This window comes from Cibotium barometz, chromosome 61, assembly GCF_041138505.1.
Source record: "Cibotium barometz isolate CiBa-2024 chromosome 61, ASM4113850v1, whole genome shotgun sequence".
Lineage (NCBI taxonomy): Eukaryota > Viridiplantae > Streptophyta > Polypodiopsida > Cyatheales > Cibotiaceae > Cibotium > Cibotium barometz.
The window spans coordinates 17,578,447-17,650,535 of record NC_141106.1 but is presented as its reverse complement, the minus strand read 5'-3'; the positions used below and the strand labels follow the sequence as shown (position 1 = coordinate 17,650,535).

The window sequence follows — 72,089 nt, the reverse complement described above, 5'->3', positions numbered from 1 at the left end:
CCATCTTCAAGAGGAAAAGGAAGCAGCACTTCTCCTACTTCTACATCTTCAAATGATACACCAACATATCTAGACGGTAAAGAAACTCCATGCACGATATCGACATTGAAGTTCACATGTAACACAATGCCAACAGCTATTTTCATATCATTGAACGTTAGAAATACCTCTTTCGAGTTGAGAAGGAACCATATTGAGGACAAGGAGATGAGAAGAGAAAGGGGGAAAAGAAAGAGATGAGAAATAAGAGGGAGAGGAGGAAGAAGAGTAGGAGAGAGATAAAGAAAATAGAAGGGATGGAGACTAAAAGAGAAAGGAAAGAGGATAGGTAGAGAAAGTGATCAATAATGAGAAGATCAAGACAAAGGCAAGTAGTTATAAAGAGAGAAAGTGAGAGGAAGGAAAAAAACAAGCGGGAAGAAAGAAAGGGAAACTAGCAAAGAAGAAGAAACAGACAAAGTGAGATAACATAAAGAGGGGATTAAACAAGGCAAGATTTTAGGGATTAGGATAAGAGAGAGAGAAGAGTGAGGGAAGCAAAGTTTTCTTTTAGAAAAGAGAGAAAGGATAAAGAGAGAAGACAAGGAAAGATTTTAGGGTTTAGGAAAAGAGAGGGAGAAAAGTGAGGGGAGCAAAGTTTGCTTTTAGAAAAGAGAGGAAGAAGAGTGAAATAAGCAAAGTTTACTTATATAAAAAGGGGGAGGAAGAGAGAGAAAGAGAAGAGAGCGAGAGGAAGGAGGAGGTGTTCTTTGGCCACAAAGAGAGAGAGAGAGAGAGGGGGGGTGAGAGAGGCATAAGATGGGGGGAGACGAGAGGGGTACAAGAGGGGGGAAAAGAGAGGAAGGGTCACCCTTACTTAGTAAGGGTGGCCCTCGAAGGTTGCCCTTACTATAGGGCGACCCGCAAAGGTGGCGACCGGGTAGGGTCGCCCTCACTAAGGGAGACATCACTGGGTCGCCCTCATTAAGGGCACAAGAGAGGGATGAGAGAGGGAGGGTTGCCCTTACTTAGTAAGGGCAATCCACGAAGGTTGCCCTTACTATAGGGTGACCCACAAAGGTGGGCGACTGAGTAGGGTCACCCTCACTAAGGGCGACCTACTAAGGTCGCCCCCACTTACTAAGGGCATAATAGGTCACCCTTAGCAACAAGGGGCGATCTATTAAGGTCACCCTCAGTAAGAGGTGACCTAATAAGGTCGCCCTCACTTAGGGAAACTGGTTAACTCTCTCTCTCTCTCTCTCTCTCTCACTTAGGGCAACTGGTTAACTCTCTCTCTCTCTCTCTCTCTCTCTCTCTCTCTCTCTCTCTCTCTCTCTCTCTCTTCATTTCTCTCTCTTTTCTCTCTCTCTCACTAAGGGTGAAGTAATACTCTTTTGACCAGATAATCGGTTATGGATAGCTTAACCAATAGAGGATGATCAAAATGATAGCCAGAGAAGTGCAAGCAAACCCATGGTAGATGCTCAGTTGGTCGTTTCAGTCTTCTTGGCAGATGTTCTGACAAATAGACTTCCTAGGCAGATTTATGTTCCAAAAAGATTTGCTTGGGCAATCTTGGTGACTAATAACACAGTTCCTCCACACAGAGAAAAAAATATCATATACCTCATCACACAAGAAAATCTAATAGCCCCAAGAGATGTGGTTAAATGGAGGCCACATGTTTGCCCCAAGAGATGTGGTTAAATGGAGGCCACATGTTTGCCCCATGCATTGTCAGTTATTTCTGGCTCTCCTTTTCAAGCATATGCCCACACCATGAGCACTACCTGCTGTCTTGCCATGTGTCACCCAAGAAGAGATCCAATGCTAATTAAAATTGTTTAAAAGAAAGAGATTAAAAGAGGGAGAAGATTTGGGAATAATTTTTTCATTATAATTGAATAAAATAATAATATTTATAATTAAAATAATGAGTGTTAGGTATGTGTACATTTAATATCAAATATTCTCATTAAAAATAAATTTTAAATTTTATATATTGATGATATTATTTATAATGATTGAAGAATATTTTTATGAATGTCAGTAATAATATATTATTTTATATATGAAATATGTATATTTTTAAATTTTTAAATATGTTAGGATCTATTGTTTAAAACCCAAATCCATTTTTTATAGCTTATTGTACATTTGTGGTTATCTTGATTTGTGTTTTTTGAGACATAGTACTTTACAAACACAAATCTCGTTTTGGTTTGTGTTCTTGTTTATTGAGATGGAGAACATAACATTTCACATTTTTGTAGAAGGTTTAGAGTGTGATCCTATTGTTAGGACTGTGCAAGGGCATTTTTATATTTCTAAACCTGATGATTATGTTGGAATGTTATCTACTTATTCTGGGTTAAAGGTTTTTACAATCAAACTAGAAGATGATGGTGTAGATCATCGTATATCTATCTAATCAAACGAGACCCGCTAGAGAGGAACCATGTTATATCTTCGATAAAGAAATAACAATAGAATACCTTGTGGTTCAAATAATAAGGAAGTTAAGTAACACTAACAAGAACACTAAAGCAAGCAATTATTTATCTTACAATAGAAGAAAATAACAATAGAATACCTTGTGGTTCAAATAATAAGGAAGTTAAGTAACACTAACAAGAACACTAAAGCAAGCAATTATTTATCTTACAATAGAAGATTCTCCTACATACACACGCTATTAAGAGAGTGTGGTAAATACTTACTATCTGAGGAATCTCATGTAGGTGTTCTTCATAGAATGATATTAGCATGCACCCATATTGAGAAAGTGGAAGAGATTCCACAAATTTACAATGGCCATTGTTGGGTGAATCCTAAGGAGAGTCACGTAAAGTTTCCCAAAGTAATCCAAAAGATTTCTTGTGGAGGATTGTTTGAGTGCATGAATATGAATGGCACACCAAATAGAACATCATGGATTGTTAAGCTTTATACCTTATTTCAATTTCAATAAACATTGATTGATAAGAGTATTTATTGAGACTTTGTATTTTTAAAAATATTAGGAAAGCTCACACAGAAGCTTCCCTTGCTTGGCTTAACATTGGATGGATATGGTTCTCTAGCTTGTTTCTATTGTAAGACCAGACCTGTATGTAGAAGCATGTGTGAAGTTATAGTATACTATTGTATATTGCATGTGTGACGTTATAGTATACTATTGTATATTGCAAGACCTGACTTATATGTAGAAGCATGTGTGACATTATAGTATACTATTGTATGCCTGATAACCCGCATATGAGTAGATTGATGATAGGTACGGGGGAGCATTTGCATGAGCTGCAAAGTGACACATCAAGGAAAGCATTGCAAAAGATCAGAGAACTTGTGTTATGAGACTGATAGGAAACTCTATAAGGTAAGACTAGAAAAGATTATTTAAATGTAAAAGGTTTGCATATAAATAAGGTTAAGGGGATTTCAAATTGGAAATACCTAAAGCAATGCTTAATAGGAATTAAGGCTAAAATAAAAGGGATGTAGATGGTTCACAAGGGAATCCCAAAGGCCACAGAAGTAGGCGCCCCCTTCTTGGGGGAGTTAAGGAGGCATTGGAGAGTGAAAAGGTCATGCCTAGCCAATGAAAGGTCAAGGGGCTGAAGTTGGAAGGTCATGCATGACTTATGCTTATATAACCATGTGTTTAGGGTTCATTTGGAATATGGTTGGGTGGAGAATCAAATTTCTAGTCTTACAAGTCCTTAAACTTATAATACAAGGAGCACTACATTAATGTTATGAGACTAACAAGAAACACTATAAGGTAAAACTAGAAAAGATTATTTATACGTAAAAGGTTTGCATATAAATAAGATTTAGGGGATTTCAAATTGGAAATACCTAAAGCAATGTTTAATAGGCATTAAGGTTAAAGTAAAAGGGATGTATATGGTGCACAAGGGAAAAGTAAAAGGGATGTATAATAGGCATTAAGGTTAAAGTAAAAGGGATGTATATGGTGCACAAGGGAAGCCCAAAGGCCATAGAAGTAGGAACGTCCTTCTAGGGGGAGTTGAGGAGGCATTGGAGAGTGAAAAGGTCATGCCTAGCTAATGAAAGGTCAAGGGGCCGAAGTTGGAAGGTCATGCATCACTTATTGTTATGGCTCACCCTAACCCTCCTTGAAACACATCCAAAAAGAGATTACCTAGTGAACCGCAACTGTCTGAGGATCTTTCCAATGGCCGAGCTCGTAACCCTTGAGGTCTCCAAGCTCTACAACTCCTTGAGAAGCATTTCCACTGCGTCTCCATGAGCATTGTCACACCGCCCCATTGCACTACGGGTCCTCGTCCCTCCTCTCACCTCACTTCACTCACACACACTCACTAGCATGCATTAGGGAGAGAGATTAGCAAGAGCAAGACTCAATTGCACAATGGGAGAGTATGTTGTATTATGAGAGAAATTCACTTATATACATGGCCATAAGTGTTCACACTTACTTAAACCATGGCCGGCCAGGCACTTTAGGCTCATAAGAGGCCTAATGCTATTACAATGACTACTCTTATAATATATCCATGAAGGACATCACTTAGGACTTCATCCTAACTTGCTACCACACGCTCTTGAAGCGAGAATTGCCATAAATACTCCATCACACCATTACGGCCGCCCGTCCAAGCTGTAGCTTTGGACACTATTACTTTATATCTTGAATGTATGACCCTTTGGTGTATCTACCATGACTCCTTGATATAAGATAATGGTGGTAGCTCTTGTTAATCCTAGAATTGGATTAACATTCCGGCGCCAAAAATGTTATGGCTCACCCTAACCCTCCTTAAAACACATCCAAAAAGATATTACCTAGTGAACCGCAACTGTCGTGTGAGGATCTTTCCAATGGCCGAGCTCGTAACCCTTGAGGTCTCCAAGCTCTACAACTCCTTGAGAAGCAATTCCGCCGCGTCTCCCACGAGCGTTGTCACACTGCCCTGTTGCACTACAGGTCCTCGTCCCTTCTCTCACCTCACTTCACTCACACACACGCTCACTAGCATGCATTAGGGAGAGAGATTAGTAAGAGGATTAGAAAGAGCAAGACTCAATTGCACAATGGGAGAGTATGTTGTATTATGAGAGAAATTCACTTATATACATGGCCATAAGTGTTCACACTCACTTAAACTATGGTCGGCCGGGCACTTTAGGCTCATAAGAGGCCTAATGCTATTACAATGACTACTCTCATAATATATCCATGAAGTACATCACTTAGGACTTCATCCTAACTTGCTACCACATGCTCTTGAAGCAAGAATCACCATAAATACTCTGTCACACCATTATGGGCACCCGTCCAAGCTATAGCTTTGGACACTATTGCTTTATATCTTGAATGTATGACCCTTTGGTGTATCTACCATGACTCCTTGATGTAAGATAATGGCAATAGCTCTTGTTAATCCTAGAATTGGATTAACACTTATGCCTATATAACCATGTATGTAGGGCCCATTTGGAATATGGTTGGATGGAGAATGAAAGTTCTAGTCCTGTAGATTACTCCACCGGTCCTCGTCTCGCTAGGGAACTCACGGACTACCAGGACAAACACTAGGGTTAGGGAAAAGGGAGTGTGGATCCTCAGGGAAGTATATCTGCCAAGGATGAGTCAACCTCACCGGCTAGACATGCAAGACCTATGCTCTACACTGTCTACCGTGCTCTCCGACCACCACCTAGCACCTCATTATCCCTACAGACCTCTCACTCACACCACACCCACCATTGACCACTCACTCACCTCACTTACACAGAAAGATAGATAAAACACCACAAGAGCGCAACACTGTATACCAAACTTGGTGGAGTGTGGAGGACCTGGCCCCCCCCAAAGAATGGTCATTCCTATGACCTATTCTATATTCAATTAATGCTTCTCATGGAGAAATTCTCTATTCACAAATCAAACTTTAGGCTTGTGAACTAGAGGTTTAAGAAAATGGTTTTTATACTTATATGCTTGAAAAATATAGTAATATTATGGGGTAAATCCATAAATTGGATTTAATGCTAAAAGATAGTTCTACTATCATAATTATTTTACTATGTCTTATTCTTTTCATAAAAATTAAAAATTGCCAGTAATAGCAGGCAGCGGAGCTATGGCAAAATTTTTAAGAAATTGATGCATAATTCATTCTTATGCATAATGTGAAAAGAGGACTTCCTATCATATTCTAGGATTAATCATCCTAGGTTAATTGAATAATTCTCATCATAACCATGAAAAATTTTATTTTAATGTTTATGCATAAATAGTTAATGAGAAAAGAGAGAAATTTCTAGTAATTTATTTTTATGATAAAAGAGAAATTCCTATGACATTTGGAATTCAATCATTTAGATGGGAAAAGAGAAATTCCTAGCATATTGGAATTAATGGATAATTTATTTAAATTCAAAGATGAATTTTAGATAAATTTATTTTATGCATGAGAAATATTTAAATGATAAAAGAGGAATTCCTATGACGTTTGGGATTCAATCATTTAAATAGGAAAAGTGAAATTCCTAGCATATTGGAATTAATAGATATTTTATTTAAATTCAAAGATGAATTTTAGATAAATTTATTTTATCTATGAGAAATATTTAAATGATAAAAGAGGAATTCCTATGACATTTGGAATTCAATCATTTAGATGGGAAAAGAGAAATTCCTAGCATATTGGAATTATTGGATATTTTATTTAAATTCAAAGATGAATTTTAGATAAATTTATTTTATCTATGAGAAATATTTAAATGGTAAAAGAGGAATTCCTATGACATTTGGAATTCAATCATTTAGATGGGAAAAGAGAAATTCCTAGCATATTGAATTAATGGGTATTTTAATTTAGATGAATTTATTTTATGAGAAATGTTTAATGATAAAAGAGGAATTCCCATGACATTGGAATGCAAATAATTAAATGCAAAAAGAGGAATTCCCATGGTATTTGAGATCCATGAAATCAAATGGGAAGAAGAGGAATTTTTAGTATAAATTCAATTTATGATTATTCATCAAAAGTGAAAATATGGGTAGAATTGATTTTTGTAAATCCCATGAATTCTTTTATTCAAAAGAGGAATATTGAATATAATTCAATTGAAGAATTGAGAAGGAATGTGGAAATAGTCATCGAGAAAAAGAACTTTTATCTAGGCCAAGCAATTGGTAGAAATTTAGAAAAAGTCCCATTATCGGTATCAAAGTAGTAAAAACTACTATATGGGAATAGGATGTGGAACGGATGTGATAAGACGAATGTGATAAGATGTAAATGGGATGTGATAAGATGTAGTTGGGATGTGATAAGGTGTAAATGGGATGTGATAGGATGTGAATGGATGTGATAAGATGTAAATGGGATGCGATAGGATGTGATAAGATGTTAATGGATGTGATAAGATGTAAATGGGATGCGATAGGATGTGAATGGATGTGATAAGATGTAAATAGGATGCGATAGGATGTGAATGGATGCGAATGGGATGCGATAGGATGTGAATGGATGTGATAAGATGTAAATGGGATGCGATAGGATGTGAATGGATGTGATAAGATGTAAATGGGATGCGATAGGATGTGAATGGATGTGATAAGATGTAAATAGGATGTGATAAGATGTGATGTAATGAAAATGGATGTGGATGTGAATGATGAGATGAGAATAAGATGAGAGGATATGTGAAAGGGTGAGATGGGAAGTACATGGATGTGGATGTATGTGTATGTGAAAGAAGGGATGTGCATGTGTATGTGAAAGAATGGATATGTGAAAGGGTGAGATGGGAAGTACATGAAAGGGTGAGATGGGAAGTACATGGATGTGGATGTATGTGTATGTGAAAGAAGGGATGTGCATGTGTATGTGAAAGAATGGATGCGAATGGGTATGTGAAAGAATGGATATGGATGTATATGTGAAAGAAGGGATGTGCATGTGTATGTAAAAGAATGGATGTGTATGAACGAGATATGATGTGGATGTGATGTAACGTAGAAGGGATGAATGAAATATGATGTGGATAGATGTGATGTGATGTAATGTGGATAGAATGTATGTGATGGGATGGTAATGAGAATGAATGTGATGGACATGAATGAATGTGATGTGATGGATGTAAATGAATGTGATGGACGTGAATGGATGTGATGTGATGTAATGGATGTGATGTGATGTGATGTAATGGATGTGAATGGATGGATGGGATGTGATGTGAATAGATGTGATGAGATGTGATGTGAATCAGATAGATGTGAATGAATGGATGAGATGTAATGTGATGTGAATTGGGATGTGAATGAATGAGATGTGATGACATGTGAATCAAATAGATGTGAATGAATGGATGAGATGTAATGTGATGTGAAAGGGGATGTGAATGAATGAGATGTGATGTCTGTTGAAATTAGAGCAATGTGATGAGCTATGGTGGATCAAACACTAGAATCAACATCATTAACAAAGTGATTAGCAAAGAATTAAGACGTAATTAGTGAGTAATTAGCAAAGTAATTAGCAAATAGCTTAATGTAGGCATGGATAATCAAAAACCAGCAAATTCTCATTAGGGCAATGCCTCAATTTATAGAGTTTACATCCAAGCATCAAATCCCACTGATTTCTCCTTGATTCACTCCCAGAATATCTCCACCTCTTGCTTGATTCTCTCCACCTCTTCACTTTTCCCAAAATATCTCCCAGAATATCTCCACACTTCCCAAAATATCTCCACACTTCCTAAATCTTCTCATGCTACCCTTTATTCTCTCCCAGTAGATTCTTCTCACCTTTTCACAAGTTCTTTCACATTTACTCATTCTCTTTTATAGCCTCTAACCAAGGGCTTGTTCCCGCACACACCCTATTCACTTGTATTTTTAACACCTCTCCCCTCAAGTGAATACTCCTAGTACACCTAGACCCTATACCAAGTTTGCCTCCCCTTACTTGATAGTCCGCGACGAGTGCCTACACCTCCCCTCAAGTTATCTTAGCACACCTCGACCCTATATCAAGTTTCTCTCTTACTTGATAGCCTGCGACCAGTGCCTCGAGTCCCTAAACTCATAGTCCTTGACACTCTCTCTCTCTATGTGTCCAAGGCTTACTATAGTTGCCCGTGACCTTGACTAAAGTGCTCACACATACATCTATCTACCATGTGGCCTACATCATCGGTGGCTCAGAGGTGGTTTTACTTTGTTGGGGTAGGTTACATTGGGTTGTGGGGTCTCTCTCTCTCTCTCTGAGATTTTCACATGGCTCCTCACTCTTTGGAGCCTCACATCTTCTCTTGTCTTTAGTCTTCTTGTTGTGGCAGCTTCTCTCCACCCTTCCATGTCTTTCTCTTCTTTCAGTCTTCTTGTGGCAGCTTCTCTTCTCATGTCCATGTCTTCCTTTAATGCTTCCTTTAGATTTTCTTGGTGTGCATCTTCCTCTTAGAAAGAGATATTCTTCTTCTTTCATGGCTGGGGCCATGAGCTCGTCTGTCAAGTCTTCTTGCTCCATGTGAGCAACATGTTTAAACATTTTGTTGACAATTCTTTTGAGCTTTTTCTGTTTATCTTTTGTCATTATGCAATGCAAACCCAAATCTATGCGGGAGGTCTTACCTCTTGCCTTATTCTGGACAAGGGCAGTGTCTGATCCCATATTTACACTGATGTAATGTGCCCAATACATAATGCATATGGCATTCATTCTTATGCACATTCCCAAATGCAACTCTAGCTGTGAATAATCTTGAATTTGAGTGAGATTTACAGGCATTAACCAAGGGTTAATGCCTGTGAATAATCTTGAATTTGAGTGAGATTTACAGGCATTAACCAAGGGCATTAACCAAGGGTTAAATGCAAAATGATGATTATCACAAATTTATCAGCATAATTTTTCCAGAAATTACATTAAATTAAGGGTAACCAATTTGTACGGAATGGTTGGAGTATCAAACCAACTCCGAATTGCAATCTGAAGTTATAGGGATCTGTATCAGATACCTAATGGTTAATTTGAACCCTCGATTGTACCAAACTATAGTGATTAGCACTGATTAATTACTGATTAGTAAATTAATCCGCTGTTTTGTGTGCAAAAAATAGAGTATGCGGGGAGACCAGATCTAGTGCCTTAGACTTCAAATGAGCTCAAATGCTTTCAAATCCATCAATAGCAATGAGTCTAGTAGAGGATTAAGCCAAGAAACACAAGATTTGACCAAATATTGAAAGCTTAACCTCTGTTTTACCAAAGTCACCTGTAGATTTGATGAAGAGCTTGGATCTCACTGTAGACTTGATGAAATTGAATTGTGTCTTCACCAGCTTGTAGAGCATGCTTGAAAACACCTTGGGCTAAGAGGAATTAGATTGATTTGATTTGATGAAGTGAATATCTACAAATTGCTCAAAAAAAATGGTGCCTGGTAAATTCACGATTTCTGCTGCATCCACCGGCGGTTTGCTACGCTGATTTGATGAGCTTGAAGAGCAATGAGTTGGCTAAGTTGTGCTAGAAGGGCTTGGGCTAATTTGATGTGTGCAAGGAGAGGGAGCTCTTCCACTGGCTGGGGGTACAGAAGCTAGTTGAAAAAAGAGGGAAAATTATAATTTTTTACTAATCCTAATTAGCAAAATAATTAGCAAGATAATTGTAAGATTCCTCCCCAGCCTCTCAAGATGTCCAGCATCTTCCCCTATAATCAATCCCCTCTTCAGAAATATAAAAGATCTTGTCTCTGCCTATTTTGACATAGAGAGAGAAAATATTCTAGAGAGAGAATATTCAAATTTTGAATATTTTTAGATAGAAAAATTTCTCATATTATTAAAATGAATTCCCTTGAAACAAAAATTCAAAAAGAACTTTTCAATGTGCAATTGGAATTTATTGGAAATGGGTATAAAGGATCTTAGCCTAAGGGTTTAGATTTTCAGAAATTTTTGGATTATGGTCCAATTAAGGTTCCTATGGGCCAATAGCATCAATCCATGTGTAGGGAGGAGATAAATCCAATAAAAAGAAGATATCCAAAAATGAGTAAATGCTCACATAAGATAAAGAGTTGACTATGTACAAGGTTTATTAGTAAGAAACTATGAGCAATATTAAAAATATGAGATATTTTGGGTATCCAAAAATGAGTAAATGCTCACATAAGATGAAGAGTTGAAAATGTACAAGGTTTATTAGTAAAAAACTATGAGCAATATTAAAAATATGAGATATTTTGGGTATCCAAAAATGAGTAAATGCTCACATAAGATGAAGAGTTGAAAATGTACAAGGTTTATTAGTAAAAAACTATGAGCAATATTAAAAATATGAGATATTTTGGGTATAATGATTCCATTTTGACACATATGTAAGGAAGGGGAGTCCATTAAAGGAGGTGCATATTTCACATGCTTGAATGAGTTTTAAACTCATAAAAATTGAGTTATTTCATCTCTCCTCTCTCCTAATTCAAGTCTAGTTGTAAAAAGTTAGCTCAACTAACCTAAAAATGGTCAAAATTTGACCAAACTGAGTTGGAAAATTCTAGAATCAGTTTGTTTGGTTAGGAGCTCATTTTTTCCTATAAATAGAGGCCTTCCCCTTTGTTGAAACTCAACAATGTTTAATGCATTGTTACTCTACTCCACCTAAGCCAAGAACTATGAATTCATTAATAATTCACTAGTTTTTGACACTTTCCTCTTTCTTCAATCCCCATTGGTGGCTCCATCAACATACTAAACCAATTGATTGGTTGGGGGCCTCTACCGTGAACAAAGAATCAAGAAAATTGTAAGGTAAAAGGTGAATTTTGATCTTTTCTATAATTTCTCAATCTTTCTCTCTTCTCAACCCTTCTCAAGCTTGAGAAGCTTAATTGGAATGGTTTTTGAATGCTATTGAAGTTAATTGATGAATAGTAGTGAAGAGTTACATAATTTGATGAATGCTATTGAAGTTAATTGATTAATGATAGTAAAGAATTACATAAATTTCCATTTATGCTTAATTCTAATGGTTTTTATGTAATTTCTCTCTCTCACTCAAGAAATGGTCATACTCATGACCCATTCTCAATCCAAATGAAGATTTTCATAAAGCTTTTCCTTAATCCAAGATTAATCTATGCTTGAGACCAAATTAATGGTTTTTTTTTCTATGCTTTTAGTTTATGTATTTCATGATTATTTTTTATTCAATTCATTATGGGTTAATGATCCAATTAGGGATCATTCTAATCATTCCCTTAAAGATAAGCTTTATCTTTTTAAAATAATTGAGATTTATCAGTCATAGCAGCAGAGCTATGGTAAAATTTTATAAAAATTTACACATAAAATAATTTCATTCAAAGCATGAAAAGAGGACTTCCTACCATATTCTAGGAATTATCATCCTAGATTAATTAAAAGAATTTCATTGTAATCATGGAGAAATTGAATTTTTATATTATGCATAAAGGATAAATTTTTATATCAAAAGTGTTACTTTTATCATTTTTATTTTCATGCATAGAAGTATGCATAAAGAATAAATTTTTATATCAAAAGTGTTATTTTTATCATTTTTATTTTCATGCATAGAAGTATGCATAATGGATAAATTTTTATATCAAAAGTATTACTTTTATCATATTTGAAATTCATACATAAAGGTATGCATAAAAGTTTATTATTTTATTATAAAAGTGTGACTTTTATTATAATTGAATTTCATACATAAAGGTATGCATAAAAGTTGATTATTTTATTATAAAAGTGTGTCTTTTATCATAATTGAATTTCATGCATAGAGGTATGCATAAAAGTTGATTATTTTATTGTAAAAGTGTTACTTTTATCATATTGGATTTCATGCATAGAGGTATGCATAAAAGATATTCTTTTTATACTAAAAGTGTGATTTTCATCATAAATGGATTTTATGCATAACTTAGATGCATAAGAGAAATTCTTTTATTCTAAAAGTGTAATTCCTACCAAATTGAATTTATGCATAAGAAGATGCATAAAAGTTTGATTTTTAATTCAAAGTGTCATTCTCATCTAAATTGAATTTATGTATAGGAAGATGCATAAAAGAATAAAATTTCAATTCAAAAGCGTTATTCTCATCCAAATTGAATTTATACATAGGAAGATGCATAAAAGATGGATTTTTAATTCAAAAATGTCAATTCTCATCTAAATTGAATTTATGCATAGGAAGATGCATAAAAGATTGAATTTTAATTCAAAAGTATCATTTTCATTTAAAATGAAATTATGCATAGGAAGATGCATAAAAGATTGATTTTTACTTCGAAAGTATTAATCTCCTTAAATGGAATTTATGCTTAAATAAATGTGTAAAGAAATCTTATATCAAATATAAAAATTCTCTTGTATTCTATAAATAGATATGAGATGTGATAGGATGTGATAAGAGGTGTATAAGATGTGATAAGAGGTGATAAGATGCTTATGAAATAAGTTCGCAGGTGATAAGATGAATTAAGATGTGTATGAGATGAGGTAAGAAGTGTATGTGATAGGATAAGATGTATATGGGTCGTGATAGGGCAAGAATGGATGTGATGTAAAAGATTAGATGTGAAGGCATATGGGGATATATGAATGGGAATGTGGAAATGGATGTATGTATGTGGATGTGTGAATGTGGAGATGGGAGTGTGGATGTATGAATGTGAAAATGGATGTATGCATGAAGATGTATATGCGTAGATGTGAATGTGAATGTAGATGTGGATGTATGTATGTGTGTGGATGTATAGATGTGAATGGGAATGCGGATGTGGATGTATGTATGTATGTGGATGTATATGTGAATGTATAGATGTGAATGGGAATGTGGATGTGGATGTATGTATGTATGTAGATGTGGATATATGAATGATGACGTGATAATGGATGTATGCATGTAGATGTGGATATATGGATGAGAATGTGAATGTGGATGTGGATGTGGATGTATGGATGTAGATACGGATGTGGATGTATGTATGTATGTGGATGTAGATGGAGATGTATAGATGTGAATGGGAATGTGGATATGGATGTATGAATGTGAATGTGGATGTGGATGTGGATGTATGGATGTGGATATGGATATGGATGTGTATGTATAAATGTGGATATGGGATGTGGATGTATAAATGAGGATGTGAAAATGGATGTATGCATGTAGATGTGGATGTATGGATGTGAATGTGAATGTGTATGTGAATTAATGTGTCGTCGATATGAGGAAATGGATGAGAATGAGTACACATTGAATGGAATGTGGAATAAGTAATGTGGACTAAGGAGGGATAATGTGGAAAGACGAGAGTTCGATTTAGAAACTGTATTTTGTGACTGTTTGTAAATGACTATTTTATGTCAAGAATGCTGGGGAAGCATTTTGACCGTCTTGTGGATTAAGGTCATGAAAACCTAACTGTTAAAGTTGCAACTGCTGGGACCGAGAGTCAATGGAGGACGTCTCGCGTAGCAAGATCGACAGAGGTCTTGACCAGCCTCGGTTCGATTTAAATGGTGAGCTTCCGGTACAGTGGATGAGGGACCAAGGAAGCGGCCTATGAGTGAAGCGCTAGGTCACTTGCGAAGGATCCTAGAGGGTGCTGACCATATGGTGCTCAGGCTTGGGTTGCCTAGGATACCCACACGTGCGTCGAGGAAGATATTGGAACAAGGAGTAAGAGTTGTTTTCTGAAACCAGGCATGGATCTGATTGATTGACCTTGCTGGTCTTCAATGGATGAGTCCATGGCTCTTTATATGGATCTGTTGGTTGATCTTGCTGATCTTCAACGGAGAGTCCATCTTGATAAGTGATTATATTGCCAAGTATTATGGGCTAGGAACTATTGAAAAGGCCCCTGAGTGGACAGGTGGTGAGCGTTCTGGTTGCCAATGATGCCATAGATACTCTGATGAAGGAATGATGGGAAGTTAAGAATCAACCGGATGATTGGAAGATTGTGATTAGTGATACTATGGTTCATTAAAGGATTGTTTTAAAACTGGTTGAATCTGTGAAAAAGGCAATTTCATATTGGGTGTGTAAGTGGTGTGACTAGTTTTATTTTTGCATGAACATCCGGCTAGGGGGCCTGGGAATTCTTTTCCCTGGTACCCAGGACAAAAATCAAATTCTAAATTGGATCCCATCACTACAGTGGTTGGGCGGTTGGCTAATCCATGGGACTGGATGGGGTTAGGCTGGACTGATGGATCCGTAAATCGAGACTCAATTTCTGTTACTACGATAGATAAAGTAAATCCCGGATAGTAATTATTCTATGGATAGGAATCAACGACTGTGCCTCTTGATGGGGAAAAAAGCGTTGATCCCAATGATCCAAGTGCAAGTTTCTTCCTTGATCTGACCAAGTATCTTTATAGATACAGTCGGATCAGCTTGATCAGAAATGGTCTTGACTACGTTAGAGTAAAAGTTATCCTGGTGGAATCACCTGTGCTTTCCGGGTAAAGGAAGTTTTTTCGGTTTTGGTTTTGGATAAACCGACGGATTAGTCTCTTGTCCAGATATCCGTGGGCGAGGCCTCGAGTGTGGGACCCTGCCTCGCGCAAGAAGTGCTACTTCCGCTGCTAGCACCCCGAATCCGTTGCGCGGTGGGAACAGGGATCTCACAATAATGAGCTCACAAAATGATGGATTCTAGGCATGGCTCTGATACCATGTTGAAATTAGAGCAATGTGATGAGCTATGGCGGATCAAACACTAGAATTAACATCATTAATAAGGTGATTAGTAAATAATTAAGATGTAATTAGTGAGTAATTAGCAAATAGCTTAATGTAGGCATGGATAATCAAAAACCAGCAAATTCTCATTAGAGCAATGCCTCAATTTATAGAGTTTACATCCAAGCATCAAATCCCACTGATTTCTCCTTAATTCACTCCCAGAATATCTCCACCTCTTGCTCGATTCTCTCCACCTCTTCACTTTTTCCAGAATATCTCCACACTTCCTAGAATATCTCCACACTTCCTAAATCTTCTCATGCTACCCTTTATTCTCTCCCAGTAGATTCTTCTCACCTTTTCACAGGTTCTTTCACATTTACTCATTCTCTTTTACAGCCTCTAACCAAGGGCTTGTTCCCGCACACACCCTATTCACTTGTATTTTTAACAATGTCATGTGAATCGGGATGTAAATGAATGATATGGGATGTGAATGGATGATATATGATGTGAATGAATGTGATGTGATGTGAAACACGATAGATGTGAATGAATGAGATGTGATGTGAATGGATGAGGTGTGATGAGATGTGAATATGGGTAGATGCGAGTGGATGAGATGTGATGAGGATAAATAAGGAAAGATGTGATAAGATGGAAAATGATGTGATTGGATGAGAATGGGAATACATATGAATTGGATGTGGATTAAGTAATGTGAATTGATGTGGAACAATGTGGAAAGACGAGAGTTCGTTATAGAAACTGTATTTATGACCTGTTTTTTAAATGACTGTTTTATGTCAATAATGATGGGGAAGCATTTTGGCCGTCTTGTGAATGAGGTCATGGGAGACCTAACTGATAAAGTTGCAACAGCTGACGGAGAGTCAACGGAGGACGTCTTGTGTAGCAAGGTCTCGGCCGAGGTCTTAACCAGCCTCGGTTCAATTTAAATGGTGAGCTTCCGGTAGTACGGTGGATGAGGGAGGAAGCGGCCTATGAGTGAAGTGCTAGGTGACCTGCGAAGGATCCTAGAGGGTGCTGACCAAATTATTCCTTCATCGGTGTACCTATGGCATCATTCGCAACCAGAACGCTCATCACCTGTCCACTAAGGGGCATTTTCGATAGTTCCTAGCTCATAGTACCCGACAATATATTCACTTATAAAAATCTAGATGGAATCTCCGTTCAAGATCAGCAAGATCAACCAACAGATCCATATAAAAGAGCCATGGACTCATCCGTTAAGGACCAGCAACAAGGTCAATCAACCAGACCCATGCCCGAATTCAAAAAACAACTCTTACTCCTTGTTCTAATATCTTTCTCGACGTACGTGTGGGTATCTTTGGCGACCCAGAGCCCGAGCACCGTAGGAAATTAGGATTCAACCAGATATTTTGGAGGATTATGATCAGTGACACTATGGTTTCATTAAAAGATTGTTTTAAAGATAGCTGAATCTGTGAAAAAGGCAATTTTATATTGGGTGTGTAAGTGGTGTGACTTTGCATGAATATCCAGCTAGGGGGCCTGGGAACTCTTTTCCCTGGTACCCAGGACAAAACCCAACCAAATTTCTAATTGGATCCCATCACTACAGTGGTTGGGCGGTTGGCTGGGTGGTTGGCTAACCCATGGGACTAGATGGGGTTAGGCTGGACTGATAGATCCATAAAATGAGACTCAATTCTGTTATATTACGATAGATGAAGTAAATCCCAGATAGTAATTGTCTATGGAAAAGAATCAACGGCTGTGCCTCTCGATGCAGAAATAAGCGTTGGTCTCTATGGAAAAGAATCAACGGCTGTGCCTCTCGATGCGGAAATAAGCGTTGGTCTCTATGATCCAAGTGCAAGTTTCTTCCTTGATTTGACCAAGTGACTTACAGGTTCAGTCAGATCAGTTTAGTCTCAGTAATGACCTTGACTACATTAGAGTAAAAATATCGTGGAGAAATCGCCCGTGCTTTCCGGGTGGGGAAAGTTTTTTCCGGGTTCTCGGTTTTGGAAAAACCGAGGGATTAGTCTCTTGTCCAGATATCCGTGGTGGGCGAGGCCCCGAGTGAGGGACCTTGCCCCGCGCAACGAGTGCTACTTCCATTGCTAACACCCACGAATCCGTTGCGTGGACGGGGCAAGGATCTTTCAGCTGGTATCAGAGCGAATTGGCTAAAGTGGATCAACCGAGAAACCAGAAATGTCAAAAATTTATGAAGTAGCAGTAAAAGGTTGTAATTGTATGATGAAATTCATACAAATTGGTATTCAGAATGAACATTCATAAATAGGTAATTGGGTCTTCAAATGGAAGTACCGCAATTGTATAGAATCCCTGACTTGCTTGAGGCCTAGACATGATGGTATTTACCTTATAATTCCAAGAACCGTGACTACCCGTAGATACCGAGGGTATAACTGTAGCTCTTTACTGGCAGTATATACGAGTAAATCTAAGACCTTGAAATTATAAGCAAAAATGCTATCTAGATGATGAATTCAAATGTGGTTGATATGATTTTAAAATTCTGGTTGAGAACTGATGAGTTGATTTGGATTCTGATTGAAAAATGATGATTCCTGAATTTTGGTTGAAAAGCGATAAGCTGAGCAAAACCACAATGAGGATGAATGGGACGAGTCCCTAAGATGATATTCGTACTGGAATGACAAAAATGACTTCAGTAAATCACTATGAGATTAGTAGATTGTGCTGACAAATTGCTATTGTTAACACTTGACCCAGTGGATCAAGTTAAGGGATGACAAATTAAAAACCTGTATAATTGAAATTCCTATGGAGGAATGTTCAGATGGAAATTTCGGTCTAATGGACCATTATTGTGTTAAGGATATGAATGATATGATCTGAATGAATTATTATCTGATGATGAGCTCTATATAAGGGATCTTTATCCCAAGATTCTGTTGGGTTGACCAAACTATAAGGAACCCCAAAATCAGTTGGATCTTAAGGGAAAGAGTTGTCCTCTAGTTTGCGAGATGAGGACATCTTGCGTTTTTTAAGTGGGATAGGATGTAAGATTCCTCCCTCCAGCTTTTGAGGTGTACATGTGTAAGAACCTCCCCTTCTGATCTTATAATTATTCCCCTCTCTAAAATAAAAGAAAGATCCTGTTTTACTCTTTTTTGGCCTAGAGAGAGAAAATGTCTAGAGGGAGGTAATCCAAAATTGAGATATTTTTGGATATAAAAATCCTCCTAGTGTCTAAAATGGTTTCCCTTGAAACAAAAATTTAAAAAGAACTTTCCAATGTGCAATTGGAATTAATTGAAAATAGGTATAAAGGACCTTAGCCTAAGGGTCTAGATTTTCAAAAAAAAAGAGATTATGGTCCAATTAAGGTTCCTATGGGCCAGTAGGATCAATCCAAGTGTGGGGAGGAGATAAATCCAATTTATAAAAGAAAAATACCCAAAAATGTGTAAATGCCCACATAAGATGAAGAGTTGACTGAGTACAAGGTTTATTAGTAAAAAACTATGAATATTACTAAAAAAATGAGAAGGGGACTCTTCAAGGAGGCACCTATTTCACATGTGTGGAGGAGTTTTAAACTCAAAAATAATAAGATATTTTTATCTCTCCTCTCTCCTGGATCAAACCAAATCAAAAAGGAAGCTAAACTGGTCCAAATCTTGTCCAAATCAAAAAGGGAGCCAAACTGGTCCAAATCTTGTCCAAATTTAGCCAAACTGAACCTGGAAAATTTTAGAAACTAGTTGGACTTGGTTAGAGGCCTCCCTCACCTATAAATAGATCCTTAGCTCTTTGTAAAAAAATATGTGAACTATACCATGCCAGTATTATACTGAAATAATAATATTTTCTATTATCCTCTAAAAATCCTCTACAATTTGGAGAGAATTTGGAGAGAATGGAGTTTCTCTCTCTCTTCAACCTTCTTTGGAGTCTTCATCAACATACTAAACCAATTGATTGATTGGGGGCCTCTCCTTAGACTAAATAATCAAGCAAAATAAGAGGTAAAGTGTGATTTATGGTCTTTTTCTTAATCTCTAAATGTTTCTCACTTCTCAACCCCTCTCAAGCTTGAGAAGTATTCAATTGAATGGCTCTTTAATGCAATTGAAGCTCTCTAATGGATTTTAGTGATTAAACACATAAAGTTTTCATTTATGCTTAAATTAAAATATTTTTTAAGCATATCTCTCTCCCCCCAAAGAATGGTCATTCCTATGACCTATTCTATATTCAATTAATGCTTCTCATGGAGAAATTCTCTATTCACAATCATTGAGTGGACCAGGACAGTCCTCTTGTAGCGGTTCTGTTGATAGACAATGGAGCGGCAGGCTGCATCGTAATACCAGTCCTAGAAATGAGTTGGTATATCACCTAAAAGCAAAGAGAAAGTGGTTGAGCCCCTTGGTATGCCTGATATTTCTGCAGGGCATTCTCTTGTTGATGGAGAGTCTAGTGGCTCAGAGATGAGCCTTGACGAGGAGCTTGGGATTCTAGCAAAAATGAGGATACCTGGTGTAAAGAAGGCTTTAGAAGCCATGAATGCAAAGTTATGAAGATCTAGAAGAGTCAAAAACCCTATGTAGAGGTTAACTTACGATGGTTATGTGGCACATCACTATGCTTACATGGCAAAAGTTGTTGTAAAGTCCACATGTTTTGATGAGGCTATTGGAAATGTGTATTGGGAAAAAGCTATGGATGAGGAGATGGAAATGAGACTTGGGATTCAGCGCCATTGCCTGAAGGAAAGAAATCTATTGGATGTAAGTGGGTGTATAAGGTGAAACATAACAGTTATGGTAGCATAAGCAGGTACAAGGCTAGATTGGTAGCCAAAGGATATGCACAGACACATGGGATTGATTATGAGGAAAAGTTTACCTCGGTTGCAAAGATGGCAACTGTGAGAGCTATGACTGCGGTGGCTGTAGCTAAAGGCTGGTTTTTACATCAAATGGATGTAAAAAATGCATTCTTGCATGGTGACTTGCAAGAAGAAGTGTATATGGATCATCCACCTGGTTTTGAGGATACACGTCACCCAGAGTATGTATGTAAGCTTCGTAAGGCCTTGTATGGGCTAAAGCAAGCTCCACGAGCATGGCATGACAATATTGTTAAGTATCTTGTCACTATTGGTTTTCATATGGCAGATGTAGATCACTCTTTGTATGTGCGTAAGAGTGATAAGGGTATTGTGATCATCACCATCTATGTAGATGATCTTATTGGGGGGTGACAACTTGGAAGAGCCTGAGTATGTGAAAATTATTCTCAAAAGGAAGTTTGACATGAAGGATTTGATTTGCGTTACTTTTTGGGCATTGAGGTCATTCGCACACCTGATGGTATTTAGCTGTCATAGAGACAGTATGTATTGGACATGTTGTCTAAGTATGGGATGGTTGGTTGTAAGCCAATCTCGGTGTCATTAGATTAAAATGGCAAGCTCAGTGCGGATGCAAGTTATGTGTTGGAGGACCCCACTATGTACATGAAGATTATGGGGAGTTTGATATATGTCACGATCACAACAGGCTAGATTTGAGTTACATTGTTGGCTTATGTGAGGTAGCTTGGTTACGCAAGCTACTTGTTGATTTGGGGTTGCATGTGGAGAGAAAGGTTGTCATATATTGTGACAATCTCAGCAGTATACAGTTGGCTAGGAACCCAGTTTTCCATGTGCGGATGAAACACATTGAGGTACACTACCACTTCATCAAGGAGAGAGTCTTGGCAGGTGACATTGACTTGGCCTACGTCAGCACATAAGATTAGGTCATTGACATCTTCAGGAAGGACTTGGGAGCTGAGAAGCTCCGCAGATTTTGAAATATGCTTGGAGTTTAGGAGCTAGAGAGTTAAGCTTGAGGGGGAGTGTTGAGATGTCAAAATCAACATGAGCTGGCACTCACGAGGCATCTACATGATCGTTACATTTAGATCACTAACGGGTTTAGTAGCTGGCACCGACATATCTTTGCTAGAGATTCTATAGCTGGACTACACCGACTAGTCCACATCTACCCACTCCACTTTAGTGTGTCCACATTATGGACCACTTGTATAGACTCTAGTATGTGTGTTAGTCACTTTATCTCTTTAGTGGACCTCATTTATTGAAGAATAAGAATAATTTTCAGCCTCTCCTCTTGTGTGTTCTCTTCTAGGGTTTGTGTGAGTGTGTGTGTGCTTGCAAGAGCTCAAGATCCCTTCTTCCCTACATGTTTTCATGGCAAGGAGAGGGAGCTCTGTGGCTATGTCCATCAGCGCGTCGACCTTTTTCTCAATCGCGCTAGAGACAAGGCCACATGGTGTGAGTGGTGGTTGGGCGACACTTTCTTCATCGGCTTCCAATTGTTGTGTTGTGGCCTAGGCGAGGGAGAGTTCATGGTGGGATCATTGCACTGCCTCCAATGCAGCCTGGAGCTGGTGCTAGAGCAACTCAGAAAGGGAGGAGAGGGTATTTGTGAGTAGCTGCTCCTTTTCATCTAGGGCCTACTATAGAGATAGATGTTGTTGAGTGTTGCTGTATAAAGATCCTCCGCATTCTGCCTCTCCTTTGCCTTTGCACAAGCAACATTTGTTGTTGCGCCACTGTGTGGCGATCTCCTACTGGCGATAGATGCAGTCCGTCATCTGGGTGATGAGTTCTCAGGCCATGTGGGAGAAGCCCTGGGCGAAGTTTGGTACTTCCCCATGTGATGCGCAGATGTTGTCTCCATATGCTTCATGGGATTGAAAGCTACAAGTGTGGGCCCAACGGAGGGTTTTGATAGTATTGTGGTGTGACGAGGCAGGAGATGAAGGACCAGCTTCAAAATAATGAGGAGGCTATGGAGAAGATCCTGCGAGGGTGCGGTTTCAAAGAGGTTCTGATCATAAAAAGCCTTGTGTTGCGCCTCCTCCTCAATGGCCTTGCGTTGGGCTTCTGCAGCTTCCAGCTCTTCTATGGTTGGATTGGGGTGGAAGGTGCTCCTTCTGCTTGGGTTTTGGGTGATGATGCTTTGGCAGTGGAGAGGTGGGAGAGATATGGGCATTGCACATCGGGCCCCGTTAGCTATACTGACCTGGGGAGCTCCTCCCATCCAGCCACGTGGTAGAGTACCTGGGGAGCTCCTCCCATCCAGCCACGTGGTAGAGTACCTTTGTGAGGAGGGTTGCTGCTATGAGCTTTCCTTGGGGGTTGGTGCCTACTGCATGCAGCTCCTTATGTAAGTATTCAGCCCAGTTTATAGGTGGTGAAAGGCTGCACCTGCTAAAGCGATCGGTCCACTGTGTTGTGAGTAAAAACGAGAGTGTTGCCCTGGCCGGCATCACGAGCTCCTCTTGTATAATATTTCCCCACTTCACTCCATCCTTGGTGGTGCTCCCCCTGAAGCTACCGTTGCGAGTCAATCGTGGGGCATTGGTGAGCTGCACGTACGGTTGTTCCATTATGGGGAGGTGTAGGGATTCTCGAACCAGGTTGACACTGAGATGGATGGTGTGGACCTATCCGTCATTGTCTAGCACTTGACCTGTGGCCGCATTGGCATCATATGTCTCTATAAAGTAGAGGTAGTTGTATAGGTCGGGACCCAAGGTTCCATAGTTGGCAGCCCGCTAAGCCCAAGCTGCTCCAGGTAGGCTGTGATGGCTAGATTGGCTAGATTGGCAGTAATAGCTCGGTTAGCAGGGTCTAGTGTAGTATAAAAGCTTATGCTCAACCTTATGATTATTCTTCATAAGGGAGTGTACCGTGTGGCACCTGACCTACTTCATAAGGTGCTCCCCGATATGTGACAACTGGGTTGGATGGCGGCCATACTGACGTGTCGTTACTCGTTGATATATCCCACATAGTAAGTTTGGGGCTTCATAGTAAATTTGGGACTTCAAATGGAATATATATATATATAATAATAGGAGGCCCCTCCCTTAATCCCTCCAAAACCCTTTACAGGTGTGGATTCCAAGGATCTCGAGGTTGGGGGGCTTTACACCTTGTCTGCTTGAGGCATCTTTGTAGGTGTGTCTTGTTGCGTTGAACTCCAATCCAACAATCTAGTCACAAAGATCTTTTTTTTTAAAGAAACTCCTCCACCATTTTACCTTCATTCAACTTCTCTTGTTGAACCTGATTTTTGGGATTTTAAAACCTTCAGGGGTTTGTGGTCTGGTATTGGCTCTGTAATGAAGCCCATGCTTCTATATTTGTGAAGACATACTCAACCATGGTCATCACACTATCTTCCATGCTAGACGATGGTGCAGAGAGCATTTGAATCCCTTTGTCTCCAGACTTGGACAAGCTTGGCAGAACAGGGAGTATAGGGTTGTTGTCTACATCCCTTCTTGGTGGTGGGTGAACATCAATACTAATGATGGTGTCCCAGAGCTCCTAAGAGGAAAAAATAACCTTAAACTTGAACTTCTAAAGAGGATAATTAATGCCATTTTAAGCTTTCCATCAACACTGAATGTGGTGGGTAGGGTCTTGTGGAAGATACCATTTCTCTAAAGGACTGCTAGACATCAATTAACAAAAAAGTTTTGTACCAAGCTCTACAGATACCATGTAAAAGGATACAACCTTGATACAACATGCAATGTATACAAGAGAACACTCGCAAGTAGGATCTTTTACATCACAAAACTTTGAAACTTAAATTACACAATAACATAGATAGAGAAGAGATCACTGAAGCGATACAATTGAATGATGCTAGGTAAAGTTTTATGGAAGATACCATTTCTATAAGAAGGGACTGGTAGACATCAATAAACAAATAAGTTTTGTACCGAGCCAGAGCTCTGATACCATGTAAAAGGATACAACATGCAGTGTATACAAGAGAACACTCGTTAAGAAGTAGGATCTTTCACATCACAAAACTTTGAAACTCAAATTATACAATGGTAGAGGTAGAGAAGAGAATATTCTATTATTGAGGTAATATAATAGATGACAAAGCCCCACACCCATGTGCTCCTATGAAGGGAGCTTCGATGGTCTAATCTAGAACTTCTAAGATGGAGGTTATATGCTAGTCATGTATCTTTATAAGGCCTGTATATATACAAGATGGCCATTCCATAACTGCATATACTAGGTCTGCAACCATAGTCGGTGCCACCATCCACAATGTAAACACGGTTATAGTTGGTGCCCCCACCTCTCATGGCCATTTGAGCTCATCTTGGGCCCTGTTTTAGGCCCTATAATTTCAAGACATGGTATCTAAAACTAAAGTCTACCTACTCTATGTGTGGATCGTTTATGAGATTTAATGGTCTAGCATAGCACGTACCCTATTTGGTAGTGTGTCAAATCTCTCAACCATGGCTACTCCTCATAATGGGGGCCGTAGAAACATGAGCTAGCCAATGCCTTGATAATATAATATGAGGGTGGAGCATTGATATCCAACATGGAGACGTAGTCTCTTTTTCTTGCACAATCATGCACACACAAAAAAAACATAAAAAGATTTCACACATAGAGTTGCCACCAATGGCCTTGCCGTTTATATGCATAGTCTTACCATCATTGCATTGATTTCATAGTAAAAACAACATAAGTATATCTTAGCTACATCAAAGCATTGCATGTTAGAGTCTTCACACTAGGCATTGGCATAGTGCCCAAGACTTTTTGTCAACAACATAGTTTTGCTTTCAAGTCTTGCACATCATCCCTTGTATAAAGCATTTCTTTATTGAATAAAAATAATAAAAAATCAATACTTTCTTCGGCTTCTACACACATGCATAGTGCTCCATGTGGAAGCCTTAACAATAAAAACAATCCAAGCACATTTTTGGATGGGGGGACCCTGGTGGGGCAACCCTGGTCCAAGGTGTAACCCATCGCCTAGATTATCCAGCCATATGCTTCTCTTGCACAACATGCCATTCTTTTCATGTCGAGCATATAGGTTCTTACATCTTTCTAGTGCATGCATTAGGCACTCTTTATTCATATTTTACTCGTCTACATGAATTACGCTAATATATAGAGGTATTAACATAAAGATCCTCAACATTGGCAATCCCATTGTTTGTGAATACCTTTTAAATGCTATCACCAGTAGTTTCTTCTTTAATGAAACCACATTCGAAGAGTCTCCCTCACACATTAAGATTTTGCAACCTGAACGCTAAAATCCCTTTCACTTGTTTTTCCTTGGATGGTATGATCTATTGCACCTTCTCACAAGGTTCTAAACTTCACTTTTGCGACAATGTATAGGATATCTTCGGAAGGTTCTTTTTCTTACCTTTCATCATGAATAGGGACCAACCCTCAACTTTGCACTTTACTGTATAGGTATGAGGATGGACCTACATGAGGAAGGGATGTGTGTGTGTGTGTGTGTGTGTGTGTGTGTGTGTGTGTGTGTGAGAGAGAGAGAGAGAGAGAGAGAGAGAGAGAGAGAGAGATCTCCTATAATCTTGGGTGTGTGTGTATGTGCGTGTGTGTGCATGTGAGAGAGAGTGAGAGAGAGAGAGATCCCCTACAATCTTGTGTGTGTGTGTGTGTGTGTGTGTGTGTGTGAGAGAGAGAGAGAGAGAGAGAGAGAGAGAGAGAGAGAGCTACATGGACTCTACATGTCAAACCTTTGATGAAGAGAAGGTATCATGTGTGTGTGTGTGTGTGTGTGTGTGTGTGTGTGTGTGTGTGTGTGAGAGAGAGAGAGAGAGAGAGAGAGAGAGAGAGAGAGAGGTGTAGTAATTGTATGGATAAGGTTATTGGAAGAGTGTATAGAAAAATCACAATCTCTACAAAGAAGGGATAGCTCCTCTAGGCAAAAGAAAAACCCTAATGAGAATCTAAGTAAGCACGATTTATATCTAGGCTAAATGAAGAGGAGAGATCTAATATAAAGGATAGCCTGAGCCCATTATTTTGAATTAGGCTTCCAACCTTAACCCATCCTATTATTTTGAAGTTTCAAAAGCTCTAAAAATATCTTTGATATGGTTTTTTTTGTGAGGATTTTGTTACTAAAATTATGCCATTTTGGTAGAGACACCTTGTGGGTGTAGTGCAGCAGGGTTCAAACTCTAAAGGGTTTGCATTCATGATGACAACGCTATTCCTTAATTTGTATGGAAGTGTAAAATCTCTCTCTCTCTCTCTCTCTCTCTCTCTCTCTCTCTCTCTCTCTCTCTCTCTCTCTCTCTCTCTCTCTCTCTCTCTCTCTCTTTTTAAAGTTGATTCCTAGGCCTCTTCATGTACTCTTAGAAATTGGGATTGCTACATCTATTATGTAAAAGTGTTGGGAAAATTTGTGTGTAACCTCAATCCATTGCTCATGTTTTTCCTTTGGGATGAACTATTTTGATGTGTAAATAGTCTTAAAGACCCTTTTTCTATCACAAGATGTCCAAAAGTGTACTACACAAAACTTGTGCATGTCTTTTTCTCCTTTAAAGGCTTCAAAGCTGCTTAGACTAAGGCCCTTTACAAGATGCCCAAACATGTGCCGTGAAAATCTTTCATGGATGGCCTACAAAGTGTGTGACCATGGAAGTGAGATTTTTTTTTGTGATCTAATAGTCAACAAAATGTAAGGGCAATATGTATTCTAAAAAAATGTTTTCCTTAACAAATCATAAGATTACAACTTCTTTATTTGTTTTATTTCTATTTTGTAAGTTTTTGAGCTACAAAATATTTTAAATGGCTTTGAGGTAGAGGATTTTTTGAAATTGGAAAAATATAGCTAAAATGACAATATTGCAACTCTATTGTATATAATTTACAAGTTTTTTATAAACAAAATCCCGAAACTTGAATGGTAACATTTTTATAACCTATAGAAGTTCTATGTGATTTGGGTTAATAACTTAACATCTTCACCTTTAACATGATGGGGAGTGCTTGTTGGCCCCACACCCAAGTAATGATTTGTATGAAAAGGACACATTGGTAAAGCATCTTTGTCGAGTAACGCTTTGCATGAAAGGAGACATTGGTAAAGCATCTTTTTGAAGAAAGGAAATGTAAACAAAATATTAACGTTTATACTATAGTAAATGCCAAAATAACATATAAGACACAATACATATCATGAAGACCATTCGGTCGTGAGCTAAATCTGAGTGTGATAATGAAAGGATACTAGATAGTTCGTAAGTAAATGTGAGGATAACGTATAAGAGACACAACACATATTATAGGTATTGAGCTAAATCTAAGAGTGACAATGAAAGGATTCTAGATAGTTCTTAGTAAATGTGAGGATAATGTGTAAGAGACACAACACGATAACGTGTAAGAGAAACAACACGATAACGTGTAAGAGACACAACACACATTATAAAGACCATGACGGTCTTGAGCCTAAATCTAAAGAGGGAAGGGAATGTAAAATACTAGATAGGTAGTAGGAAAGGTCAAAATGACGTGTAAACAATGACATGTAAACAATACATATCATAAAGACAATGTCAGTTTTGAGAGAGAGAGAGAGAGAGAGAGAGAGAGAGAGAGAGAAGGGAATATAAAATAGTAGATACTAGAGAGCAAGGGAGATGGAGATTGCCTTGTGACAACTTGCATGGTACCATTGGAAGTGCAAAAGTGCAACTTTTCTTTGAAGAAAGCACTTACTTTTCTTTGAAGAAAGCATCAAACTTGGCATCATATACATCCAGCATTCCAACCCACTATACTAGTAGTGACAATCTTAACATATGTGGTATTGAGAAAACCAATCCACAAAATGAATTAAAAAATGAAGGTTACAAATATTAGTGTCACATTAGGTGCCTTCTCACTCTCATTATGTGAGTACATGATAGGATAACACAAAAAGAAGAGTCTAGTCAGAAACCAATACAAAGCTAGTAAATCCTCTACCATCCACACACAAAAATGTCAAAAAGAGTGATCCAAAAAAGTAGATTAATGCCCCATTCTTCTTTAAATTAAAGGCTTTAAAGTTGCTTAGACTAAGGCCCTTTACAAGATGCCCAAACATATGTTGTGAAAATCTTTCATAGATGATCTACAAAGTGTGTGACCATGGAAGTGAGATTTTTTTTTTGTGATCTAATAGTCAACAAAATGTAGCAAGTAAGGGCAATATGTATTCTAAAAAAATGCTTTCCTTAACAAATCATAAGATTACAACTTCTTTATTTGTTTTATTTCTATTTTGTAAGTTTTTTAGCTAAAAAATAATTGAAATGGCTTTGATGTAGAGGATTTTTTGAAATTGAAAAAATAAACCTAAAATGAGAATATTGCAACTCTATTGTATGTAATTTACAAGTTTTTTTATGAACAAAATCCCTAAACTTGAATGGTATCATTTTTATTACCTACAAAAGTTTTATGTGATGTGGGTAAATAACTTGACATCTTCACCTTTAACGATGGGGAGTGCTTGTTGGCCTCACACCCAAGTAATGATTTGCATGAAAGGACACATTGGTAAAGCATCTTTGTCGAGTAATGCTTTGCATGAAAGGAGACATTGGTAATAAAGCATCTTTGTCGAGTAATGGTTTGCATGAAAAAGAAGACATTGGTGAAGCATCTTTGTGAAGAAAGGAAATGTAAACAAAATATTAACGTTTGTAATGCAGTAAATGCCAAAGTAACGTATAAGACACAATACATATCATAAAGACTATCCGTTCTTGAGCTAGATGTGAGAGTGACAGCAGTGAAAGGTAAAACTAGATAGTTCGTAGAGTAAATGTGACAATAACGTATAAGAGGCACAACATATATTATAAAGACCATGTCGGTCTTGATCTAAATCTAAGAGAGGGAAGGGAACTTAAAATATGAGATAGGTTGTAGGAATGGTGTATAAACAATACATATTATAAAGACAATGTCACTTTAGAGAGAGAGAGAGAGAGAGAGAGAGAGAGAGAGAGAGAGAGAGAGAGAGAGAGAGAGAGAGAGAGAGAGAGAAATGGTGTATAAACAATACATATCATAAAGACAATGTCACTTTAGAGAGAGAGAGAGAGAGAGAGAGAGAGAGAGAGAGAGAGAGAGAATACATATCAAAATGATGTATAAACAATACATATCATAAGGACAATGTCAATTTAGAGAGAGAGAGAGAGAGAAAGAGAGAGAGAGAGAGAGAGAGAGAGAGAGAGAGAGAGAGAGAGAGAGAGAGAGAGAGAGAATACGTATCCAAATGATGTATAAACAATACATATCATAAAGACAATGTCAGTGTAGAGAGAGAGAGAGAGAGAGAGAGAGAGAGAGAGAGAGGTTTTGAGCTAAATTTAAGAGAGAGAAGGGAAGATAAAGAGGGGAGATTGCCTTGTGATTAACTTGAGTAGTACCATCGGAAGTGCAAAAGTGCAACTTTACAACAGGTGGTAGCATGGAAGGAATCCAAAGAAACATTGCTTTTTTGTGTGACAAAGATGTACATAGGTGGTGTTGGTTTTTTGGCCCAAGCCTCAAGAGAGTGGAACATGCATGACCTTTTTGAGCTAACTGAAAACGGCCACTGTCCCCAAATGGGCCCATAGAGAAAAGGATGGACTAATACATTATTAAGATAAGGTAAGGTGATAGCCTTAGTCTATACATATAGGCTATCACAAAGTGGAGTAATTAAATAATTGGAGCTTCATGTGCCTTATATGTTTTTTTTTAAATTTGGCAAGAAACACCGGTTTTTATGCACTACTCACACACCCAACTCCGGTTACAAGGACGCGCAACCCGTAGAGAGCACGGATAGAACCTGCACCACTGGCTTGGGCTTCGTCCGCTTTATCCACTCCACTAAAGCCGTGTTCGCAATGTGCCTTATATGGTGATGGTGGTAGGGGTACTTTTAACACAATTGTGATTTTTTAATGTAGATATTTATTTATTCATGGGAAATTGACCCTTGAGCTGTAAGTGCTTCCAGGTGCCCAATTGGCTGGGATGGCATTGAATGCAGTGAGAGTAGAGCCCAATGAGGATGTGATCCTTATGGAGAAAGGTGCCCTCAATGGCCCCTCATTCAAACACCAGTATGCGCCCCATAGCTGCTCCATCTGCCTCCATCCCCCTGCTTGCCCCTGCACCCATCACCACACCCACCTTAACCTTCATTACACCACTAATCATCCGCCTAACCTTACCACTAATTATTATTCCAAATACAGTACCTAATTTAAACACCCATCTTCACTGCCTGCACTCTTACACTAATCCCCATTCAGTTGACCTAATCACCTATCCTACTTAACCTCACCTTGAATCAGCTCAATTAAATTGCCTGCATTTGCTTTATGTTAATTAGTACTTAATCCATATTAATCACTCTCGCTCACCTCCATCAGCTCCACCCTTGCGAGATCTCCATCTCCTGCTTCGTATCTCACCAACATGGAGAACCAATAGTTTGTTGCTCCTGCGTTTACTTGGAATGCAAGCTCCGTTCCATGGTATTTGCAAGCCACCCTGAGCAGAAGAGGTGGACAGAATCCATCCTTAATTGAGTTATAACAGTTTTAATGATGGATTGGATTTAGTTAATTAAAAGGTTTACTGCCTATGGACTTGATAAAACACTCTTAATTATACTTAATCGACCACAATTGGGTGCCTTAGCCAGGCTACTTAATGCACTAATTAAGGCTCTTCAATGTACATAGAAGTGAAAGGTATAATGCAGATAAGAGGGGATTAAGCGATGTTAATTACAGATGCAGAGCGAGCGGGGGGAGGAAGGGAGGTAATCACCGCTTATAAAGCACTTGCACCACTCCTGCATTGAGGAGGTTAGGGGCGGCTCTGCCACTAGACGCCATGCGGCCGAAGGCGGAGCCACTCATATCAAAATGAGTTCTGCCAAAGGCACAGTAACCCCCTGGGCACTCGTCCGTAATCACAACGGTCACTGGCCTCTCCGAGCATATGCCCCCTGCAGCTAGGCACTTCACCTGCTCCAAAAAAATCTGGATTAACATTCACTAATCGCACTGCATCCATGCCTAATCTCACTACACTAGAATATTACCTACATCATTGACTAAATTCATCGATAATTATTGAGGAAAATTGAATGAACTCATTACCAATTACTGATGAAAATTGAGCTTAATTGAATAAACTCACGGATAATTATTGATGAAAATTGAGCTTAATTGAACAAACTCGTTGATAATTATTGATGAAAATTGAAGCATTGGCGATCTTACTTTGTAGCAAGCACCACACCCCATCCCCTTCTTGAAGAGAACAGGGCTCCCTGCACTCACATGGGTGCCGTAAGGGGTCCTTGCAAGGCTTCCATATCCACAAGCTCCACCTGCCATTGGATCCATTAAATCATAATTAGTGCAATTCTAGCACATAATTTAGCAAGCTAACTGTACAAATAATTTGCCCATTGATGTCTTACAGATGCATACATTATGATAAATTGGCTATGGCAAGCTCAGTGCACTACAAATGATTGCCTATTGTTGTCTATTTAGAGTGCATACATTTGGATGCAATATTAGCTATGGAAACACTTAAAAAGATTATTAAAAAAAAACAGATTAGCACAATGTAATCTACCTTCTGGATTATGCGTAATTGAGTGATTTGAGATGGGTTAAGAGAGTACCATCTGAGCCAGCACCATTGGCGCTGCCATACCATGTTGCTGTTGCAGGCAGCCAGCCAAAATGCTTGTGGGGCTTATGGTGGTGGTGACCAGGTGCAAATGCAATGGTGGACATAAATGAGCCCACAAGAAGCAAGGAGGCCAGGCAGGCTACAGAGGAAGCCATGGGAGCAAGTGTGAAAGCAAGCAAGCCTCAGCCCATCAACCCACCACCAAGCCTTGCAAGGTGAGTAAAACAACTGCTGAATATTTAAGGGTAAAAGAAAAAGAAAGAAAAAAAGAGAGAGATTCAAAAAAAAAGATTAGCCTTAATCACGGTGGAAATAGATTAATTTAGATAAAGAAAAAGCAGTGTCCTAGACTTTATAATAAGTGGAGCTTAGCATGAAAAGCACATAATAATTATGTACTTTTTTTCCCAATTTCTGATACAATTTTTTTAAACAAAAAGAGCACATAATCATATTTACGGATGCAAATTTTTCGCTTTTTGGGGGAGGCAAAATAAATGAGTGAGAAAAAGAAAATAATAATAATAATAATGCACGAGGGTGACAAAACCGACCCCGGAGAACGTGGAGGGGGGTACAAAAAAAGAAAAAGAAAAAACAACTTTGCAGGCTTCATCTTTTAACTTCTTAACAGTAAAGTATCTAAAGGCTGTGGACTTTTTGAGCCTTAATTTTTAATTTCAAAAGTATACTATTTAGTATATAGGCTGCTTTTTCAACTGCCAACAACCGTCATGACGCAAGTCTCAAATGTATGTGTGTGTATGTGTCTCTCAGAGACACATGTGAGTGTGTGTCCACGTGTGTGTCGCTTGATTTTTGACTCGTACCCTTGCCTTCCAAAATTGATTCGTTTGGTGAAATATATTTATTTTAGTGTAATTTTTTATGCTCATTTTAAAAATTTGCAAGTATTTTACGACCAAAATGTTCAAAAAATGGGTGTGACATGCCCGTCAAAAAGCACCTCTAGTCTAGGTGTGTGTGAGAGAGAGAGAGAGAAAGAGAGAGAACTATGGTCTAGGGGGGGGGGTGTGTGTGCGTGTGTGTGTGTGTGAGAGAGAGAGAGAGAGAGAGAGAGAGAGAGAAAGAAAGAGATAGAACGATGGTCTAGGTGTGTATGTGTCTGTGTGTGTGTTAGAGAGAGAGAGAGAGAGAGAGAGAGAGAGAGAGAGAGAGAGAGAGAGGGATTTCTTGACACTTGTCTAGCTTGCCTTAGATCTCACCTTTGCACATTGGCTTTTATTCAATTGTGAGCGTTTGATTTGAAATTTTTTCTCAATTTAAGTTTTGAGATATACATAGGATCCCTTCACAGGCTTCACATGGTGTTGCCAACCATTTGGTGTAGTTGCCGAATCAGTTGGGCAGTGTTGGTTTAGTTGCGGAATGAGTTGGCAATTTCTTTATATTTTCAAGTGGAGCCATCTAGGCACAATTTCCACACTATAAGAAATTTCTGACTCATTTCTACTATTTAGGTAGCTTATACTAAAAGACAAATGCATATAGGAGTAATCTTGTGGTCCCCTCCTTTTCACAACCAGTTGCCACAACTGGCTAACATGTGTATGGATAGTAGGCCCGGAGACTCACCCAAACAGGTGTGTAGCTACAATGACATATCAAGCTTGGCTCTGCCAAGTCGACAGACCAATAAGTCCGATAAAATCTATTTCCCACTTTTCAAATGGTTATTGCACAATTATGAGGGTTAGAAGCATTCCAACCCTCTCCTAAGGCATGTTGAAGCACTAACACCTCTTTACAAATTCTGTGGTCTCCAAACATAGTCGGTTGCCATAAACCGGCATGTAGGATCTTACAAGGAATCACTTCTCTAGCTAAGTGTCCTCCCGCAATTTCACAATGTGCTTCCTCAAGAATAGAGAGAAATTTGTCCTCTCTTACACAATGTCTTAGCACATTATCCTTCCCTAGTTTATACCATTATCTTACTATTAATTGATAGGGTGCTGCCAACTAAATAAGTCATCGTATCCTATCCTTCTTTAGGGCCTTATCATTTGGGAATCCATACGCGAGATACTCTAAAATTTCTTTGCTCCATTTAGCAAGTCTATCTTGAATAAAGCTACATTTGGTTCATCATCAACACCTATGGCTGGTTCTATGGATGGTTTTCCCTTAGAAATCCTTGGCATATGATGAACCAGCCAATACATGTTGTTTCCCCTTCTTTATTGTGACCATAAAATCAAACTCCATCGATAAAAGCAACCATCTAGTGATCTACCGAGTTGTACATGGTTTGTCGACAAGGTATAGCAAGGCTTGATGGTCTACAAAGAGAACACAAATTTATTGGCATGCATGTACTTCTTAACCACATAAACCATTACCAATCCCTCACGCGTTCATCATGCGTTCATGGTCATAGTAGTGTAGTTCATTTCTACCTCGTTTGTTGTTCAGCTATCTACTTGCAAAGAAGCACACTGGGTAATCCAACTTGAATTCACCAGGTTGTGCCGGTGCACAACCAATAGTTAGAGGCATCGATGTGAACATGAAACATCACATCCCAATTAGGTGGTCTTAAAATGGGTGCACTAGCAAGTAGCATATAATACAATGATAACTTCTTTATAATTAGTGGGTGATGGTAGTTCTAGAACTAGCTTCACTTTACTATCATCAATGGAGATTCCAATTTTTGACACAATGTGTCTCAAGATGACACCATGTTTTACCCAAAATTGATATTTCAAAGGATTCAAAAATATGCATTATAATTGTCATCTTTGAAATATCTTTCTCATGCATTCCAAATGCTCTTTCCATCGTGAGTGTGCACGGAGATCATCCATAAAGATTTCTAACCACTTCTGTAAGTTCCTTGAATGCGGTGGTACACATCAATCTCTAAAATGTTTGCAGAGCAGCATTGGTTAGACCGAATGCCTTTGTAGGCAAAAATTCCCCATGTAGTTGTGAATGCCATTTTATAATGATCTTCAAGGGCTATGCATACTTCATTGTATCCCAAAAATCTATATGTGACCACCCTTGCCACTCTTTCCAAAGTGTGCTCAATGTATGGTAATGGTCTTTCTGAGTTGCCACGTTGACCTTCTTTAAATCCACACATACCCTAATCTTACCATTCTTTTTTAGCACAATAACGATTGGTGACACCCAATCCATATGTTCAATCTTGTAAATGAACTCCGTAGCAATGAGTTTATTAATTCCTCCTTTACAATTGCTTAATATTTAGGGTAAATGAACTCCGTAGCAATGAATTTTATCGATTTCCTTCTTTATAATTGCTTAATATTTAGGGTTCATTTGATAAGGTCATTGCTTCACAGGCCTTGATCCCTCAATGATCAAAATCATGTGGGGGCACAGCTTTCATATCCTTATAGGTCCAAACAAAAAAATCCTTATACTCCTTCAACAACTCTATCAATTCCTCCTCCTCCTTCGAAGTTAGGTCACTAGCACTATACACTGGTTTGGGATCCTCCCCAGGGTCTATGATGTCCACCTCCTTAATTTTCGCCAATCCATCGTATGAGATTCCTGACTGCCCATCTTTTGAGCACTGTGCTCTCAAGTGGACTATGCTCCTCTCCTTGATGTCAAAGGTCTTGAAGTGTTCAAGAACCTTATGTAAATCTGGTTCCTTTTCCTTTTGAGTCATAATCTTGTTAGATTGCTTCTCAGCTTCTACCAAGGCTTTGTTCCTTTCTTTTCTTTTAGATTTGGGCAACTTAGGCTCTTTTACGGGTTTAGGCTTTTGCATTACATCATCATCTTTTGCATCGTCTCATCATTTCTTCATGTTCCACACATATAGGTCTCCTTAGTCAATGGGTTCATTGATTAGAAGCTTGCCCTAAATATTACGAGCCTCTACTGTAGCAAGCTTTCTCTGCTAATAGATATAAAAAGGGTGAGGATTCTAACTCTTCAAATTAGGAGAAAAGGGTTAAATGCTTTTACTATAAACAAGAAAAGGCACATAGCTAAAGAGTGCAAGAAAAAGTAGATGCCAAGAATGTCACTATAAAGATAAAGGAAGAATCCAGCACGCTTTACAAATAGAGATCTTTGTTGCCATTGAAGAAGTATGCAGTGAGACAAAACCTCCTGTCTATCTCAACCACCATCACTGACTGTGACTTGCAAGTTCACTTTAATAAGAATGGTGCAATCGGAGAAGCTAAGGTAATGGATTACAAAGGGCATTTAAAGGAATAACTTGTATGAGCTTTGGCATTTGTAGTCCAAGCCAATTTGGGCAGCAGTAGCTCTTAACTCCATTTTGGGATTAAGAGAAGCACTCTCTACTACACACGAGAGTAGAAACGAGTGTTATAAAAAGACACTATAAAAGTTATAAAGATTATGAGAAAAGCTAGCCAATGTAAGCTTATTAGTTAGTTTCTAAGTTTTAGGTGCCCAAATGTGAATAAGGGCCGGTTGTATGTAAGACACTTTCTTTCAGTGATCTAACACAATCCCCCTTTGTGCTAGCGAGTTCTTATTATCTCCTTACACATTATTTTGTGTGTTTGTACGTGTGTGCGTGTGTGGGGTGTGGTGTGTGTGTGTGTGTGTGTGTGTGTGTGTGTGTGTGTGTGAGAGAGAGAGAGAGAGAGAGAGAGAGTTAAGCGGATATGCTTGCTTGCTCCTAGTACATGTGCATAGAACCTACTACATTTGCCTTTCTATGCTTAGTGTGAGAGAGTGAGAGAGGTGAGTCCAGGTGCAACAAACCTCTCGTTGAACAGCAAGAGGGGGGCTTGGAAATTGTAGACCTAGCAACCACTGGTGGAGATTGAAGGTCATGGAGATCTTGGGCTTGGAATCAAGGTAAGAATCCCACGATGGTTGTTGTATGTTTCAATACCTACATGAATGAGAGAGAGTTCTTGAAGGGGTATAAATGGGCCATATTATTTGGCACTATTTCTCTTGGGGAGCTAATCTTCCTTCTTCTTAAAGTACCCAACTCCTTCCTTGCATTGTTAAAAATCTGTATTTTCAATTTTGTTGAGGTTTGTGTGAAGATTTGAGTGGATAAGGTTGTTGCACAATGGTGAAAAGTATGGTAGAAGTTTGATTTTTGGTTGTTTTTGGTTGAAGGATTGGTTTGTGAGTACATGACAAGCCTAGAGGGGAGTAGTCCAATCAATTTTTTGTGAACTTTTTGTGTTTGCAACATTTTTTCTTTTTCACGTGAAAAACCAAGGTGTTATGTTTTTTTAACTTTTTTCCAAAAATCATAAAAAAAACTATGTAAATTATTGTTGTTTGAGTCTTACCGAAGATTTCATTGCCTTAGCTGTGGAAAAGAGACTTAAATGATGCCTTTTGAGTAGGTAAAAACATGATTTGAACTTCCAAAAATCAGATCAAAGATAATTATTAGTTTTTCACGCTTGGAGTTTTTCACAATTGTGAAAAACAAGAGAAATTTACGTCACTAAAAAGTCCCAAAAATCACTCTATGATTATAGGGATTACCTTGCCAAAAATCACTCTGTGATTTGAGGGATTACCTTGCCAAAAATAGATATTCTACTCCCTAAAATCTTATCCTCTTAGCTTTAAAAACATTTGGTGTAAAAAACAATATTTTTCTTTACCGTGACTATTTCAAGTTATTCATGTGTGACTATCTCCTAGAGACAAGCTAAATTTCTAGAGAAAATCACGCCAAAATAATTTCATCTATTGAGGTTGTTAAGGTGACTACATGACCTAGACTGATATTTAAGCTCATTGCAAGGGAATTTGATATCAAAAGATCAAAGAATTTTTGCGTGAAAAACACAGTTTTTCATGAGCATGAAAATTACGTCAAAATTATTTCATTTATTTTTATTGTTAAGGTGACTAAAGGTCAGAGTTTGGCTATTAAAGTTCATTGGTAAAGGAATTTCATTTAAATGATAAAGTCCATCTGGTCGTGAAAACCAGAATTTTTCACGACCGTGACTATCTCCAGTTCTTCCCGCATCACTATCTCCTAGATATTCATGTCGTGATTATCTTTTGTATTAGCTTAATTGTGGAAAGTGCTTAGTCTAATCAATTGTGGGAACAATACTAGTCCATGAAATCACCTTGAACTTGAAGGATAAGAGAATTTTTAAACGTGAAAGACTAGAGTTTTAATAACTAAACCCTTGGGTAAAACAAAAGTTTTAGGTCCATGCAGTGAACTTTGGCCTATTAAACATATTTACATGTACATGAGATCCGAAAAGATTCTGGGAAATGAAATTTCTCCAGAGGATAGTTCATCTAACTATCAAGGATCTTCCTACCAAAGAAGTACAAGATCTTGTCATTTAGTTAGCACACATCAAAAGTGTGTTTATCTGGAAAGGTCTAAATTTAAGTAACACCAGTAGTGAAGAATCCATGGAAGAAGCTTAAATGATTAATGAGTGAGTGGAGGAGAGGTTGAAAGCTCCCCCATAATATATGGTAGTTTGTTAGACATTGTGAAAGGGCTATTTGGATTGCAACTGGATACAGATCAAGAGGCTCGCTCGGTCAATGAGGGTCACACAATGAGTAATATTCAAAGGTTCTCATAGGAAGAGGAGTTGTGCAAGAAGAACCTCCTTTACAGACTTTTGTACAAAGAGAAACCTATATCTATCCTAATGAGCAAATCTCTTTCACTTCTAGGACCAAGAGGGATGGAGAAGGCATCATAAGGAATGGTGGAGAGACCTTTTTCCCAATGAGTGAGGAGATGGAGGTATGGAAAGTGATAGAACACACCCACTAATTCAAGTAAAAACTAGAAAGAAACAACCATGGCCTTATCCTTCTTGTTGTGGGGGATTTGGTAACTCACCCACCTCCTCATGAGAGGGGAAACACTTGATGTGGTAGCTTGTAGTTGTAAAAGCCTTCATTTCTTTGTCACTAGCAGGAGCACTTAAAGTAGAGCTAGTCCTCTTTACTCCAATCTAGTCCAAGGAAGCACTTCAAGACAATGGTTCTCATAGGCAAGAAAACTCTCACACACAATCCTCATCATGAACACCATGCATGCTAGTTTAACATCACACACATCATAGTGTCACACTCATAGAACACCATGCATGCTAGTTTAACATCACACACACTCATAGACCACCAAAAAATATCAAGAGCTTGGGAGAGCCAGAGCACAAGAGTACATCACAAGAGCACAAGAGAGCTTGGATGCAAAACTACACCCAAGGGAATGACCCTTTATCATTAGTAAAAGTGTCTTTTATACACGACACCTATTGGCCTTGGGCATCCATACTTATTAATAAGTTGGGAGGCCAACTCAGGACTAAGGCCTAGTGAGATGTGTTTGTTATGGCTCACCCTAACCCCCCTTGAAACACATCCACCAACAAGAGATTACCTGGTGAACCACAACTGTCGTGAGAATCTTTCCAATGGCCGAGCTTGTAACCCTTGAGGTCTCCAAGCTCTACCACTCCTTCATAAGCAATTCCACCGCACCTCCCGTGAGCGTTGTCACACCGCCGTGTTGCACTACGTGTACTCATCCCTCTTCTCACCTCGCATCACTCTCACACACACTCACTAGAATGCATCAGGGAGAGAGATTAGCAAGAGGATTAGCAAGAGCAAGACTCAAATGCACAATGGGAGAGTATGTTGTATTATGAGAGAAATTAACTTATATACATGGCCATAAGTGTTCACACTCACTTAAACTGTGGGGCTGGCTGGGCTCATAAGAGGCCTAATTCTATTACAATGACTACTCTCATAATATATCCATGAAGTACATCACTTGGGACTTCACCCTAACTTGCTACCATACGCTCTTGAAGTAGGAATTGCCTTAAGTATTTCGTCACACCATGACAGGCGCTCGTCCAAGTTGTAGATTTGGACGCCATTGCTTCATATCTTGAATGGATAACCCTGTATCTACCTTGACTCCTTGATGTAAGATAATGGTGGTAGTTCTTGTTAACCCTAGGAATGGGTTAACATTCCCTCCTTCTTGATGGGCGATCGCATCCTCGTGATCGCGTTGAAGACCTTTTTGTGGGGAGAATGGACAAGCTTTGTCGATGGCTTGATGTTGAGTGATGTTCAATGGTCTTTGTTCCTCTGAAAGGAATAAGAAAATCTGGTTGGTGAATGAAAAAGTTAGTGGTTTATTGGAAATTCCTAACGCGGTAGGCAGGTGGGGTTTTTTGTGAATGATTGCATTTTTATATTTGTGTGAGCATTTTTTTAGGTTTTTTGCTCATCTTGTTTTTGGTAATCGGTAAGCAAGGTTTCATGTGATTTGTGTTAGTGGGGATGCTAAGAGATGTTAATAATGGGAGAAAGAGAGGGAAGGATCCAGAGGAACGTAGACATAATCATCAGAACGAGATGGTGATTCTCAATTTCTTATTTGATTCATTGAAGCGACATTAATCATTTGAAGAAATTGGCCTTTGATGAAGTCCTTTTGTGTGGCAGGATTCTTGCCAAATGTTGTTGAGTAGGACCTATTCCAGCATGCTTCTTTCCATGTGCTTTTTATGTTTTTATGTATATTTAAGTGTTTTTATGAAGCAGATATACATGAAGTACAAGAAGCGAGTCATGTAGACTCTTATTGAACTGCTCTGTGTTGAAGTAGCCATTGGTTGGCGAGGATTAAAAGAACTAAGTCGACTTGCGAGGCTAATATAGATATCTTCACTAAGGACTGGAGATCAATGATTTGTGAAGATGGTAGGATCGTTTGGAGAGGTTTGTAATTTGAAGAAAAATTCCAAGCAATGGGTTGTACCATTGACCAGGCTTTCACCTTCCATGGCCCCCCCATCCAAAGATGTACTTGAAATTTGTCGATGGTGAGGCTTTGGTGCAAATGTCCTCCGTGCATGAGTATGGATATGTACTCATGGAACATCTGCTACATTAACTTAGCCAAAAGAATAGTAAGCCATAAGCTTAACAAAATATAATGGCTATTGAAGATTCTTGGGAGTTGCTTGTGATATTCTACCACTTCTAAGTAGGCCATATGTGTGACTCCTTGTGTTTGTGTTTGTGTTTGTGTTGTTTTTTTTTTTTTTTAAACTACCACCTTGCAAGCAATAGGTTCTTATGGCTACTCTTCTTTTTGAGAGAATAGGTTCTTATGTCTGCCCGCGTAGCTTCTGCACTTACGCTTCACATCCAAAGGGGTGAAAAGAGCATTGTGAGTTTGTCTTTGATGTGCTCATAAGTCTCCGTTGTGCAGACGTGGAAATTGATTCTTGAATTTTTGGCTCAAATGTTGTCAAGGTGGCAGATAAGACTGTCAGTTGGTGGACCATTGGGTTTGCTTGAACACACAAGCTCTCGTGTAGGTGCTGAATGCATGAGAGTGGTTGAGTGACTTGCTTGGTGTTGCTTGGGTTTCCATTCTTGTCAAACTTTAGGTGGAGCTATTGGGGTTAAAGTCGATTAGCGAGCCTATCTTCACTTTGTTCAATTTTGGCAACCATATGATGGGATTACCATTAGATTATCCTTGTTGTTGAAGCACATGCATAAGCACCCATCTTTGATTAACATTATAAATTGGTGCTGAGGTTTGTTTCTTATACTTTGGTAGTACCCTTGTGCTTGCAGTAATTTTTTTGGTACCCACACTTGTTGACTTAGTGGAGTTCTTTAAGGAACTCGCATAGGCTTTTGTGTACGGTGTTGTGGAGTACTTTTATTTTTCCTTGGCCTTTGAGTGCTGTGTTGAGAAAGAGGCTTTGACTATCGAGGCACCCAAATTTGATTGTCACCTTTGTAGCAGCCTTGAGCTACAAGTAGCTACTTCTCCACCCACATTTTGATACCCTTAAGATATCTTGATTTTGGTTGTCTTGATGGATTTTTCTTTTTGGTGGAAGTGGAAGGTTTTGGGTTCTCCTTCACATTGGTTGGCGCTGAGGCTGCAGGTTTAAGACTCATGGGTATTTTTGACAATGATGAGGCTAGAGTCTCTTGTGGAGTGGTTGTCGATGAGACGAGGCTTTCGAGCATGCTTTGGTGAGGTTTGTGATGAAGAGGCATAGGCTCCGGGGCTTTTCCTTTGATTTCCTTGTTAGAGATAGATGGTTGCACAGGGGGAACTTATTCAGGAATACATGTTGATTGTGAGGTTTTGGCATCGAACTTCGTTGGTGAGGATGGGAATTTAATTTTATCTATGCAAAAAGATAAATTTAACTAAATTTTCTCTTAAAAATTGAATAAAAATCTCCTGTAGAGGGGCTTTTGTGGAAGAGTCTTGTAACTTTTTGCGATCAGTATCATAAAAATCCATTAGGGTTAGATCCTCTTCCTTGCAGTATGGTATTGTCAACTTTGTGTTGTTGACCATCATGATGACCCTATCGCTAGCAAAGCATAGTGGTGCTTAGGTAGCAATAGTCCATTTACGCACCAAGATCAAATCTGCTTCCAACACATACTCAACCACAAAAAATTTGCAAGGGGGTTAGTTTCAATATACATTATATATTCAAATTACCCCAAACATGGCATGTTCAAGACTTGTGTAAAGGGAATTCTTTCAGGATGATCCGTGAGTGTTTGTTGACCTAACATATCCCATAACTCGAGGGTCATGAGATTGTGTTCTCGTGCTGGATAAAGTTGTGCTTGAGCTATGGTGATTTTATTGGAAAGTTCCAATCTAATCAAAATCCTAGGGATCTTTTCAGTAAGATATGTTGGAAGTTTCAGCTCCTCCAAGGTCTCTTTTTCCCGTAATAACAATTACAATGCCTGCAGGAGTGTTCAAGGTGACTGTTTCATCAATTGAATACAACGAGTCATGTATCCAAGTTCCACCAAGGACGACATCATACTGAAGGGAATCTAGGGTAACATGGAATGTAAATTCCACATCTCCAGCGATTGTTTGAGTAGCATAGCTAAAGTAACTGGGAACTTCAATGTTTTGTCCATTGGCTCCTCTTGCAAGACCATTGTCTGTAGGGATGAGTTTTGGTTGTCCCAATGACACCCAAGTGTCTATTGTCATTGACTAGCTCGAGGGCTAATCAATGCACGTTTGCACTTAACATCATTGCTTGTAGGAAAATCTAACCATACCATGATAGAATCTTCAAGAGGAACCATGGATATTTCAGTTTGTGTTTTTGCTTCAGATCCTATTTCTGTTTGATATTCCCATTCACTTTTGTCCTCTTTTTGGCTCTCAGCTTTTTCAAGAGTACCCAATGTAAAGTTCGTCCTCTGACGATTCTAAATGAGGTATGTTTGGAAACTTGTGAATCCTCACAGTCCTGTTCAATGGAGCTCTTTTATGTCTTGGTATAACTCATGTTGAGCCCTTAAAGGTGCAAGTGCTGATGTTATGTTGGCTTCACCACCATGAGAGAAGAGCATTCCTCCAAATGAGGTTTTGAGAGAATGCTTTAATTTCATAAGGGATTCAGTGAATTCCTCACGTGCTTTCTTAACCACATAATTCGTGCAATCTATCTTTAATGACTCTTCTGTAAAGAGTATGTCTTCTCTTGAAAGGGGAAGTAGTACTCCTCTGGGTTTTGTATTTTGGTTGCTTCTTTAGGATTGGCATTTTTAGGTTCAATCACAACCGGTGATCCTATAAGACACTCAACCATGCTCTCCTGAGCTTGCTTTTTGCGTTCTACATAAATCATATGATCATGATTTTCAATTTGGGGTAGTTGGGTGGGTTCTAGTTTCTTGATTGGTTACTTCTTTAGGATTGGCATTTTTAGGTTCAATCACAACCGGTGATCCTGTAAGACACTCAACCATGCTCTCCTGAGCTTGCTTTTTGCGTTCTACATAAATCATATGATCATGATTTTCAATTTGGGGTGGTTGGGTGGGTTCTAGTTTCTTGATTGGTCTATTAAGTGCAATGAGTGACGAATCAGAACTTGTTTCATCCTCACTAAGTGATGTACTAGAAGTTGTTTCATCTTCTGACTTTCTTTGGATCGTCAGGTTTTCTTTATGTTTGCCCATGCAATGAGATCGAATTCTCTTTTGGACTTTTGTATCCTGTGTCTACACAGAGTGATTTTTGAGGGAGCTTGGTGGAGGGAGATTTTCTTGGCTATCCTCTCTCTCTACTTAAACTATTGCCACCACCATCTCCGCCCATCTCAACCCACTCTCCCTCTCTCTCCTCTCCACCCTCTTCCCTCTCTCTCTCTCCTTCTCTCACACTCCCTCTCTCTCTATCCTTCTCTCACACTCCCTCTCCCTCTCTCCCTTTCTCTCTCCCACCCACCCTCTCTCTCCTCTCCCTCTCTCCCACCCTCCCTCTCTCTCCTTCTCCCACCCTCCTTCTCTCTCATCTCTCCCACCCTCCCTCTCTCTCTGCTCCCTCTCTCCCACCCTCCCTCTCTCTCTTTCTCCCACCCTCCCTCTCTCTCATCTCTCCCACCCTCCCTTTTGCCCTCCCACCCTCCGTTCTCTCCTTCTCCCACCCTCTTCCTTCTCTCTCTCTCTCTCTCCTTGTCCCACACTACCCTCTTTTGTTCATCCACCATGATCTAATGTGTCTGTATTTTAAAAGTGTCTCTTCCTCACTCAATGCACAAATCCACTGACATAGTCGCTTGTGCTCTTCCTGAAAATTCCTAACTACATATTGTAATGTATGGATGTTCAAGCTTTGTTCCTAATGAAAAAGACATGAACGCTCATGACCTTCCAATGTATTCTCTGTTCCATTTTTTTATAGACAGTCCTAATTGCCCTCTAGTTGGCTCTAGCCTCATCAGCCCCATAAAGCCAAAAAAATCTGGCATGGAGAAGCCTTTTTGGACCACAACATTGTTAATCATCTCCCAGAAAAGAACTTGTGCCACTGTGTCCTCCTCTTTCATTTCACAAGTTGCAATTGTTATGAGCTCTGTAGGCTGCATGCCCTCATACAACAATTGGAAAAGTACTAAAATCAAATTCAATTTTTTTCAAGAACTTAACAAGACCAAACTCTACCTTGGATCATATACATGTGCAACCATTGTTTTCCATCCTTACACATGCCTGACGTGGTCAAAACAAACCTAAGCCTTCCTCAAATCCCCATCTCCTATTTGGTGTATATGGTTCACCAGATCTAAACCCGATGTGCAGGCCCTGTGGTTAACATTTTAAACACATAACACCGGTTCGACTCATCTAAAGCTTGCCCAAGAAAACGACTACCATGTAAGAACTCAAAAGCACATTGTCTCTTCAATTCTAGGATACTTGACTCTACTCCTTGCAGCACTGAACTGTTGATCCTAGAAGCATGCACCATCCTCCTGAATCTACAAGAGAATTGGACCAGTTAACAAACTATGTAAATGTTCATTCACAAGAATTACCAAACAATTAAAATCAATATGGAAAGAACATTACCTTTGACATTGAATTAGGGAATGCATGTGTTCTAATAATAGTGACAACTCCATGTTGTTAATATTTGATTCAGTCTTCATATGCTTCCTGACAACTTCATCCAATACGAGTTGTTTGGTGATATCCATTTGTACCTTCTTGGACCACTTGTAGCAACCTCTAAAACTGCCTCTTGCACAAGTTTTCTTAACTTTCGCAATGCCTACCTTGATGTGCCCCTTATGTTCCCCTTGATGTATCATCAATCTTGACATCTGTACCTTCTTGGACCACTTGTAGCAATCTCTGAAACTGCCTCTTACACAAGTTTTCTTAACTTTTGCAATGCCTGCCTTGATGTGCCCCTTATGTTCCCCTTGATGTATCATCAATCTCGACATCTGTGGATCAACAGGCATACAATAGTACATCGTAGCACTACACATTCTTCTATATACATGTTTGTTCTTGCAATAGAAACAAGCTAGTGATCCATATCCATCCATTGTTAAGCCCAAAGAGGGAAGTTTCTGTGTGAGCTTTCTTGTTATGTGAAAAATTACAAAGTTCTAAAATAAATGCTCTTATAAATCAAAGTTTACTGAAATTAAGCCAAGACAATAAGCTTACCAATCCATGATGTTGTATTCGGTGTGTCGTTCATAGTTCTACTTCCACACAAGGCACAAGTGCACTCAACTAAGCCTTTCGTATAACCCCAGGAAACTTCACATGACTCTCTGCAGGTTTCACCCAACAATGGCCATCATGTGCTTGCTCCATTCCTTGTATTGGAGAGGCTGAAGGATCATGTACATTTGGCAAGTCAAAAGCCACATTACCATTATAGATTTGAGAAATCTCTTCTACTTTCTCAATATGTGTGCTTGCTAATAACAATCTACGAAGAACACCAGCATGAGATTCCTCAGACAATAAGTATTTGACCACACTCTTCTGAAGTGGTGTACCTGTGTGGGAGAATCTCCTATTGTAAGGTCAATAATAACTTCTTTTGGAGTGCTTTCTATAGTGTTGCTTGATTCTCCTATTACTGGAATAACAAGGTATTCTGTTGTTATATCTTTATCAAAGCTATAACATGGTTCCTCTCCAATAGGTCTAGCTGACTAGATAGGTATAAGGTGTTCTACACCATCATCTTGTGGTTTGATTACAAAAACTTTAAATCTAGAGTGAGGACATAATATTCCATCAAAATCATCAGCTTTAGTAATATAATAACGACCCTGTACAGTTCTAGCAATAGGATCACTCTCCAAACCTCCCACAAAAATGCGAAAAGAAGTGCTCTCCATGGCAAGAAAAGCTCTCAAAAAACTAGCTCAGTAACACAAAAGCTCTCAAAAAACCATCTCACAAACATACAACAAAGTAAGGACAACGAATTCAAAGTCTAAACATAAATTCTATACATATTATAATTTTTTTATAAATTATACTCATTTTATAAAAATGATCATTATAAATCATGTCATTAATACACAAAATCTAAAATTCATTTTCAATAATTATACTATACAATAAATGCATGCATAACTACCTCTCATTTAATGATTATTCCATAACTAACTTCTATATAATGATTATTCCATAACTAATTCTTAGATAATGATTATTCCATAGCCCACTATCATATAATGATTATTCCATAGCCCACTATCATATAATGATTGCATAACTTTTCTATCTCTGCCGTGATCCCAATTTAAGTTTTAACCTTTTTATCATCTCTTTTATGATTCCATCCATTTTTATTTCAAGTAAAGAGTACATCCTTGTATTGCCCAACAATGCATGGGAGAATTTGAAAAGATTCAAATTGCAACATCTAAGTATGTCTATCATCATCATCATGGACATTGTCATCATCATAATAATAAAGGTCTCCTTTAAGTTTAGCCACAATTACAAAGTTATGCTTACAAAGTCAACTCGTTTGAAAGATAGCAAACGTCACTATTACTTACATATAGATGTCTCTTGAACTTTAGTTTTTTTTTAAGGTTTTTTAGATGCTTTAAATTGATCAAGAGAATGTAAAAGAGGTCCATAATTACCACTTGTTTTTTATCAAGATCCCATGGCTACATGGCACCGTGGAACGTATGTTATTTGGAAAGAAAGAGAGAGGCGTTATTTGGGGGGAGGAAGAGAGCGCGTTCTTTGGGGGGGGAGGAGAGAGAGCATGCGTTATTTAGGGGGGGAGGTGCTTGCCCTTAGTGGGGCACCCCCTCCAAATAACGCTCTCTCTCTCTCTCTCTCTCTCTCTCTCTCTCTCTCTCTCTCTCTCTCTCTCCCCTATGTTCCACACGTTCTCTCGCTGCCCCCCCTCCCAATTCAAAACACGTTCTCCTTGCTCCTAGTGTTCCACGCATTCTCTCTCTCTCTCTCTCTCTCTCTCTCTCTCTCCCCAAATTCAAAACGCCCTCCCCCCCCAAAAAAAAAACAAAGTGCTCTCTCCCTCCCTCCTCTAAAACGCTTTCCATACTCCTCCCAAACAAAACCCTTCTCTTTCTTTTCAAAAAAAAACTTTTTTTTTCTTTCCCAAAACCTTTGTCCTCTCTCACCAACTCTAATTTTCTAAGTCCTAAGACTTGTCCTCCCTTGTCCTCTCTCACCAACTCTACTTTTCCATACTCCCCCCAAACAAAACCCTTCTCTCTCTTTTCAAAAAAGTTTTTTCTCTACTTTTCTAAATCCTAAGCTTTCTCTCTCTCACCAACTCTATCTTCGCTCTCTTTTTTCCTCTCTCTATACCTTTTTCTCTCCTCTTTTTATTATTATTTTTTCTCTTCTTATTTGTTTGTTCCTTCAAAATCCTAGTTTCAATATCGCTATTTATATCTATCCCTCTATTTATATCATCTCTATTTATATCTATCCCTCTATTTATATCACCTCTATTTATATCCATTGCTTTTTTACTCTATTTTGCTCTTATATCTTTTAGGACTCTTTCTTTCTTGTTTATTCTCCTTTTGTGTTACTCCTCATGGCGTCTCCCCAATTCTAAAGAGGGACACAAGTCTCCTTGATGTTCAGTGATACCAAGGTAGCTACTGGGAGTGTTTTGCACGTAGATCCCATCGTGGATACTATCCATGAAATTGCTTTGCCGCATGGTCATGTTCACGTGTCGATAGAAGATGTTGAAGTGGGAGAAGTTCCTCTTCCTTTCCCCTCAAAGATGTTGATATCAAGTTAAATCAAACCAAAGGATACATCATTGTGTGGCCAGTCAGAGATTGTGTAAGTCTTATTTTATCTTTCTCCACTTTTCCAATTATGCTCTTTTTAGTGATTTTTTTGAGAGCAATATGTTTTGTATATGTCGATGTGTTTAGATTGTTACAAACACATCAAAGGAAACCCCACATCCAAAGCGTGCAAAACATGTAAAGAGCACACCTGCCAAGCAACAAAGCCAAAAAGTGACAAGTACCAAGAAGAGGAAGAAAGTGCAAGAGGAAGATGATGATTGGAGTCCTCCTTTTCGAAGGAATCCAAGTCAAGTTGCTAAGTCTTCGAAGAAAGGTGCTTCCTCAAAAATTATTAAAGAAACTAAGGAAGCAAGAGAGGTGGACGAGCGAATTGAAAAAGAAGGCGAGAATTAAGAGAGTTTCATGGTGACTCTCACAACTCGCTTGCGATTAGAACTCCTACAAGACAGTCTTGAGATAGAGTGAAAGTAATTATTAACCACTTTTTATCAAATCTTACATAAGGTATCTTTTGGATTACCAAGTATAACGTTTGTGTATGCGTGCATTGTAGGTGGTGAAATCCACTCCTTTACCACCTATTCCCTTGTGCAGACTTGTACCTAACCCCTCTTTACGAAGAGTGCAGTTTAGCTACAAGAAGCTGGCAAGGGAATTTTATACGAATGGCCTATATATGCAGGTTCATTTACTCCATCTCCTCATCCCGTAATCCTGTTAGAGAAGTGACTCAAGATGATGTTATTGCATGGGATGACATCTCTGGCGATTGAAAAATGAGGAGTTTGAGAATATGATCAAAGGCAAAGAGTGGGAATTTATGAGCAACAAGATGTTGTATGTGTGGGGACGGCAATCATCGAGTTGTGGCATGGATGGAGGAGATTAATAGATGTGAGTCTACTTAAATTGCCTACTTTTTTGAATGCAATATTTTGTTTTATAAAATAGTTTTGGGACTAATTAGATTTGCACTATCTAACTATAGCATTCAAGAATGTCACATCAAGACATCCTTGTGTTGACGCTATCCTTATTGAATTCAATGAGGATAGTGAGGGGGAGGTTCTCACAGTGATCGCTTGCTTAAACAGGTGTAAGAGAATATATGTTTTAAGACTCTTTGAATAAGGAATATTTGACGTACTATATTTCAATCTTTTATCATAGTCTTAAATTTTGTTGTCATAGGATAAATAAAGTGGGCTATGTTTCTTCTTCCCTTGTGGACAAAGTGTGCGTCATTAGGGCACTTGGGCTGGCAAACAAAGAAACAATTATGAAGCACACTAGAGAGATGAACAAGGCATAGATGGACAAGCATACCTCGATGCATTAAAAAAAAAAGGACCACCCATCTTGGTATAACTGCGAGCTTTTGGAACTTTCCCAAATAGTATTCCAAGTAAACCTTCAATCTTTAGACACTTGCAATATATGATAAACATTTGCATATCATCCACTAATGTTACTTTTTGTCGTGAATAATAGGATGAGTACCTCGTAGCCACCCAAGATATTGACCCCCTAATAGATAGTTTGTTTGCAACAAGATGAAGAGAGATGGAGAATGACATTTGATTAAAGATGAAAGAAAGTGGAGGCATGCTACAAGGTGGCTGGTGGGTGGGTGACTGCAAACCCTTTACAAGGGAAAGGTTTCTTTGTGTAAGAAATCCTACACTATTTCCTCTGTCTATTTTGTAGGTAACAAGAGAATGACATTTGATTAAAGATGAAAGAAAGTGGAGGCATGCTACAAGGTGGCTGGTGGGTGGGTGACTGCAAACCCTGTACAAGGGAAAGGTTTCTTTGTGTAAGAAATCCTACACCATTTCCTCTATCTATTTCATAGGTAACAACATTTTATGGTGTTAATATTGTGGTTTAATTATGGTATTGTGTTGTAGGCGACTAGTGCAAGTTAATTGGAACGAGAAACCGGATTGTTTATTAGAGGATAGGCTATACAACTTGGCAGCTAGCTCATTGCCAAATGACCACAAAGCATAGATTTTGGATATTTTGATTGATGGTGATTTGCTGAGGCTGAAGGATTGACAAATCCCTAAAAGTATGTAATAACTTTTCCTATCTTCTTGATATTTACAAAGTACTCTATTTTGTTTGAATAATAATTTCAATGGTAATGCAGCAAATGCAAGTTTATTCAGGGATTAGCTTTGAAGAGAAGTCATATAGCATGAGATTGGAGCACAGGGTGTAACCGTCCTTGAAGAAATATCAAAAAAGTACAAGGTAATTTTTCCAGATACATTCCTTGATGACCTCGCCGATCTTAACAGAATGTATTTTGGGAAGCTATTCAAGGAAATGGTGGGATCCCTAAAGAAACAAGGTGTGGTAGCTTCAAACCCTACTGTCGTGAAGGCTACCAAGCGTGCTGTGTTCACGTGTATAACGTTCCATAAAGCGTACTTACTACTTGGTTGTACTCTTATATTTGTAAACTAAACGGATGTAATAATGTGTAGATGGATTTGTAAGTGTCATTCAGAGAGATCTATTGCAAATGTGCATGAAATCTTAAAAGAATAGCGCAATCCAAAACATGAAAACACTATATATACACAATAGCAACTTCGAGACGTTTGCGATGCAGAGATATACAAGAGATACCCATTGTTCCTTGACTTTCCAAGTGGCGAATTTTCCAAGAGCGAGAAGGAGATGTATACTCGGGCTTATAAAGCAAAGCAATCAACCATGGTATGAACTATACAATTAGATATTTCACTTTAATTTAAATATTATTTCTTATATCTTTTCGAATGGAGAATTCTATTATGAAGCCTAGAAGTCTATGTGACAAATCACATGTCCACCACAAAGGTAAAGGTCTTATGAAAGATGAAGGGGATGATGAAGATGAAGAGGAGGATGATGATGATGATGAAGGGGAAAAAGTGCCAAAAAAAGATTGTAACAAAGGGAAAAGGAAAGTCACTATAGGAAGAGGATGACTCTGATACCTCTCCATTAGAATCTCCATTAAAATATGACGAAAGTGATTCTGATGATAGCACATGCAAGATTAAGGCAACCCAAAAAGTTAAAGAAGTTGGTCATACAGCAACACAGGCAGGGCACTCTTTTACTTGTGGTTTATTGGTATTATTGTTACATTGTTTGCATACTCAAATAGATTAAGTTATGGATTCAGGTAAGCTTGGCAAGAAGTGAAGCGCCAAATGCACCACTGCAACCAATTCATCCACCTAGCCTGGGTGACCTGACTCCAATCCAAATGAATTTTCCAGGTATGATTTTACTCATTGGTAATGATAATGTAAAGTATTTGTGTGATGCATGCACTTACAAAACGTATGCTTTATAGGAGTGTCTTAACGTACCACGACAGTAGTCCCTCTGTGCTCTCAGCGAACATCAAAGTGCTAGTTCCTCTACCACTATAGAAGCCTCATCTCGTTAATAGGTGTAATAATCAATTATGACCACACATAAAATGATTATAAAGGTGTGTCTTTTATATCCTGTAATAATAATTGATGTATAACTCTAAACATGGTGTGACAGGACATCATTCTACAAAGATGATGGCATGTGTTGCGAATCCTTTGAAGATAGGATGTGCACTTTTAAACTAGCAGTGTCCACCGAAGCTAGAACGTGTCTTTGATACGTTGTTGAAGGCCAACGTGGGAGACAGGACCTTTACTGTTAAAGGCATCAATACAAACACATCGTGTGATTGTATTGTAGTGAGGTTGCCCACAGGAGGTTCTATTTATGTTTTCCCCAATGACATTGTCCCACATGGAATCTCTCCACATGTGAGTGATGAGATTATTTTCCCTTCATTAAGACCTTGTGTGTTGTTATGCATATGTTGTGTGTGTGTATGTCATGCTTACGTTTTTTGTGTATGTCATTCTAATTAATGCCACATACATGGAGAGGAGCATGCGTTGCTTTAGATTTGTGAGACCATCTTAGACGACAATGGCTCTATTATTGTCATCGGTGTACTGTGTATCAAGCGGCAACCATTATAGCTCATGGAGCATTCTGGCTTCACCTTGGACACCTTGGTGTATATGCGATGTACAACGCAGATTGGAAGCGCCTTTGGACAAGAGGTAAGCAACACTAACCATAGAGGTTTCCATTAAGCATCACTTTTTTCTACAAAAAATCATCTCATACTCTTGTGCAGATACATATCCTCATCGCTGCTACCTTCACGAGCATACTTGGACAAAACCATACACAACCTTTCTTACCTGATTATATCATTCATCCTTGCAACATGATGCACTAGAGTAGACACCCAAATAGGACATCATGGCAAGGTATGGAGTTAACTTTTCATGTGCTCCAAAATAAGAGCCTGACATTTTTAATAAGAGCCTTACATTTTTGGTGGAATTAAGAGATATGTTTTCTTTGCAGGTGGATCTCAACGTGGATATGACTTTTGGGATAGCTTGTTGAGGCATCATGTAAAGCAAGGGCAAGTGTTAGTAGAGCTTTATGATGTATGTGGAGATTGTGCTATGTTAGCACATAAATTAGGCAAAATATTGTTTGTATTGATCCCAAAGAGGATGTAGTGGAGGGTGTCTTGATGAAGATTTCATCGTAGAGCAATGAACATATTTATTTATGAATATTCAAGTGACTGCAGTGGTCATGATCTTATTTGTAGCAATTGTTTATGATTGTGTCATGATCTTATTTTTCATATTGAAAAAGAGAGAAAGAGGGCGAGAGCAACGCATGTTGGGGTTTTGCAATAAGACATCATTCCCCTCTGTATAACAATATTTATATAGAACATGTACAAACCAATAAAGAATCAACATTTTCTGTTTTGTGTGAATAATAAGGTAGTGAAGCGTTTGTAGACTCGAGGATCTATACACAAAACATGAGTTAAGTAAGCTTTGTTGAGAAATGAGAAAGAAATATAGAGAGAGAGTGAGCAAAGAGAAAGATAGAAAGAGTGAGTGAGAGAGAAAGAGAGAGGGATCGAGAGCAAAGAGAAAGGAAGAGAGGGAGGGAGGATAAAGAGAGTGAGCAAAGAAAGGGGACTAAAAGAGAGAGAGAAGGGTGGAGAGGGAGGGAAGATAGAGAGAGTGAGAAAAAAAAGGACTAAAAGAGTGAGAGAGGGAGTGAGAACAAGAGAAGGGTAGAGAGAGAGGGAGGCAAGAGTGAGCAAAGAGAAGGACTGAAGAGTGAGCAAAGAGAGAGAGAAAGAGAGGGATGCGAGAGTGAACAAAGAGAAGGACTGAAGAGTTAGCAAAGAGAAGGATAAAGAGAGAGAGAGAGAGAGAAGGAGAGCTAAGAGAAGGATAGAGCGAGAGTTATCAAAGAGAAGGTGAGAGAGAGAGAGAGAGAGAGAGAGAGAGAGAGAGAGAGAGAGAGAGAGAGAGAGAGAGAGAGAGAAAGCCAAAAGAAGGATAGAGAGAGGAGGGAGGATAGAGAGAGAGAGTAAAGAGAAGGATAAAGAGATTGAGCAATGAGATGGATAGAGAGAGAGAGATGAGGATATAGAGAGTGAGAGAGGGAAGGAGGATAGGAGGTAAGAGAAGGATAGAGAGGGAGAGAGAGAGAGCTACAAAAGAGTGAAGGATAGAGAGAGTTAGCAAAGAGAGGGATAGAGAGAGAGAGAGAGCGAGCGAGAGCCAACAGAAGGATATATATATATATATATATATATATATATATATATATATATATAGAGAGAGAGAGAGAGAGAGAGAGAGAGAGAGAGAGAGAGAGTAAAGAGAAGGATAGAGAGAGTGAGCGGAGAGATGGGTAGAGAGAGAGGAGGATACAAAGAGCGAGAGAGGGAAGGGGCATAAGAGGTAAGAGAAGGATAGAGAGGGAGAGGAGGATATAAAGAGCAAGAGAGGGAAGGAGGATAGGAGGTAAGATAAGGATAGAGAGGGAGGGTGGGAGAGTGAAAGGGAGGGAGAGAAATGGACGGTGGTAAGAGAAGATAGAGAGTGTGTTACCAAAGAGAGACAAGGATAGAGAGAGTGAGAGAGAGGAGAGGGAAAGGGAGGGAAGAGAGAGAGGAGGAGGGAAGAGGCTCGGAGAAGGAGAGAGAGGGTGGGTTGGGCGGTGGTGGGGCAAGGAGATAGAGAGAGGGAAGAGGGTGGGAGATGAGAGAGAGGGAGGGTGGGAGAGTGAAAGGGAGGGAGAGAGGAGAGAGAGGGGGGGAGAGTGAAAGGGAGGGAGAGAGAGGGAGGGTGGGAGAGTGAAAGGGAGAGAGGGACGGAGGGTGGGAGAAGGAGAGAGGAGGATATAGAGAGATGGATATAGCCCACACCATACTCTCTCTCCTAGAGAGAGTGAGAGAGGGAGGGTGGGAGAGGGAAAGGGAGAGAGGAGAGAGGAGAGAGAGGGAGAGAGGAGAGAGGAGAGAGGAGAGATATAGGGAGAGGGAAGAGGGTGGGAGAAGGAGAGAGAGGGTGGTGTGGGCTAGACTAGGCTGGGCTGGGTTAGGCTGGGCGGTGGTGGGCGGAGATGGTGGTGGCAATAGTTAGAGAGAGATTGTTCAAGTAGAGAGAGAGGGCAGCCAAGAAAAGCTCTCCACCAAGCTCCATCATTGGTGACCATCCTCGTGTCGCATATATAGGTGCTGTAGTTTGTGTGGTGGCCTTTGAGGGGGATGCTTGTGCATCATGTGTAGCTTTTGTCTCTTTTGGGTTTATGTCATCCACAGGATCCTTTTCCATATCCTTTAATTCAACCTTGGTTTCGATAGTTTGTTGTCCCTTGTTTTTCTTGGGTTTAGAAGGTTTTGTTTTCTCTTTTGGTTTTTGCTTTAAGGAATGTTCTTCTACCCATTTCGAAGTGTTATCTTTACATTCTTTTTTACCGTTTCTCGTGCCTTGGCATGTAAGCATGTAAGCACATTCAAGGGTTCCGTGTGGATAATTGCCTGTTTTGTACACTTAAGATGTTAAGAGTTGTATTTTGTGAGACAAGTTGCATTGAAGCAACTCACCTTGGACAATATTGGAACATGTGGTCGATGCCACAGCGGTCACACAGGGGCTGCAAAGTGTCAGTGATCGTGGGTGTACGAAAAGTATTCCAAACTGTGCAATCTGCCACCTTGTGCAGTCCACGACAATAGAAACACTGAAGTGTTCGATTAACTGCTTCCTGAGCAATTTCTACCCTTTCGATTGTTTCTGTTTGGTGCACAAGAGATGGAGATTTTGAGTCAATTGTTGATGAATTGGGACACTTTGTAGTATCATGACCAAAGGATTTACAATATATGCAGTACAGAAAAACAGGTGCCTTGTATGCACAATCTTGTATGCGCAATGGGGATTGGGATGGTCGTATAGTGATTGCACTGAACATAAGGCATTTCACTCCTCACTTGTAGAGGCATCAAGGATGTTTGGCTTCAAAGGATTTCATCCTCTCTTAGAGATGTCGATTGAAAGCTTTTAAGTAAGGCTGCATAGAATTCAGGGAATGACAATTTCGAGATCAATCTTTCTGTTGCCATTGCTTTCACTTGGTTTAGATGAGGAACATCTCGTAACATGATCATCTTTCATCATGTTGTCATCTAAACATATTGCCTCTTTACAACATTGATCAAATGTTTCTAGATTGGATACAATGATCAAGTTATGTAAGCTGTTATTCTTTAAGCCTTTCATGAAACGTCTCTTCAATTGAGAATCGTTTAATTTCTCCCATGACTCACATCGTGAGTCCAAGAGTTTTATCTTTGAAGGATAAAGTCTCTAATGGTTTCATTTGGTTTACTCTCAATTGAATAGAGTTCTTTCGCTGCACTCCACCGATCACCTTGTCTTGAAAAGCCATGGATAAAGGCTATTTTCAAGGTTTTGAAGTTGGTCTTAATTGCCGGTATCAATGTGATAAACCATCGACTAGCTTTTTTCTCTAAGCATAGGTTCAACGCATGTACCTTGGTAGGGCAGTTTGTATTTCCAAAGGCTTCACATCTCTATTTAAACATTTGATTGAATTGAACAAGATCAGTTGTTTCGTCGTACTTGACCATAATTTTGGAGATCTGTATGGTCATATTTTTGCATGAGTCACTGAGGCCGTATGTGATTGCTCTTACCCCCCTTCCTAGACTAGTCAGTATGTGATTGCTCTTACCCCCCTTCCTAGACTAGTCAATATGTCCAAGGTGTGGGCATCCAGGGGTTGGAAAGGGTTGGTACCTATAGGATTTGTGGAAATGTTAGGTAAAGGACCAAAGCCCAGTGGGATTGAAGTATCAGGAGGTGTAAAACCCAATGACACTCTTGTTGTTGGCATGGCAAATGGTATTGGAAGGTGCATTTGGGGCATAGATCTCAATGGCTTGAAGATATCAGCCACCATTGGGTTCAATGAGGGTGTCGGCCCACCTAGTCCCTCTATCGTTGTTGCGCCATGTCTCGGTGCCTAATTGCTCCTTAATGAGCAAGCATACTTGTGTGTTTTTTTTAAATTTGCTTTGTATATTTTCTCACAACCCGTTTTACAGCCTCAAGAGGCATGGTGTACTCTTCTTTGGGTCAAACGAGTGTATGTTTGCGCTAGTTAACTTAGACACTACACGCACGTGAATGATCTTACGGATATTTTTCTGGAACAAGTGCATGCTAGTGACTTCCTAGATGGAAGAGGAGGTCCTAAAACCTATTTTCCATCATTGTTTCAAGATGAAATTTTTTTCCAGGAATTTTTTCATGTTTCGCAGCACGTTTTTTAGGGTGTTCCAAAAGGAATTTAGAAAAACTATGTATGAGAGAGTTGTAGTGTTTTTGGAGTACTACAACTTTGTCTCTCTGAGTCGTTCGTGATTTTGTTGCATTAGGGAGAGACATTAGCAAAAGGATTAGTAAGAGCAAGACTCAATTGCACAATGGGAGAGCATGTTGTATTATGAGAGAAATTCACAAATATACATGTTTACACTCATTTAAACTGTGGCCAGCTAGGCACTTTAGGCTCACAAGAGGCCTAATGCTATTACAATGACTACTCTCATAATATATCCATGATGTACATCCCTTGGGACTTCATCCTAACTTGCTACCACATGCTCTTAAAGCGAGAATCGCCTTACGTATTCCGTCACACCATTATGGGCACCTGTCCAAGTTATAGATTTGGATACCATTGCTTCATATCTTGAATGTATGACCCTTTGGTGTATCTACCTTGATCCCTTGATGTAAGATAATGGTGGTAGCTCTTGTTAACCCTAGGAATGGGTTAACAGTGTTTCAAATACAATCATGAACTACATGGGATGATGGCCTTTACATGAGACATACCATCCTCTTTTGGTATAACATAAAGTATAAGTGCAAGACTTGAGTGCTTTACACATGTCTAAAGTCTTGCTTCTTTAGGTGGAGATTGCGAAAGCTTGTTATGTCCATGGCCACTCTTTGTTGACTACAAGCACCCATGCCCTTGTTGTGGCTCTTCTAGAAGCCAAATGCATCCCTATAGCTCTTTTTCGATGACAACTCATCCCTTTGCTATAGACAATATCTTCAAGTGTGTCATTGGCAGGTCCTTACGTGTTTCCAAAGGTCCTTATTAACCCAAGATTTGCTCGAGAGTTAACATTCCCCCCTCTTGGTTATAGGTCCCTCTCTATTTGAGATGCTCTTGCACATCTCCACTCAACTTCTTGCACAAATCCTTGCCAATAGCTTTAAGGGTATCCTTGAGAGTGGAGTTGGGAGAATTTGATGAAGACATGATGAATCAAAGAAGGATAGAGAATGAGGGTGAGGGTGAGGGTGAGGGTGAGGGTGAGAATGAGAGTAGGTGAGGTAGAGAATGATGGTGAGAGAGAGAGAGAAGGAAATAAGGATAAATAGGGAGGGAGAGAATGATAGTGTGAGAGAGAGGGAGGCAATGAGATATGGGAGTGAGAGTTAGGGTAAGAGCCAGGGGATCATATATACAGGTAGAACATGCTATAAGCAAAAAGTGATTTGCATGGATATTTTCAGAAAGTGATTTACATAAATATTTCCTAAAGTTAGAAAAGTAATTGCATGGATAAGTACTTTGTGTATTAAAAGTAATTGCATGGATAAATGCTATATTTAAGAAAAGCTATTCCAACAATTGATAATACATAAAATGGAGATGTTGAAATCAACATTTAAAAAAATCTTAAAATAATAAATGAAGATTTTCCAACCATCGACATACAACCATAGCGCTTGTCCTACTAAGACATTAAAAAAATGAAAAAGTATGTAGACCTTCATAGAGAGTTAATAGAACCATGATATAAAGTACATTTTAAACTAGCAAAATCAAGGAAATTTTTAAAACAAGAGTACATTATCATCAACTTAGAGGTGATTGTTTACCTACTGCTAAACATTCTCATTAGGTCCTTCTTTTTTAGAGTGGGTTGATGTATAAACATATTATGGTTTGCATCTAACCCAAAAATATGCAAATATACAAAATAAAGGTGCTTGCATGTGCAATACCTTGATTTGAAAATCAAGACATGTGCATGATGGATTATTCCCATAGTCACCTTGTATTTTTCACTAAATATAGTAGTGATTCCTCCATCTCAATTACAAACACTTCCATCTGTCTAGCCTTAATGACCAAATTCTTGAAGACAGTAGCTGTATTTGAAATTGTTGAATCTATTCTCTTAGCCGCCATATCCAATATGCCACTTTTATACTTTGTTGACCGATGGGCTGCATCATTTGCTTCTTGGTGTAATCTCTTTTACAACACAAATTCTTTAGCCTCCAATGCTCTAATCTCATCCACAGTAAGGTATGTACCTCATCCAACTGGCCATATAAGTGGGGGTATATCAGGTGATTTGACAGATTATATTATATACTCTCCATGTGTAAACCACGTAGTTATTGGCAAAACCACGTAGTTATTGGCAAAACCACATGAACTAATGCCTCTGCCCCCCTGACCACTCTCTCATACCATAGAAAGATGGAGCTAGAACACCTCACCCACAATTTTTGGTGCTCTTCTTACACTTGCCATCTTGGTCACCTAACCATCCTTGGCAGGTGGCCTTGTTGTTTGATGGATAGCCCACATTGAATCATGTATGTCATTCTCTACAATTTCTTGCACCTTATCTTCAGTTGTAAATCCCTCTACATTATGTTGACCACCTTGTGTAGCTTTAGGAATAGTGGGTGGAAAGTTTAATCTCCTACCCTGTTTCTTGTGTGGCTTGTTTTCTGTGACATACTTCGAATGATGTGAAGATTTTTCATCCTCAAGGTTTATACTTTTTGGTTTTCGAAGTTGACTAACTGTAATGTTATCACTAATATAGTCTGGTTGCACTTGTGTCAATCCTCACTACTTCCCCCACCAATCTGCTAGTGATTGACGGGCTTGAAGCTTTTGATGATTTAGCCTTCTCCTTCAACTTTGCTCTTGTAGGGCCTGCTCCGTGATGTTTGCCTTGCATGAATGCATGCTTCTTTGTGGATTGCAAGAGGGCATTTGTGCACCAAAACATCATTGATCATCTCCTATAGAATAGAACTTGTGCAACTGTGTCTTCTTCTTTTGCTTTGCAAGAAGCAATTATCATAATCTCTTGTAAGCTGTATGTCGTAAAATAGTTGTAAAGAAGTTCGAAATTTTTAGGAGTTTTACAAGACCATACTATACCTTGGATTATATACATGTGCAACCATTGTTATCCATCCCTGCACATGCCTGACGAGATCAAAACAAACCCAAGCCCTTTTTAAATCATCGTCTCATATTTGACGTATATGGTTCACTAAAAGTCTAAACCTGATGCAGGCCCTGTGGTTGACATTTAAGCATGTAACCCCTCTCCGAATCATCCAAAGCTTGTCCAAGAAAACGACTACCATGGAAAAACTTAAAAGTGCATTGTCTCTTCAAATCTAGGATACTAGACTCTGCACACCTTGCACTGTACCGTTGAATCTAAAAGCACATACCATCCTCCTGAATCTATAAGAGAATGGGATAACTTAATAATTTATGTAAAATTATGTTGAGAAGCACAATCATGAAATTAAAATAAATATGGAGTTAAATTTACCTTTGACATTGAATTAGGGGATGCATGTGTTCCAATAATAGTGACAACTCCATGTTGCTAATATTTGATCCATCCCTCGTATGCTTTCTATAACAACTATATCTAATACAAGTTGTTTTGTGATATCCATTTGGATCTTCCTTGGACCACTTTGTAGCGACCTCTGAAACTACCTCTTGCACAAGTTCTCTTATCTTTTGCAACGCTTGCCTTGATATGCCCCTTTGCACCGCATGAAAATGTTCCCCCTAATATATTATCAATCTACTCATATGTGGGTCATCAGGCATACAATAGTACACTTTAACTCACACATGCGTCTACATACAGGTCTGGTCTTATAGTAGAAACAAACTAGGGAAATATATCCATCCAATGTTAATCCAAGTGAGGGAAGCTTCTGTGTGAGATTTCCTATTATTTAAAAATTACAAATTCCCAATAAATACTCTTACACAAGGCATAAGTGCCCTCAAGCAATCCTCCACAAGAACTTTTTTGGACTACTCCGAAAACTTTACTTGACTCTCCATAGGTTTCACCCAACAATAGCCATCATATACTTGCTCCATTCCTTTCATTAGTGAGGATAAAGGATCACCTAGCTTCAGTAGCTCAAAAGCCACATTGCCAACGTAAATTTGTGAAATCTCTTCCACTTTCTTAATATGCATACATACTAATATCATTATGTGTGAAGAACACCTACATGAGATTCCTTAGATAGTAAATATTTAACCACACTCTTCTGATAGGGTGTGTCTGTACGAGAATCTTCTATTGTAAGATCAATAATGGCTTGCTTTGGTGCGCTTGTTGTAGTGTTACTTGACTCCCCTATTATTGGAAACTCTTAATGCTAACATATGATATACAACACAGTCGAGATGCTCCAAACTTATCATATGATCATTTTAGGAAACTGCAGGAATGGTTGTGTATTTCACTTTGTGCGAAAGGATGTAGATGTTATGAGGATGAATTCATGGATTTTTTATATATGTTCCCATGTTGTATATTTATGGATTCTTAAAAGAATTCATGGAATATTTTAGTCCCAAGTTTTTATGTTGTGAATTCTCCTAGATAGGTTTAGATTGGGATACTTTTCTAAATCCGAGAGATTGTAGCTTACTTTATGCGTACGTTGGAGTATTGGTTGCATTGTCTTATTGATATGAAGTTTCATATAGATGTTTATTTTTAATCAATTAATTTATTAATTGTTTGGCTTAGTTGATGCAAGTGTAGATCATTGCACCGGATAATGGAGGCGAGATGGTGTTGTTTAGGAAATATCTTGAGATGACTAATTTTGAATGCTGATAAATAATATTTGATTTTGTGTTATTTGGACGCTATTCATATTTTTAACAATGTGTATATGTTATTTGGGATATGTGATAATGGAGGTGAGATGTTGTTAGTCAAGAAATATCTTGAGATGACCAATTTTGAATGTTGTTAAATAATATTTGATTTATGACAAGCGCTATTAATTTATTTGGAGGCTATTCATATTTATTGGCAATGTGTATATGTTATTTGGGATATGTAAAAGCTCCCTTGTGCACATTTTATTTTTCAAGACATCTGCACTTTTATAAGGTTCAAGGCTCACACCTATTTTTTTAAGAAGCCTAGCTTGCACGCTCAAGAAAGCTATTTTTAAAGGAAACTACTTTTGAAGGATACTATTCTTAAAGAAGTTGACATATTTGTAAAGAAGACTATTTTTGAGCCCCAAATGCTACCCATGAAATATATTTAAGTGCACCAAGAGGAAGCGTGGGCTCACTCTTGTGTGGGGGAAAATTGGATCCAACATTATGTATTGAGTATTTTGTTTGCTCTATTTATCTTCAATATTTTTTTTATTCACTATTATGGGTTCATATCAACCTCCCACAACATTGGTATCAGAGCCAAGAGTGATTGCAATTGATTAAAGCGGTGAAGAGCTAGTGGATAAAGAAGTGGAAGAGCTTTGCCAAAGGTAAAATTTTCAATACAAAGTATACAAAATCAAAGGTTATACAAGAAAGGTATATTTTTGTCCGATGGGTGACAAAAACCCATAAATCTATTACCCAATGGTCCTTCCAAGGTGGAATATCACTTTTCCAATTTAAAAACCACTTGCAAAAACCACATAAAATCCAAAAGTAGTTTTTCTGTTTTCAAATCCTCTTCCCAATTGACCACCACCGATGGATTTCTCTCACCTTGGAGGCCCCGGCGGAACCACTTTCAGTTGAGCCTCTTTGGCTTCAGTTCATCCTCCCCTTCCTCTCAATAGTGCACGGTACATATTTTCATCCTAAGTTACTTCATGAAATACGCTTGTGCGCTATGAGTTACTTGCCATGAAGCTCTTTTATAAGCTTTAGTTAGTAAAGCTTAAAGCTTTTAAAGCTACTAAAAGCTTTGAAATTCAAAGCTTATAAAATCCTTTTCTTATTCTCCCATAACACATTCAAAATTCTCATTTTTTAAATTCCTTGCTCATAGCCCAATTCAGCCTCTGTAATTCTCCCACGATTCATAACCAAAAAATCATTTTTATTCTTCCATAGCCCATTTATTTACCCAAAAATACCCTTTTTGAGACCAAAAATTCCTAGAAATTCTCAAAAAATTAAAGAAAAAATCATTTTTTGGGAAAAATTTCCAAGCACTTAAGCAAAATTCCAACTACCTAACCTGATCAATTCAAGCCTCTTCTTCACAAGCCCATGGATTCAGGAGCCGATTTTAACCAACCATCAACAACACCCCTATCAATGAAGATGTCAAGGCCCGAGATGGTGGATTTACAAACTCACCACTTTCACCACCAACTTTTGAAGATTGCATTCAACTTCTCAAGCAGCTACTTGAAGATGAACAAAAAAAATGCCTCATCCTCGAACAACGATTTGATGGTAATGAAGTTATTACTCCACAATCTAAAGATGCTCGTATTGCCAAAATCATCAAGGCTACCTTCGACGCTCAACAAACAAAAAAGGATAGTAAAATTAGCCGTCGTACTTTTTCTTTTATCAAATTTGATGGAAAAAAGGATGCTTGTCTCGTACTTTCATGGTTAAGTCAATTGGATGATTATTTTTCATGAGAGGATACCTTTTCACAAAGAGATAGGATCAAATGTGATACCAACCACATGGTCGATCATGCATCATTACGGGGAACGTTCTTTGTAAAAGTAGTGACAAACCAATTACTTAGGTGAAATTCCAATGTAAAGTGAAGTCTAGCTTTTTGCCACCCTAGTTTACTCTCAAAGCACGTTGTGCATGGGATACTTTGACTATGTCTCATAGACGAAGAAGTACCTGAAAATACTTCAACTCCATATGCTTGAAGAAGTACCTGAAAATACAATTCAACGTTGTTATGAATCAGGACTCAAAGAGATTATTCAAGCCGATGTAAACATGTTCAAATCTTCTACACTTGATGAAACTATTTCTTTAGCCCATGATGCAGAACGCAAAAGAGGTTTACTCAACAATTCAATGATTTTTCATCCAACAATCAACAAACCTCAAGTTTCACTAACAATCGACTACCAATGCCTCGTCATTATGGTACTCCCATTGGGCCACGTTCTTTTAACAATTTTAATGCAAATAGAAAGCCTTGGATAGCACCTAGCAATACACGCACAAATCCCACTCAAAATGTAAAGACTATTAATGATCAAAGTAATGTATCTCAACCCAAGCCTATTAGTCACAACACTAATTTTGCAAAGAAGCCTCGCCCTACATGCTACAAGTGCAACCAACCAGGCCACTTTGCTACTCGATGTTGGAAGAATGTTAGACCATCAACTGCTCAACTTCACAACATCGAAGAGGTACCTAACGATAATGGTGATTACGCTCTAGATTGGTCTGAAGACACGTTACATGATGATGGTAACCTCGAACAAAGCGATATGCCAGGTAACTCTGTTTCATTTTATTCTTTGCTTAAGATAAAGGGTAAAATCAATGGTCATTATATTGCTGTGCTGCATGATGATGGTACTACGTATGATTTTATTTCAGAACGTGTTGTTAAGAGGTTGCAATTAGAAACACACCCATCACTTTGTAAGGTTAAATTTGCATTCCAAGGTACACTTTGCAATTGTACTAAGGAGATTAGGCAACTAGAGATTGCCATTGGTCCTTATAAAGAGGAAAGAGATTTCTTAATTGCACCACTACACACCAGTGATATCATTCTAGGTATGCTCTTTCGTTATCCATTCAATCCCGCAAATTGATTATGACACACATACGATTTGGATCACACACCAAAACGAAACTTTAACTCTTCCATACTGATGCCACCAATGGACGCTGTCCACTGATATCACACACACAAGCTAAACATGCTTTACGTAAACGAGACAAAGCTTACATGATATATGTAAACGAAATTGAAGCAACTGACCATAGTTAATCATCTAGTCAACAACTTTCTCTAATCATCTAGTCAACAACTTTCTCTAGATCAATCTTTCTCTAGATCAATTCAAAGAATCTACTGCTCCCCCACCTCAGCTTGTATTTTTGAGGGGGTGATAAATTATATATATATATATATATAAAGAAAAAAAGAAATTGCAAGCTATAATGTTGTAACCAAAACACTTTGCCGAAATGAATGGCCTTCATCACCATTTCCCTCCTCCTGCTTCTTGTCGCCATAGCCGCTGCAGCTCAGGACGCGGGGCGCGCCTGCGATGTGACGGCTTTCGGCGCCACAGGCACTGGCCTCTGCTATGACACCCAAGCTATCCAACGCGCCATCGACTCCTGCGCCGCCCAGGCCCAGGAGAAGGGCGGCCTCGGCACCGTCCTCTTCCCGGCCCCCGGCCGCTTCCTCACCGGCACTCTCTTTCTGCGATCCCACACCGTCCTCCACATCCTCCCGGGCGCCACCCTGCTTGCCAGCCCCGCCCAGGACCACTACCCTGCCCTCAGCTCCCGCTGGTACCTCCTGCTGGCCGAGAACGTCTCAGATGTGGGCGTCACCGGCGGCGGGGTCATAGACGGCCAGAGCTCTAAGTTTGTCCAGAATTTCAATGACGTCAAGAATGTCATGGTTAGCTGGAACCAGACGGGTGCCTGCTATGGGGACGAATGCCGCCCTCGCCTCCTGGGCTTCCTGGACTGCCAAAGGGTCCGCGTCTGGAACATCGACCTGCGACAACCTGCCTATTGGTGGTATGTCTACTCTCGCCGCAGCTCGATTGGACGGCCTTTAGGCAAGAAGGCATTCCGATGAACCCTGATTCGCATGATAAACCCTAAATCATGGGGAACGGCATTAAAATTAGCCCTGATTGATACATCCATATACCAGCGTTTATCATGCGTATCAAGGATTCTTCGTAATGCCATCTTTGACCAGGGGTTTATAATGCGAATCAGGCTTCATTGAAATGCCATCTTGCTTGGACTAAGTTTGATTATGTGAATCACTGATCATCGGCATACCGTTTTACTTGGATTGGGGTTCATCCGACTGCCATCTTTCAATCAGGAATAATTGAATTGTCATTTAACTGGGATAGATTGGGGTATGTGATGCAAATAAGATTTTTTTGGAAGGCCATTTAGCATGGATTAGTGCTTCTCAGAATGCCATTTAGGTTTTGTCTGAATGTCATTTAGCATGGATTAGTGCTTCTCAGAATACCATTTATGTCTGAATGCCATCTAGCAATGGTAGACAAGGGCTTTAAAGATCCCCTTTTCCATGGGTTAGCAGTTTTCTAAAATGCTTAAGCATAGTTTATCTAACCCACCCCATTACACGCTTCTTCAAGCCCTTATTCATATTATGACATCTGGACAATTGCAACAAAATGGTAATCCCAATTCACATAATGCATTTGGTTAACCCTCATCCAAGAAAAATGGTGTTCTCATCGGCCTCATCTTCATTTGATAAGCCCATATCCACATAACATGGCATTACAACAAGCACCTAATTCTAATACTAGCATTCTGATATACCCAAAGCCATTCAAAGTGGCATACCTATATTTCCTGACTGGTATGATAAAAAAACGTAACTGCCCAATGTAATTTTCATGCTTTGAATGGGGAGGGAATAGCAAGCAGAATGCTATCATTGAATGAGTGCTTTTAGGAATATCAACAGGTTAACTGAATGTTAGTCTTCAAACCAAGGCTTTCAGGTTTCATCTAAAATGTGGACTGGGGTAATGGGCTACAAGATGCAATGTTTGCATAGGTTGGTTCTTTTCAGAATGCCAATTTGCATGAAGACTAAACAAAACCAGGAAATTTTTTACAGCCTGCACATTGTTCGCTCGGATGATGTGTCGATACACCATGTTTCGATTTGGGGTGACTTCGATACCCCAAACAATGATGGCATTGATATTGACTCTTCTAACAACACATCCATTCAGAGCTGCCACATAGATACAGGTGATGATGCCATTTGTGTCAAGACAAACTATGGCCCTGTGCACAACCTTACAGTATCTAGGTGTTGGATTAGAACCAAATCATGTGCAGTGAAGCTTGGGAGTCAGAGCAGTTTCAATTTCCAGAGTCTTAGATTTGATGACATGCAGATCGTGGACTCTCACAGGGGACTTGGACTTCAGCTCAGAGACTCAGGTTAGTTTGCATAGCTATCACATATTGTGTTGCTACATTCCGTGTAATCACACAACATGAGAGAATAGTAGGCCTTACTGTAAAGCCGTTCTACCGTCCAATTTAAAAAAGAAACTACTGTTGTACGTCCTAATTATGTACTGTGGTGAGGAGCAGGGAGCATATCTGATGTTGTCTTCTCCAATTTCAACATACATACACGGTACTATGACCTTTCCTGGTGGGGTCGTGCTGAACCCATCTATGTCACATCTTGCCCTCGAACACCTGCCACAGTTGTAGGATCTATCACCAATGTAAGCTTTGTGAATATATCTGCTGTATCAGAAAATGGGATCTTCTTGTCTGGCTTAGGTGGTGGCCTGTTGAGAAATATACGCCTCCAAAATGTTCAAGTGCAGCTGCAGAGAATCACAAACTACACAGGGGGACTACTAGATTACAGGCCAGGATGCCAAGGTCTCGTGGAACATCAGAATTCTGGTGTCTTCATCAAGAACATTTCTAATTTGATATTGGATGATGTGTGCCTTTATTTGGCTCCTAGTGTACAAACGTCCATTGTACCTTTAGAGTTTGCTCCTGCAACAGCAACAGAGAGTATTTCTTTCGTAAATTTTTCTCTCATTTTACAGTCATCCCCTCATGACATGAACTTGTTGTAAGGTCACTTTTTATATTGTATATTTTGTTTTAAAATATTTAAACATATTCTTATAATCTGAATCAATTCATGTTATGGAATTATTGATATCAACTGTGTCTGAGCAAGGTGGACCTATTGCCAAATAAACAATACGCAGAGGGAAAAGGGGAGTAGAAGAATCTGACCCTCTTCTGCTTTGCAAACATCCATTGCATGACATCATCAAATAAAATGCATGACAAATAAAGGAAACTCAACATGCACTCTGGCTGCACGATTTACATGCATGATAACATGCTCTTGATTGAGAAATTGCATGTTCCTTGAAAAAAGTTTGATTGCATCTAACTTGCACATTCTGATACATTCAGGGTGCTGTTGTGGAAGGTAGCTTTTAGGATTATTGGTCTTCCATGCCCAACATTAGGCATATTTATGCTCTCCTAGTCCCTCCATTTAACCTGTCTCCTCCTCCCTATCCACCCATTGTCCATCTTCTAGCAATCTCTCCTTCTGTATGCCACCCTTTTGTGGGGGAGTGGGGCTGTTAGGTTCCTAGGCTTTATCAATGAGGTCAGGCTTATAATCATTGGGTCCAACGCATAAAGTGATTTGGGAGTGCTTTTATTAGGAGTTGCTGTTATTTTTTATGGATTGCTCATAATTAATTATCTTAAATTGGGATGATTGCTGAGAGACGAGGACCCGATCAAGCCATGATGCTGTCAAAATACGCAGCAGAGATGATGACCAAATCTGGAAACACAAGAGCAAGTGCAGAAAAATAGATAGCAATGGAGAGAGAGGTGTATATAACTCTACTGTAAATACACAAGATCCCACAAATGTGACAAGGGACTGGGGGGCCATTTTATATGGCCCCCATAGTGCAGTCGGCCTGTTCCAGAGGCAGCCGACAGGCACTAAACCTCCATGACCAGCCAAAAAGGCAGTCGGCCAGCTGCAGGGGTGTCGGCCAGCTACATGTGGGAGGTCGTGGGCCTGAAGCAAAACAATCAGCCAGCACCAGCATGAACAAATGCAGTCGGCCAGCAGCATCAGAGGTCCTCCTGCCACCACAGGGCTGCCACCCAAGCCACAGAAAAACAGGGAAAAATGGGGGAAAAATACGGGGAGTGAGGAAAAATGAAAAAACACCGGCCCTGGTGTCTGGTAAAGACAGGAGATGACTTCTAACAGATGAAACACTAACCAGACGCATGGATAAAGGGCGTTGGTAGTTGGTATCAGACTTGGGAGTGCTCAGCTATGGCTAGGTGATGAGATTGCTAGCAATCCTTTCAGTTGTCCTTTGTTTGATTGTCTGTTTATGACCGTGTCTAAGGGCCTTCTTGGACTTCCTGTGGGTGAAGGTGTGGTCTGTCAATCCTTGCTAGAATCGGTGTACTCTTCTGCACTAAGGGGTAATGATTGCGAGAATTTGCAAGAATTGGATTACTCTTCTCCACTATGGACAGGCTGATAGTTTTAGTGAGCGTGAACTCCACTCGCAGCATGGTAGCAGTCCTGCTCCACTTGCAACTCAGTAGTGCAGAAACATCTCCATGGTTTAGATAGGGCAAAATAAATGTGTGTGTGTGTGTGTGTGTGTGTGTGTGTGTGTGTGTGTGAGAGAGAGAGAGAGAGAGTGGTACAAGGCTACTCATAGGCAGAACTCTTAGAAGTCAATGCAATATCACAGGGGCTGTGTGGTAATTGTCAACTTTGGAGCTATGTCTGGAGTACAAACCGTTAATTTATCAAAGGGGTTCAACAATTTCATTAGAAGCCGGATTGGCACTTGTCTTCATGTGAGTTTCATGTGAGTCTGAGATACCGACCTACTCGCAAGGATGTTCTATTCAACTGTTGATGAGGGGAGATTGTTATTTTGACTGGGGCCCAGCTCTACCAGGAAGGATTGGACACATTATTGCAACTTTTTGTACCTTGTATAAGTGAGAATCCACACATGTTGAAGGTCATAGGATTGCAATACAAGGTCAGTTTGCCATGAACAAATTAAGCAAGAAATATAGCATGAAAAGGACATTGAGGTGGTGTATCGGTGACAACAATCTTGGCTTTCTCTACATGGCAAGATGCGAGTCTAGAGCAACCAAATTAGCCATTTATCACAATTACACACATATACACCCACACACACCCACACATTTATATATTTGCGTCACAATTAAACACACATACACACACCCACACATATTTATATCTTTGTGTCACAATTTTATCCATTACACTCTTGCTTTAACCTTGAATGGGATGGTGCTTCTAAGGTCACTTTCTTCATGCATAGAAATGCTGGAGGCACATTAAACTGGATCAACAAAAAACTACACTCTGTAAAAATGTGAGAGAGCACCAAGACTTAAAAAAATATAATGTTCACAAGGTTGCACTATTTAGATCAAGAGCTACAGTCTTTGTGTCATTTCGTCGCACTCAACATAGGCTAGCATAAACTAAGTGCACATCACCAGTCCTACATGTCTTGGGTGTTGACACAACATCCATAAGGGGGTCTTCATGTCCTTTATGTGCTTTTGGATATTGCTCTGTAGCCACATAAGCAAGATAAGTATTGGTAGAATGAATCAAAATATAAGGGTTGACAATTATAGATTACATACTAGTAAATTGTGTTAATATGAACTCCTTGTTTTATTGTTCACCTGATGAAAACATTGAATATGTGTGGGTTGGGCCTCCTCTATACATGAAAATAACAATACTTAGGAATGATGAGCCACTAAGATCATACATAGCTATTTCCACAACAAACTTCAATACTTACCAATGCTTTTGATATATTTTTGCTTTGGGTGTTGAGGATAAGCATGGCCTTGGTTCTCTTGGGGACCATTTGCGTGCATCCACTTTCTAAACATGTATCATTTTCTATGCACATATGGGCAAAGCACAGTAAATGATACATGTGGTGGCATGGCAAAGAGAAGGCTTCCATAGCCTCTACAGCAAACGAAAATCCACATGCTAAACAATCACCTATTTGGACTAGATCAACAAACCTATCACTAATCATTGGTGGGATAGGCTAAACCATGAAAGGATGGATGCATTTACTGTAGCCTTCTGTTATGGCTTACCCTAACCCTCCTTGAAACACATCCAATAAGAGATTACCAGGTGAACCACAATTGTCGTGAAGATTTTTCCAATGGCCGAGCTCGTAACCCTTGAGGTCTCCAAGCTCTACAACTCCTTGAGAAGCAATTCCACTACGCCTCCTACGAGCGTTGTCACACCACTATGGGTACTCGTCCCTCCTCTCACCTCACTTCACTCACACATACTCACTAGCATACATTAGAGAGAGATTAGAAAGAGGATTAGCAAGAGCAAGACTCAATTGCACAATGGAAGAGTATATTGTATTATGAGAGAAATTCACTTATATACATGGCCATAAGTGTTCACACTCACTTAAACTGTGGCCGGCCAGACACTTTAGAATCATAAGAGGCCTAATGCTATTACAATGACTACTCTCATAATATATCCATGAAGTACATCACTTGGGACTTCATCCTAACTTGCTACCACACGCTCTTGAAGCGGGAATCGCCATAAATACTCCTTCACACCATTACGGTGCCAGTCCAAGTTGTAGCGTTGGAAACCATTGCTTTATATCTTGAATGTATGACCCTTTGGTGTATCTACCTTGACTCCTTAATGTAAGATAA

General features: G+C 39.1%; 2 protein-coding genes across 7 annotated transcripts; one reads left to right on the top strand and one right to left on the bottom strand.

Annotated features, from left to right (window-relative positions):
* Positions 1-30,105: 30,105 nt before the first annotated feature.
* Positions 30,106-32,554, bottom strand: LOC147604624 (expansin-B3-like). The gene is made up of 5 exons (XM_086794554.1): positions 32,324-32,554; positions 31,911-32,020; positions 31,453-31,652; positions 31,041-31,170; positions 30,106-30,785 (listed from the first exon to the last, which is right to left on the bottom strand). Exons 1-5 carry the CDS (start codon positions 32,487-32,489, stop codon positions 30,594-30,596), a joined length of 798 nt encoding a protein of 265 aa, XP_086650680.1. The 5' UTR covers positions 32,490-32,554; the 3' UTR covers positions 30,106-30,593.
* A 33,152-nt stretch (positions 32,555-65,706) lies between these two features.
* On the top strand, positions 65,707-68,462 carry LOC147604623 (Pectin lyase-like superfamily protein). 6 transcript variants are annotated; one of them, XM_086794764.1, is made up of 5 exons: positions 65,707-66,287; positions 67,387-67,523; positions 67,673-67,718; positions 67,875-67,920; positions 68,073-68,210. In XM_086794764.1, exons 1-4 carry the CDS (start codon positions 65,725-65,727, stop codon positions 67,885-67,887), a joined length of 759 nt encoding a protein of 252 aa, XP_086650890.1. In that variant the 5' UTR covers positions 65,707-65,724; the 3' UTR covers positions 67,888-67,920; positions 68,073-68,210. The 6 variants fall into 6 exon arrangements, with proteins under 6 accessions (XP_086650890.1, XP_086650888.1, XP_086650887.1 ...); XM_086794762.1 differs by lacking the exon at positions 67,875-67,920 and having other exon boundaries at positions 68,073-68,462; XM_086794761.1 differs by having other exon boundaries at positions 67,387-67,718; positions 68,073-68,462.
* The last annotated feature ends 3,627 nt before the right edge of the window (positions 68,463-72,089 follow it).

What these genes read in the sequence shown, in the direction of transcription:
- LOC147604624 (XM_086794554.1), bottom strand. Translation starts at nt 32,489, where the DNA reads ATGGCTTCCTCTGTAGCCTGCCTGGCCTCCTTGCTTCTTGTGGGCTCA. An exon ending in GGTGTGGTGCTTGCTACAAA is followed by an intron (nt 31,653 to 31,910) that starts GTAAGATCGCCA and finishes TTTTTGGAGCAG; the next exon opens with GTGAAGTGCCTAGCTGCAGG. An exon ending in CAAGGGTGGAGCTGATGGAG is followed by an intron (nt 30,786 to 31,040) that starts GTGAGCGAGAGT and finishes TGATGGGTGCAG; the next exon opens with GGGCAAGCAGGGGGATGGAG.
- LOC147604623 (XM_086794759.1), top strand. Translation starts at nt 65,725, where the DNA reads ATGGCCTTCATCACCATTTCCCTCCTCCTGCTTCTTGTCGCCATAGCC. An exon ending in CGACAACCTGCCTATTGGTG is followed by an intron (nt 66,288 to 67,386) that starts GTATGTCTACTC and finishes AATTTTTTACAG; the next exon opens with CCTGCACATTGTTCGCTCGG. An exon ending in ACTTCAGCTCAGAGACTCAG is followed by an intron (nt 67,719 to 67,874) that starts GTTAGTTTGCAT and finishes GGTGAGGAGCAG; the next exon opens with GGAGCATATCTGATGTTGTC.